This window comes from Leopardus geoffroyi, chromosome C1 (assembly GCF_018350155.1).
Source record: "Leopardus geoffroyi isolate Oge1 chromosome C1, O.geoffroyi_Oge1_pat1.0, whole genome shotgun sequence".
Lineage (NCBI taxonomy): Eukaryota > Metazoa > Chordata > Mammalia > Carnivora > Felidae > Leopardus > Leopardus geoffroyi.
In genome coordinates, this window is record NC_059328.1 from 207,822,741 (window position 1) to 207,894,829 (window position 72,089).

Sequence of the window (72,089 nt, forward strand, 5' to 3'; positions counted from 1 at the left end):
TTGTTGTAAAGCGAGATCTTTGATCAGAAGCAATACAGTGCTATTCTCTTCTGCTGGCAGTTGGGCAGTCAGTGGTGGCCATTGCCAGATTGACCTTAGTGAGTGAAAGTCCGTGGTCCTAAGCCCGTGCATAACTACTGTCTCTGCCTCCATCCCCACTTTGTTCATAAGCTCATTAGGTGATCACAGAAGTAGCTGGGGAAAGAAGCTGATTCATATCCACAGAATGGGTCACTTGATGATTATAACCTTCCTCTGCTGAGGTCACCCATTGGTGAGCATTCACACAGGACACAGATGCCTTCTTGTTTCTTGTCACAAACTTCTTCCCCAGGTTTCCTGGTCACCAGTTTTCCAATCATTCCTTCCAAGTCCCTGACCATCCAGCCAAACCAGTGCCTGCAGCCCATGAATTGGAATATAATCACGCATCTGGACATTTCTTCTTCTAAGCAAAGTGAACAACCAGCTGCCTTGCTCAGAGCCCTACCCACTGGGAGGACTTCTCTTCACCACTGTCCTTCAGAATGTTCCAGAAAGGGACTGTACTTGCTGCGGCTGTCTACTTTTAGGTGGTCTCTGCCTATTGTACAGAGTCATCTGAATCTTCTCTCGTGTCAACTTATCATCAGGAACTTTCCATGAAGTGAAGGATGGGAGAAAAAAGGGCAGTGAGCAGAAGAGAGGACTGTGGGAATTTAGGCCACTTCTTCCTGAAACTTACTTGTGCCTGCAGGGTCTACCCAGACCAGTCGTGAAGATATAGCACTTCCATTTGGTGATGGAGGGTTGCTGTGCACACTCAGCTTCATGGCTTAGCGGGTCCCACAACACCCAGTTCACGACGGGTAGGTCGGGTCGCCAGGTAACTTGGTGGCCCATGGTTAAGTGGCCAGTCTCCGCTAAGGACCCGCAGTAGGGCACAAGCTATTTCTCAAATGGGGGGTAGTTGCTCCGCAGAGGAGGGCAGGGCTTTGTTCCGAAATCGAAAGCGCCTCACCTGTGACTCACATATGGGGGCCCGCCAAAGACTGCAACAGCATCCCCATCTGCCACCGATGCTTTGAGAGCCATTGGACCTGCTGGGCCATATGGCCCAAGTAGCGGCCCAGGCTGCACAACAGCCTGGACCTGTTGAAGAGGCTTCTTTGGTTCTGGGCTTCACCCGAAACCAGCAGCTTTTCGGGTCACTCAGTAAATGGGCCTGAGTAACACACCCATGTGAGGAATACGGGGCGTCTAACAAGGTCCGCTGAGCGTCGTGCTTCTTTTTTGGTTGTAGGAGGGGCTAGAAGCAAAACCTGATTCTTCTTGGGGGGCCTGGGAGGCTCAGCCGGTTAAGCATCCAACTCTTGATTTTGGTTCAGGGCACGAGCTCACGGTTTGTGGGTTCGAGCCCCACGTCAGGCTGTTGGCTGACAGTGCGGAGCCTGCTTGGGATTCTCTGTTTGCCCCTCTTTGCCCCTCCCTGGCTCATGCTCGCGTAATTTCTCTCTCTCTTTCTCAAAATAAATAAATAAACATTTTTTTTTTTTTTTTTTAAAAGAAGGGATATCTTGACGTATTCCTCATTACTGGACCCCTGAAAATTTCACTGGAGTAGAAGTCTCCCAAATTTTAGTTGGCTTTGTTTCCCACCCTTTGACATCCCAAATGTCTTACCAGTCAGAGGAGTTGCTACTCTTTCTTTGCTGGGTCCAATCACCATAATGTCGTCCATAGAGAGTCACCCAGATTCTTGCTTCCTAGAAGTCATTAATTGGGAGTATCAAATGGTGATGTTTTGAGTATTTCTAGTGCCGGATCATATCGTGAACCTTAGTGCTGTCTTCACCACTGGAAAGACAGTCACACGACCACACGAAACTGAATCCTGCAGTAGCCAGTGAACTTAGGAGAGAACGCCCAACCTCAAATGAGAATCGCGGCCAGACTGACACCTTAAAACCTTTCAGCCTTGTGAAATTTTGACCTGCAAAAACCATCAGATGATAAATTGGTGTTGTTTTCAACCACTATGCTCGTGGCAACTTATTCTATTGCAAAGCAAGAGAAAATTAATACGGTAAGAATTGCTGAGAATGTTTTGAAAAAGAAGAGTTAAGAAAAGACTCATTATGTTAGATAATAAAACTCACTTTGAAGGTTTGATCATCAAGACAGTGTTATCCGTTGCACCAAAAAGGATTGTAAAAAAAAAAAAAAAAATACTGGAAAAAAGCAAGTAGTTTCCATAGTTTCCATAATCAACTGAGAATGTGTCTAGGTAGATATTGTACCTAATATAAAAGGATGGCTTTCAACAACATTGTTGGGAATACTAAGAAAATATCTAGAGGTAAAATTAAATTTAAAACCTTATCTTGTAGCTATGACAAAAATAAGAGAGTTAAATCCAAGAAATGAAATTATGAAAAAAGTAGAGATGAAGAAAGATTTATAAGTATAAAATATGGTGACATATCCCATGAGCCTTAATAAAATTCACATTTCTCCTTCTGGGAAAATATTCTCAGAAAACTCAGAAATTAGATAAAGATTTTTGGAGAAAACTTTTCCTTTCAGCATCATTTATAATCCCCAGAATATACAACAATAAGGAAATGTTTACAAATTATGCTGTAGTAATTTAATATTATGTACAGTCTTCAAGAACAAAAGTCTAAGTACATCAGACAAAACATTTTTGCTAACAGCATTTCCTGTAAAAAAAACCCAAAAAACCCTTTAACTTATATTATGATGTTAAGTGGGAAAACAAGAAAAAACTATGAAATGACTTAAATATCACATGTTTACGAGGAAGATTTAGAAAACATATTTAAAGGGGCGCCTGGGTGGCTCAGTCAGTTGAGCGTCCGACTTTGGCTCAGGTCATAATCTCACAGTCTGTGAGTTCGAGCCCCACATCGAGCTCTGTGCTGACAGCTCAGAGCCTGGAGCCTGTTTCGGATTCTCTGTCTCCCTCTCTCTCTGACCCTCCCCATTCATGCTTTGTCTCTCTCTGTCTCAAAAATAAATAAACGTTAAAAAAAAAAAAAAAGAAAACATATTTAAAAAGAGAGAAAATATAAATGCTATATAATCTCACCATCCAGGACAACAACTGTTACCATTTTGTTGAATAGTTTTTAGATTTTTCTCAGTGTGTATATATATATTTATGTTTTATATACATACAGCTTTTAAATGAAAACTTATACTCTATTTTGTAATTTACATTTTCATTCAATAACATGGTAAACATATCTTCATGAAAATAAATCACGTTCTAAAACTGACTGGCAATGTAGTAATTCATTTTATCTGAGTGATTTACTTAATCATTTCCATATTATCTTTTTTTCCCAGTTTTTCTTTGTAGTACTATTTAATGCTGTGAAGATCAATCTTGTAGGGTGCCTGGGTGGCTCAGTCGGTTAAGCCTCCTGCTCTTGATTTCAGCTCAGGTCATGGTCTCATGGTTTGTGAGTTCGAGCCCCATGTCAGGCTCTGTGTTGTCAGTGCAGAATCCCCAGTGCCTGCTTGGGATTCTCTGTCTCTCCCTCTCTCTCTGCCCCTCCCTCACTCGTACCCTCTCTCTCTCAAAAATAAATAGACTTTTTTTTTTTTTTTAAAGGTCAACCTGGTAACCAACTCATATCCTTAAAAAGTTACTTTAAGGTATGTGTGTGGGGGGGGGGAGTTTAGCTTGAAAATACAATAAATATGACTCATACTTAATATGAAATTAGAAACATGAATGGGAAATGCGCTCTAAGATGATGGAGAATTTAATAAGAAAGTTACTTTCGTTTTTAATTTCCAAATATACGAAAAATGTACAGATCATCTCTTTAAGGTAACACCTCCCACAAGGGTCTTACTTCTCTTACTTCTTCCAGACAAGATTTAAGAAAAGAACCCTCCTTCCTGGAAGGGCAAATGCCTGTCTCTTGGGGGATCTGCCTCTCGACTGAAGGTTGGCTGGACCTATCGGTGGGTAGACTTCAGTGTCCACCTTGACCCTTTATACCCTTGCTTTATACGTAGCATTCCCAAACTCAAGCTTTCCTGTGGTTCTTAAAATCAGACTATCTTCCCTCTCAGATGGTAGCTTATCTCTACCTATTCTTGGCCACAGATTCCTCCACTTGGATCATCCATGATGCCTACATCCGCTCCCCATTTTTTAGAAGTGTCCTGACACCTTAAAACTACCGGTGGTCCCTCTATTTTCTTTGTTGTAAATTTATACCTTTAAAAATTATTATTTCATTACTCCCTTTGCAATAAATTAGCGGAGGCTCAGGCAGGAGAGGAGATAGATGTACGTCCAATACACCACTTTTAACTGCCAAGTTAACTGTTTTAAATGTACTTGATAATAGGGGCACCTGGGTGGCTCAGTGGTTGAGCGCCCGACTCTTGGTTTTGGCTCAGGTCATGATCTCATGGTTGGTGGGTTGGAGCCCCGCAACTTGGGTTTGAATCCCCCTTGGGATTCTCTCTGTCTCCCCCTCTCTCTGACCCTCCCCTGCTTGCTCTCTCTCTCTCTCTCTCTCTCAAAATAAATAAATAAACTTCACTCGGTCTTCTCCCATGCGTGATATGGTTATTTCATCTTCTAACCTGGCTCATAAAAGAGGTTTCTCAAAAAAAAAAAAATAGGCTTTTTCTTTTCAAAGCCTATTTTATGCAAACCAAAACATAATAGAATTTTTTTAATCATCAAGCATATTTGTTCAAAAAGGGGCTACTTTTTAGATCACCTCTGTGGTGCTATTTTCTTTTTATTGTTTCAAAATGTCATGGGTCTTTGCAAAATATTATAATAGGCAAGACCATGCGAGGCTGCTTTTTTTTTTTTTTTTTTAATTTCAGCAAGAAAACCAATTAGCCGGTTAAAAAGAGAATAAAAGTACTTGTGAAATCTTTAATCAATGTGCTAATTGAAAAAGTAGTTCCCTTTCCTTGTTGTTGTCAGATCATTAGGATCGTGTTATAATTCATCAGCCTCTGAAGAAGGAGGGACTGTGAAATGGCCCAAGCACCTGGTTCCTGGTATCTTTACCACACATAACTTTCCTCTAATGCCTTGTCTTTATGCATTCTCGCTGACCTAAAGGCAAATTTAAAGTGATCGATACAACCAAGCTTTCATTCTGTCTCACTTGCTGCTGTGATTCTGTGCAGTTCACTTTTTGGTGATTAATAACTAGCTAAGGCAACTTGCCCGGGGGCATGCACAGCATTTCCTGTCTAGTCATCAAGCCATTAATCTGCATGTATCAGCAATGGGCATTAATCATTAATAGTAAAATACAGTGTTGTTATTAGGCAAGGGATTAGGAGTGCAGAATGTGTCCGTTGCTGAAAAACAAAGAATTCAGTATCCATTTCCAGGCCCCCAAATTATGCACCTGAAAATCGTTACTGTACATAGCCTGCTACTCTGGGATTAACACAACTGAGAACCATTACTTGTTTTATGTATCAATTCTGCCTTTCATTTCTGGGCATGGGGAAAACTGAAATAGGTTTTGGTTTGTGATGATCATATACCTGACTACTAGTGGTTATTTCCAAAACCTAGCCCCAAGCCCCAACCCCCTGGGAAGTCATAATTCTTGATTATTCTTTTTACAGCTTTCAGTGAATTTTTTTTTAAGTTATGAAAGTCAGTGTAAGTTTTTTCTAATTACATTTTAATTGAGGGGCGCCTGGGTGGCTCGGTCTGTTAAGCGTCTGACTTTAGCTCAGGCCATGATCTCATGGTTCATGGGTTTGAGCCCCGCGTTAGGCTCTGTGCTGACGGCTCAGAGCCTGGAGCCTGCTTCGGATTCTGTGTCTCCCTCTCTCTCTGCCCCTCCCCCACTCCTGTTCTGTCTTTCTCTCTCTCTCTCTCTCTCTCTCTGTCTCTCAGAAGTGAATAAACATTTTTAAATTTTTAATTACATTTTAATTCGTGTTCAGTCAATGGGGAAGAAGAACCAAATATTAAGAAACTTATAGAGGTTGGCATTCAGACATTTCTTTATTCCAGGAAAGTTGCAAATATCTTCTAGACTAACATTTCCTAAGCTTGCCTGGTTGCAGGGATCATCTAAAGAGTGCATTGGTAAGCCAACCCAGAGCTCAGTTGCTTAAAACAGCCATCTCTTAACTGCCTCCAAATCTGTAGGCTGACTGTGTGAATCCGCCAGTCAGCTAGGCTGGGCCGACCTTGGCCAGGTTTCACTGTGGGTCTGCAGTCAGCTCTCAGGTAGACTTTCGTGGTCTCAGATGTCCGATGGCTGGCTGGCTGCCAACTGAGTGACGGAGGTCGCGTGTCTCTAATAAGCCAGCAGGTTAGACAGGGCTTGCTTGTGTTGTAGCAGCAAGCAAAGGAACAAGCAGAAGCAAGCAAGGCCATTTGAGGCTTAGGCTCCCAACTGGCCCAGTATTACTTCCAGCCCACAGTATTGGTCAGAGCAAGTGCAAAGACCAGCCCGGAATCAATGTGGGGAAACGGACTTTACATCTTTACGGGAGGACCTTCGATGGCACGTTGCCAAGGACGTGGGTCCAGGGAAGGGTGGAAGATTTTGAGTAGCTTCAAAAAAAAAAAGAATCCACCCCAGAGATAGTTTAAAAATACAGATTCCTGGTCCCTGCCCCAGATATCAATGCCCATCTTTTTTTTTTTTCTTTTTTTTTTTAATTTTTTTTTTTTAACATTTATTTATTTTTGAGACAGAGAAAGACAGAGCATGAATGGGTGAGGGTCAGAGAGAGGGAGACACAGAATCTGAAACAGGCTCCAGGCTCTGAGCTGTCAGCACAGAGCCCGACGCGGGGCTCGAACTCACGGACCGTGAGATCGTGACCTGAGCTGAAGTTGGCCGCTTAACCGACTGAGCCACCCAGGCGCCCCTTTTTTTTTTTTTTTCAATATATTAAATTTATTGTCAAATTGGTTTCCATACAACACCCAGTGCTCATCCCAACAGGTGCCCTACTCAATGCCCATCACCCACTTTCCCCTGCCTCCCACCCCCCATCAACCCTCAGTTTATTGTCTGTTTTTAAGAGTCTCTTATGCTTTGGTTCTCTCCCACTCTAACCTCTTTTTTTTTTTTTTTTTTTTCCTTCCCCTCCTCCATGGGTTTCTGTTAAGTTTCTCAGGATCCACATAAGAGTGAAAACATTCAATGCCCATCTTAAGACCACACAATTGATTCACTTCCACCCCCATCCGGTGCTCCAAGAAAATCTCAGAAACTTTCTAGTCTACTCTCTTTCACTCACAACTTCCTCCCTCTCTGAGATTGATGCAGTAAGTGAAGACTTCCCCCAACCTTATTTTTTCCGCCAAATAATATAAACTAGGTGGGACTAGCTAGTTCTTCTTTCAAAATATGGGTCCACAACATCTTCCAGGATAGACTGCAGCTCCATGGTTTTGCACGCAGGCTTTACTGGCCATTTGGTCAAGCTTAGCTTTCAAAATACGGTACAATTAACCTCATGGAAAAGCATCACTGAATTCATTCTGTCGACAAATATTTATTGAGTATCTAGTATGTGCTAGGATCTATAAATATAAAGATATGAAACACAGCCTTTTTGCTTAAAGATTGAGTTTACTAGAAGAAAGAGGAAGACTTTAGTGCCAGAAAGCTTCCTAGGAGTGACTTGGAATTAGCGGTACTGAGCAAGTAATATATTTTATTACATATGTATTTGATCTAAACATCAACAAAACCCCGTATCTTGAAACTTCAGGCAATTTTTGGACTGCGGGAGTATTAAAAAAGAGAATTTAATGTTCAGATTCAAAATTAACACCCTCAAATGTTATATTCCTGTGGGTTGTTTTTTTTTTTTTTCTTTTTTTCCGGGGATCTTGGTTACTTGCTGTCCAATAAAATAAGGATTAGGATAGATCTCAGCCTAAATTCACAAGGTGACTGAGATTGAAGGGAACACTTGATTTCTTGGCAAAGACCTTGTTGTAGATTAGACCATTTCAGTGTTTAGACTTAACGAGCCGTACTAGTGAGTTTCTCATATATTTTCTGGTCTATAATAACAGTTCTTAAATAACGAGTCTCTTCCTCCACTCAGTAAATCTTTTCCCGAGTGCCTATTACATACTAAGCATTTGGGATGTATTAGTATACAACCAAAAGCCCCTGTTTTTGTAGCATACTGAAATTCAAAGAATTCCCCAGTCTTTAGGAATTATCAGTGTTGGTAGCAGTACCCTGTGCTTAAAGGAAAAAATTCAAATTACGAGGAGGTGAGATAAAGACCATGTTATAGGAGTGTTCATTTTCTAGACTTCTCCAGAAGGTTTTGATTTTGGAAGATTATCAGTTGTACCTCCCCAGTAACACGATCTATTTAAATTATGAAGTGCTGGAAAATAAAGATAGGAAATGTTCTCCGTGGAGACTGGGGGTCTGAGAGTGTCCAGGGAGGAGCATGGGAATTGGGGTATTGCAGGTTCCCAGAGAGGCCAGGCAGGAGGAGGCGGCCCTGGGAGGCCGCACTCAGCCAGGGCTCACAGGAAGCCAAGGGCGTGGCTGGCGAGGGCTGAAGGAAAATTCCAGAGCCTAGAGGCAGTGCCTTGGGGACGCCACAGCGTCTTCAGCCTGGGCTTCATTAAATAAACAATAACAAAACAACCCTCAGCAAACAATAACAAAAATCACCCCTAAAGGGGGAGTATTCAGAAATAAAATAAATAACATGGAAGTCATTTATTTTGTTATAAAAGAACAAGAAAGGATTTCGGCCTTCGGGCCTGGTTAATAAAGGAGCCTTCAGAACAGAGCAAAGATACTACAGGAGAAGCAGGCAGGATGCGAGGAGCCCAAGGGAGCCACCGTTTGGGGGACAGCCAAGTTTGGATGGAGCGGAGGCCGTGGCTGGTGCTCCGGCAGTGACCTGCCAGAAGTGGTGGCTAGGAACCTGAGCAAAGAAGGTTCTGGAGTGAGTCTGAGAAGCTCGGCTTAGTGTGTGGTTTGGGTCAGAGCACATGTGACGTCCAAGGGGCCAGCAGATGGAGAAGCTCTCGGGCTCCCGGACAGCCACATCTGTCCCCATCTCCACGCCCTTTGCAGCCACCTCCTCAAGGAGCTGATTGTGGCTCCCTTCTACCCAACGGCAGCCAGTGACTGTGGTTTAGTTCTTCTGTACCTTTAGGACTCCCAGAGCTTGAACAGATGAAAAAAACATTTAACCTGGCCATCAGGATATATGTACACAGGTGTATATATTGACTAATGGACATATAAAGCATGGCTTATACAATATATTCTATAGATGAAATTTATTACATAAAATATCAACCTGTAGGTGCAATGTGCATGTACGTATGGTGAGAAACTCTTGTTAGGCTGGAACACAGCCAAAGAGACATCACGAAATTGGAAACATTCAAAGAAGAGAGTGCATTTGGCTAATCAGAAAGGCAGCGTAGATCAGAAGTCAGGCATTGGGATTCCGGAGTCAACCCCCTTTGCTTTTCCTTGGATTTCTGCCACGTACTAGTTGTGTGACCACAGGCAAACCACTGAATGTCTCTTGTCTCAGTTTCCCTTTTTTGTAATCTGTAGGATACATCTCACGGAGTTGTTGAGGGTTAAATGAGTTCATACATCGGAAGATCTCAGAAGCGTGACCCATCACGAGCACTTGATAAATGATGACCATTATTCTCTGCTTTGAACTAGTTGTCAAGATGGTGGGAGACGTTTGTCACCAATTCAATGCTTCCAAGGGCAAGACAGGTACGGCCCTTTTGTGAAATCAAGTAGACGATTGGAGAGCCAACCTGGGGGCCCCAGATCTACATCTTTCTTGTCTATTGCCAGATCTTCTGATTTGTCAAGAGAAGTTGGATACCAGGATTTTTATATGAAACCTCCCAGGTTTCAAATACTGACAAAGACCTTATTATTATTTTTTTTTTCTAAAGGCTTGCAGACAAAAACTACCTGTGTCCTGTGTCCTGCCCCTGGCCAAAATTTTTTGTCCCCACTGCAGAGCATGGTCTGACACAGTCCCAGACATGTGAGCAAAGACTACCGCAGGGGACACCAAGCAAGCCTGGCTGTCAAGGAAGGATGCTGTTGTCGGTCAGAGTCGAATCTAAGCCTACTGCAAATGTCTCCTTCCGGTTCTAATAAAGGAGCAGGATAGTTGTCAGACACAGGGTCCTACCCTGCCATCACACCTTAAAAATGAAACTGGGAAGACCACGGTTGGTGTCTATCTCCTCTTTAAACCGGATAGATCTGCACCAGGCCACCCTACTAACCACATCCCTTTGTAACTAGAGCAACCTCAGCACATTTCCATCCAGCTACTGCCTCTGCCCAAGGTCTTGTCTGGGGCCCTGAGTTGGCTACAAAGAGGAAACAGATGCCTGCCTGGCCCAGAAGGACCTCCACGCAGAGGCATCAAAAGGTAGGTATAGTTCCCCTGTTTGGCAACTGATTCAGGCACAAACTCGTGGGTCACCGAACACTTCCACCAAATTCAGTGACTGGGTTTTGGTTTCGGTTTGGACAAATTTCCTTAAGCATGGCCTGTCTCCTAGCACTTATCTATGATACTGACTCTTAAGTTTTGGGATTTTACAGATGGGTAGTATGGCATAGGAAGTGCTACGTCTAAATATGAGAAGCACTGTTGTATGTTAAATGTATACAATAAAAAAACAGTCTACATTCGAGAATTTAGCATTCTAGTTGTTTCCTGGATAAGGGCCAGCTTTTGCTCAACTGCTTGAACCTATTCGAGTTTTTACTGTAGCTTGCGGTGAAATGAATCAATATTAAAACCATAGAGATTCACACAAGCCGGGAGCTTATCTAATAACTTTGGCCTCACCTTCCCCATTTTCTAATTTGTTGTTGAAACCTCTTATACCTGTTGCATCACAAAACTATGTGTGCTTACTCTTCATGCATCCTCCTTCTGAAAAAACGTGTCTTGAGAGGTTCAATCTGTATTTTCATCCAGCCTACAGCCAGGATCCCCGTCACCTCGACACAAGACTGGACCTCTGGTCTTTGTCATAACAGGAAAGAACTATGAGGAAATTCAACAATGAGGTAGCTGGCTATGATGCTGCCTAGAGTTCCGTAGTGAAAGGTGCCACATTGACCCCCACAGATCTACCCTCTTGGGGACAGTGAATGAGAAACTCACCAGGGAGAGAGGAAAGGAGGAAGAGGTATGTTTGGTCTGGGGGACAAGATGGCTAAACCACACGGAAGATAATAGATGCTCAGTTTGTTGGACCAAAAGAAGCCATGAGTTCTCAGAGGTCAGTGTTTTACTTATTTATCCCTCATTCATTCATGCATCAAAATAGCTTCAGCACATAATTGTCTGTCGATATCTTAGGCACTGTGGGAACACATCTGAGTTCATTCTCCTCCTCCTCCTCCTCTTTCTTCTTCTTCTTCTTCTTCTTCTTCTTCTTCTTCTTCTTCTTCTTCAAGTGTTTACTTGTTTTTGAGAAGGGGAAAGGAGTGGGGGGGGGCAGGGGATCCAAAACGGGCTCCCCACTGTCTGCAGAGAGCCCAATGCAGGGCTCGAACTCACAAGCCATGAAATCATGACCTGAGCTCGACCGACTGAGCCACCCCAGCACTTCACACATCTGAGCTTATTCTTAAAGAATTTAAGTCTACTTGGGCAGTGATAAACACTTAAAGTCCAATCTAGGAATTCGGTAACAGAAAAAGAATTGTGATTTCTTAGCTTTTCCAGAACCAGCCTCCTTTTGGTTTCTCAAATATCAAAAAGTACAGGACTGTTTTTGAGTCCTTTCCAGTTGCCCTATTTTAAATTGTAACCTACCTGTCCCTCTCCTCCTAACTTCCGTTACCCCTGTCCTATATTTCTTTCATCACATTTAGCATCTTTGACCATAACGTATTTGTTTACTTCTTTGATGTATTCATTGGTTATCGCCTGTTTCTCTCCACAAAAATTTGAGCTTCCCCAGGGCAGAGATTTTTGTCTTTTGTTTCCTGATGTATTTCAAATATGGAAGAGTGCCTGGAACATGACAGGTGCTCAGTGAGGTGAACGTAGAATGAATGAAACTTAAAAACTCATGGATGAAAATGGTTCCAAAGCCTTTCTTACTTTCTGCCTCCTTAATTATGATAGTTTAGAAAGAATGTAAACTTCTTTTGGAAGGGGGGTGTCGTATTGAGCTACTCTCATTTTGCTGAGTCTTTAAGTTGCCCTCAGGTCTTGCTGTGAAGGGTAGGACCAATGTCTCTGACTCTGGGGTAAAACACTGTAGGTGGATGCTTATTTAAGTTCTGGCATCATCTCTTCTTTGATATCAGCTGATCAGAGGTCCTTTCTCACCAATGCTTAGGGGAACCTCTTCCTGCTTTGAATTCCAGGCCTCCTCAGTGGCGGACTGAAGAAATCCAGAGAAGGAAATTTGCTGTGTTTGTGTTGGAAATAAGACTGAATAAGTAAGCATTAACTTTGAGATCTTATTTTCTAATTCCTAATCACAGCAAGAATCTTTTAAGCTAGGTTTCCTATTGCCCATTTATGGATGGAGGAAATGAGAGCTGGAGAGAAGCCTATTACCAAAATTTGTTCCAGTTCACATGGTTTATCAGTGGAGGGGAGGGGGCTGGACTGAGATCTGCCTAGCTTCATTCTTTTCTTACTGTCATTTTGCTTCACTGAAGACCTGGAAATGTGTCTTTTCAAGTAATGTAAATAAAGTTCCGTTCATGACACGCTGTGGCTCTTGACTGCTAATGGGACCTTCATTTCCTGGTTTTCACTTTTTCTTTTTCTTTTCTTTAACCCTTCCTTCTTTCTTTTCTTTCTTTCTTTCTTTCTTACTTTCTTTCTCTTTCTTTCTTTCTTTCTTTCTTTCTTTCTTTCTTTCTTTCTTTCTTTCTTTATAAGCCTTCCTTATAAAGTTGAAATTTCAGGCGGTGGATTTCTGGTCAGAGATATTTTATAGCATATGTTTGAGTGGAACTTGCTCTTGTTTCTGGAAGACAATGGGGTCCCTTTAGAAAAAAAGCCAAATATGAATTTTCAGAGTAGTGCTTGAGTCCAGAACAGCATGAAAGAACAGATATTTGGACAAACAGCTCCCTTCAACATGGGGCAGATGCTTAGGATTACGCCAGTGACAATGGCTTTGACTAAAAATCAATATAGACCAGCTCCTTCATGCTTTTCCAGATTGGAAGGCAACACTCCTTCCCAGGGGGAACAGTTGTATATCTGCTTTTGGCATCACTTTAGAGGTTTTAAGAGTAAATGAAAATGAATTCTTAAGCTCCCTGCAGAGTGAATTAGAAAAATGAAGGAGAAAATGACTTAATGAGATCAGGATAACAATAACACCCTTTTTATTATCAAAAATATAAACAAACATTCCCTAAGTTTCCCCCGTTCTCCACGTTCTCCACGGAGAGCCTTGCCTCGGCCCCCAGGGTCTAACAGGGACAAATAGCCCTAAGGCTTGGAAGCAAACACACACTTCAGGCTGGGAAAACAAACAAACTTTTACTTACCCAGAGCCCAAGGGTTCAGATTTCCTCTCATCACTTCTAGAATAGGATTCTACTCTTAATAATTATGCCTGGCTTCTGCCCAGACTAAAGGGTTCAACTGCTGCCTTTTCTATGGCCAGAACCATCTACGTGTGTTTTCCAGTCTCTTCTTTTATCTGCACTTCCTTCCTCTCCCTTTTCCCAATGTTGCCCTTATTTTTCAGACAATTTGGCCCCAGACTTTTGGTCTCCATTTCCAAGAGGCTGTTTTCTTGCTGATTTCCTCTCGACCGTCCTTTGGTAACAGGTGGTCCTTTGGGATTGACCATTGAAACAGTTTGCCTTATCCTACAGCAATGGGAAGAGGGGGTCAGACACCAGACCTACGGGGCAGATCCAACAACTTGCAGATTAAATTCTTTGGCTGTTAACATAGAAGCCTGAGGCAATTCTCAGAACTCCAGTGTCTCCGATATCATGTATTTATTAAATCTCTCACTCCTTCATGCTTTCTATCTCCCAACAAATGGCTTCATGCCTCTATTTGTCAGAACTTACAGATAAATAAACGCAGGCCTTTCTGTTCTCTTTGGAATGCTTCTTTCTTTTTTCACTTAGTTAACTCTTACTCAGACTTTTAAATTTCAGCCCAGTTATCACCTCGCTCCCCCTGCCCCAATCCTTCGCCAGCCTATAATTTTATGCATTAATGGAATCCTTTTCCTTCATAGCACTTAGCACAGTCAATGCTTTTATTTTTATACGGGATCTTTTGGTAGCTGATTTTCTCCATGAGACTGTAAGCTGGATGCTAGTTTTGCTCACCGTTGAATATTCAATATCTAGCAAGAACTCAAAAAACAATCATGTCAGAAGACGACTACAATATGCAGTGTGATGCCAGAGTGAACACTGGTGTTCATCTGATGTGGATTGGGTTGTGGGGTAAGTAAGATAAGGAAAAACTTTCAGAAATTATTCTTGAACTGAGCCCCAGGTTGTGAGGAGGTGACCCAACATGGTGACAGCATTCCAAGTTGGCGTAACATCTTAAGCCAAACTTCAATGGGAGACAACATGGCCGACCTGCTTGAGTAAAGGCCAAAATCTCAGTGAGTTTGAGGGCAACCTAGAGAGCGGACGTTTGGCAGTTAAGACTAGGCGGGTAGCCTGAGGACACATCATGAAGGCATTGCATGCCAGGCTAAAAAAAATCTGACCTTATCCAGCAAGCGATGGGAAAACCATTGAAGTATTTTAGGTAGGGTGGAGGCATGAGCAGACATATTCTGGGCTCAGATGGGTGTGTGGATCCTGACCTGTGTCACAGGCTCCTAGAGGAAGGTCAGGAAGTTCCTAGCACTGCTAGTTCTGGAAGCAACTTGCCAGGAGAAGTAGGAGTCCCAGAAAAGACAGGGATGCTATTGCCTTAGCGCTCTGCACATGTGAAGGAAGAAATCTGGTTATGATTAATAAAGGAAAATTTTTATTTCTACCTCAAAAGCCAGGACTTTAGAAACTCATCTTTCATTTTCTTGGGGGGGGGGGGGAAGAAGCAGTTTGGGTGTTTGGATGGCACATAGGAAACAGGGGGGCCCGGAAAGACAGGCATCACTGTTCTTTTCTCCTTTGGAGTGAAGTTCAGTGATTATGCTTCATTTCATGTAACAGTCAGTGAGACCGACCACTTTGCAATCTTACCATGATGCTTGGTGTTTTAGAAAAATGCACACACCAAAAATTCTAAGAAACTGATGCATGAGAGAAGGAAATACATTGTGTTTCACCGTGGAAATAATTTATGACTCAATCATCATGATTTAATTAGGACTCTCTTGAAGTTTCTCCTTCTGGGATGTCTGAACACTTGGGTTTCATTCTTTTGAAGAATTCTTTCCCTTTTACTTGTGGACTTTTAATTTTACCACTTGCCAAGCTGCCTCTCTCCTCTTAGCTCAGAATTACCTCAAATCCTCCCACTCTGCAACAAGAAACCCTTACCCAGCCTCTCCAATTTCCTCACCAGCCTCTCCAATTTCCTCAATGCCCCTGCACCTGCTCTGGGAGAAGGTATCCCAATCTGTGAAAGTCCTGGCCCAAACTCATTTAATTCATTTTTTTAAAGGAGAGTGAAAGAGAGTGCGAGCAGGGGAGAGGCAGAGAGAGGGAGAGGGAGAGAATCCCAAACAGGCCCCGCACTGTCAGTGCAGAGCCCGAAGCGGGGCTCGATCTCACAAACTGTGAGATCATGACCTAGGCTGAGATCAAAAGTCATATGCGTAACTGACTGAGTCACCCAGGTGCCCCCAAATCCATTTCATTCTCAGCATCCCCAAATGTCTCACCGGCCTCTGCTAAAAGAGAGGCAACACTCCCACAGGAACGAAGTTGGGGGATGTGATTCCTGGGGGAATAGGACGCCAGCTCTTCGTGTGGGATTCGGTAAATGGGCTGGTGATATGTGGTCAGTTCTAGGAGAAATTGTGAAATGAATGACCTTTGGCTTTTCCTCATGTCTTAATTTGTCCCGAGATTTTATTCCCTGCCCAGGTCGGCCTTGCTAACATCATCAATCACACAGCCTTGCCCTGGAAAGACCCTGGATCCAAAATAACAAAATCTGAATGGAACTCCCAGGTATAGTACGAACCTTATGGGCACTGAGTGAGGCTTTGCCTGGACTCTCCCCTCATTCATGGAGGAAAAATCCTCATGCTTACCAGCCACGTTGGCTATGAGAACCGAACATCATGGTACACTTACAAGCACTTTGCAAAGTATAAAGTGTCATGTAAATATGGAGGATATTGTCAAGGGTGACACCAAAAGCCCGGCATCAGCTAGATTGCTTCTGCAACCTTCCCCTATTTATCCTAAGTCACTACAGAGGCACTTAGCCTGGAGAGAACCTCTCTCAGTCTTGCGTGCTTGTCCCTAATCTCCCTTCTCCCCTAAACGGTCTTGTATATATTTCCCATAGGCTCGTAATTTCTACCTTCAATATGCACATCAATGAAATGGTAAAAAGAAGAAGGTACTGGGGCACCTCAACGGCTCAGTCGGTTGAGTATCCGGACTCTCGTTTTCGGCTCAGCTCATGATCTCACGGTCTGTGGGTTCAAGCCCTGCCTCAGGCTCTGCGCTGACAGCGTGGAGCCTGCTTGAGATTCGCTCTCTCCCTCTCTCTCTCTGCCCCTCCCCAAATCACACTAGCTCTTTCTCTCTCTCTCTTTCTGAAGATAAAGAAACTTAAAAAAAAAGAAGGTAGTGTGGTATAGTAGGTACATTGTTATAATTGTAATTATATTATATTATAATAAGCTTACATACATTAATGAGTTAGCGAAAGAAGGTATACTGTGTGTTATGCTATGTGAAAGTCAAGAGGCCACAGATTCATGCCTCTCCCTCCTTCTGCTCCCTTACTTGTTCTGTGATTTAGGTCAGCATTTCCAAAGGTATTATTTTTTTGCTGTTTATTTATTTATTTTGAGAGAGAGAGCAAGTGGGGGAGGAGCGGAAGGAGAGAGGGATAGAGAATCCCAAGCAGGGTCCGTGCTGCCAGCACAGAGCCCAACGTGCGGTTCGACATCACAAACCGTGAGATCGTGACGTGCGCCGAAATCAAGAGTCAGATGCTTAACCGACTGAGCCACCCAGGCGCCCCTCCAAAGGTATTATATAGGAACAAAGACATCAAAGTGTAGGATACTCTGAGTTAAACGACATTAAATAAACTTCTCTGCTACTGGATTAATGTGCACTGGGAATATACAGGAAGGGGATTTATGTATCTCTTTCAAACTTGTTTGACCATAGAATACTTTTTTTTTCAAAGTGAAGCATCTAGATGACTAATATTTTATGGTATATACTTAAAGCAAACCTGCCTTTAGTAAATTCTGAAAAAGAGAATAATGATAATTGGCCCCAGGGTGGTTACCAGGATTAATTGAAATAATGGGCAGAAGTCTAAGCGAGGGCTCTGGGTATGGAAGGCTTAAACAGCAATGTCTCAGCATCAGAGAGATGTTTAAAAAAAATTTTTTTTAATGTTTATTTTTGACAGAGAGAGAGAGAAAGTGGGGTAGGGGCAGAGAGAGAGAGAGGGAGGGAGACAGAATTCAACAGGCTCCATGCTGTCAGCACAAAGCCCCACATGGGTCTCGAACTCACAAACTGTGAGGTCATGACCTGCAATGAAGTCACTCAACCAACTGAGACAACCAGGCACCCAGCAGCTGAGCAACATTCAATGGTGATGCCTAGAAAATGTCTTGGTGTGGACAGATGGAGAATGTGATCTCTTTTGGACTCTGAACATAAAGCAATTTCCCCCTGCCTCCCTGAAAAGGGGCTCACAAATCTTTCCCACCATCCAGCACCCTGGTGAAGCCTCCCCCTGATCAGACCATGGGGAGCCCAAAGTGCAGAGGGCGGACAAGATTTCAGGGCAAAGAGAAAGGTAAACACAGACTGAAGACTCTCTGTGATAATACTGAGGAGTCTCAAGCAAGGAGGGAAACATGGGAGCCAAAATAGGGAACACTCGAGAACGGATACAGATGTGACTCACACAAAGCTTTAGTCACCCTCGTTAAGTTGGATACCAGAGTTTTAGTGAAAAGGAACTAAAACCCGTTGTCCCTCTTTCATAGTTTGTCATGGGTGACGATGTTCAAGACGCTGGAATTTGTTCTTATCTGAGGCGCGGGATCGGTCCTCCTCAGTCCTCATCAATCTTCATCTGGCTTTTATTTTTGTCATAAATCTCAAATTAAGATGCCCTCGCATGGGCTCACAAATGGATATCTGGTGTGAGTGGACCTGACTGGACCTTTTGGAGTAAGATTCTGGCATCCACAGGGGGAAAAACACAGGTAAGCAGTGCTCACAGAATGTCTTTAGTAACTTCGGTCACAGAGGGTATATACGAGATGGAATACCCCGCGTGCTTAATACATTATTGCGTTCATTCATTTCTTTGCTTCACAATATTCTTTGAGCACTGATTCCACAGTATTTCTTAGAGCATTTCTGATGGGCACTGTGCTGGGAACTCCAAGTGAACACAACAGATAAAGTCTTGACTCTCATGAGCCCATGTTCCAGTGATAGAAAATTGTTACAATTTGTTGTTATAATTGTTCTAATTATTATATTGTTGTATTATCATATTGTTATATAATTGTTATATTTTGTTATAATAATTGTTATAAATTTTTTTATTTAACCCAGAAGGAAGGATGAGAGGAATAACCCCCACCCCTTCCAGGCGGCCTATGTCATCTGTGTTATGGTCTTTTAAAGGCCTCGGATTTATTCTCTGGTCCAAAGTTTTGACTCCTAACTTAAGATTTCCAGGTAGCTCCATGTGGGTGGACAGCAGCCCTGTGTGAGGCTTCTAAGGTGTTTGGAAAGGCAGGTTCCTTCTGGAACGCTCGGCTCTTTCCAGTGAGTTTTGTTTTGTCAGTCAATGACCTGTGTGCAGTGAAAGATCACATTTATTTTTCATCTCTCTTTTAAAATGTGTATTTATTTTTGAAAGAGAGAAGAAGAAGAAGAAGCACAAGTGGGGGAAGGGCAGAGAGAGAGGGAGACACGGAATCCGAAGCAGGCTCCAGGTTCTGAGCTGTCAACACAGAGCCCCACCCAGGGCTCAAACTCACGAACCGTGAGATCATGACCTGAGCCGAAGTCGGATGCTTAACCGACTGAGCTACCCAGGCACCCCTTATTTTTCATCTCTTGATTTGGAGTCTTTAGTCTGGAAGACAAGACTCTGCCCTGGTTTGAGTCTAAATTTGGCCCAGGTCTACCTGAGATGATTGGCCAGTCCCAAGCAAGTGGGCACATTGGACTGTGAATTGCCTTGAGGAAAAGTTCCTGGCCCAAAATCGTCTCCCCTCAGTCTATCTCCCACCTCCTGGTGTTAAACACAAGAGGATATTTGAGCTGAGATGTCTCTGAAAAATCAAGAGATTACAACTGTGTGACTGAGAAGCCTACCATTCCATTCCATTCTGTCTTTCCCTTGTAGACAGGTTATCTAGACTAGATAATGGATTCAATTTTTTTTAATCAATTATAACTGTTATTAGCAAGAGCTGTGATAAGTGGATGAAGGATGATGGCAACAGTCATTCAGAAGCTCAAATATCACAGAAAAAAAAACAACATTAACTTTCCAGATGGGAGGGCAAAGCAAATGAAACCAAAATGAAAAGAACAATTGCAATAAAATATGGACATTGCCCAGAAACTTGATTTTCACAGGATTCAATGGCAAGCACGTAGATTCAGTGCGATTGTGAAAAGTTAAGGAGCCTGGCAAAATAAGAGATGCTCACAGACCACGGGGATGTGCCTCAATCTGAATGTGTTTTTCCTCATGCAATTCTGATACCATTTGCTATCTTATTGTCCGTTTTCTTTTTATGAATATGTGAAATATTGCATCTATACACATGGCTCTAAGATCCTTCTGTCTGGCCCTTGTGACTCTTCTTATGTTTTCATTCATTCATTCATTCATTCAAACTTAGGAGAGCACCTCCTAAGTCCAAGGCATTGAGAATTCAAGCGTTCCAGAGTCTGCTTTCAGAGAGTTTATAATCTAGAAGGGGAAATAAAACTTCATTCTGATACACGCGAATACATGATACGCAATGAGCAATATGCAGGAAAACGTAGTCGGAATATAGAGAGAGAAGCACGTTATGGCTTCACACTCTCGCTTCTGCTCAAGCCCTTCCTCTGAGGTTGCAGCCAGCACAGGGCTCACGAGCATGGCTTTGAATCAGACATGCAGGGTTAGCTCTCAGATCTATCGTTGACCATCTGAGTCACCGTCAGCAGATTACTTACCCTCTTTTATCTCCATTTTTCCTGTATGTAAAATGGGGACGATATTATCATTATTAATAATAAGAACGGTATCTACCTCTAGTGTTGACGACTGAATAAGGCAGTGGTTCTAAAGCCGCGAACAGAGTGGCACATGGTAAGTGCTAAATAAAATGAATTGTGTGTTTATCACAACTTGCCCCCTCCTGATGTCCCTGTCTACATCAGTGGCACTCCCAGAGTCCTGGTCACGGAGGAAATTTACCCAGGAGTGGGATTGCTGGATCATATGGTAATTCTATTTTTACTTTCTTGAGGAACCTCCACATTGTTTCCCATAATGGCTGTACCAGTTTATATTCCCACCAAGAGTGCACAAAGAGTCCCTTTTCTCCATATTTTCATCAGCATTTGCTGTCACTTATCTTTGTGATAAAAGACATCCTAACTGATGTGAGGTGACATCTCATCGTGGTTTGGTTTTGTTTTGTTTTAAAGATTTGACTTTTAAGCAATCTCCACACCCAACATACGGTTCCAACTCGCAACCCCAAGATCAAGAGTTGTACACCGCACAGACTAAGGCAGCCAGCGCCTTTCTCATTATGGTTTTTCTTTGCATTTTCCTGATGATGAGACTCTTTTCGTCTACCACTTAGCTATGTATGTTTCTTCTTTGGAAAAAATGTCTAAGTCTTCACTCATTTTTTTAATTTTTTTTTTACATTGAATGGTATGAGTTCTTTGTATATTTTGTATATTAACCCCAAATCAGATATGTGGTTTGCAAATATTTTCTCCCATTGCATAGATTACCTTTTCATTTCTTTGATGGTTTCCTTGGTTGTGCAGAAGCTTTTGAGTTTGATGTAGTTCTTCAACTTCAGAATGGAGATTATAATCATAATCTCCAGAGGGTTCTTGCAAAAATTCAAAGAGGTAAAGTAAATAAAGTGTCAAAAACATGTTTGGCTCAGGGCGCCTGGGTGGCTCAGTTGGTTGAGTGTCCAACTTTGGCTCAGGTCATGATCTCACGGTTTGGGAGTTTGAGCCCCGTGTCAGGCTCTGTGCTGACAGCTCGGAGCCTGGAGCCTGCTTCAGACTCTGTGTCTCCCTCTCTCTCTCTGCCCCTCCCCCACTCATGCTCCGTCTCTCTCTCTCTCTCTCTCAAAAACAAATAAATGTTAAAAAAAAAAAAGGAATTGTTTAAAAAAAACCACGTTTGGCTCATCGTAGGCGTTTAATGTCTACCTTTGTTGGAGGAAAAGAACAGATTTTTTCTGTTTTTTGCTTCATCATTTACCTGGCACCGTGGCTTCGGCATTAGTAGGCGTTCAAAATACAGGTTGATTGATACGATAGCCTTGCCATTCTTCTGAGTAAATTGAGTAGATTATGCAATGTATAGGGAGGGTATCTTAGGATGTCAATAGGAAAACTATAAAAGTCTAGTAAGTAAAGCCATTCAAATTAATACTGTTCACTTTTTCCTGGTTGACCTTTTAAATAATGATTTTTTAAAAGTAAATAGCGTAGCACTAACTAGTCAGGGATTGTGAAATCTAATCTACTCTAGGACTGGTGTAGTTGAACTTGGCCTTCAGGCCATGTGTTAAAGCTGGTAAGCGGCTGGAATGGGGGGATTTCAGCTGGAATGGGGGGGCAAAGATGATATTAAGCAGATTTTCATGGATCCCCCTAAGTGAATGACCGTATCTCTTGCTTACCGGGACAACTGGGTGTCTCATCGATCCCTGCGCAGGTGAGCAATTGCCCAGTGAATGCTCCCAGTTAGCTCTGCTCTTCTGCGTGGTCACAGGCCACCTGCAGTGGCACATCTGGACACCACCCGAACTAAACAACAATTTACATTTTCACAGGATCCCCAGATGCTCAGTGTGCACATCACAGCTTGAAAAGCAAGGATCTGGAGGCTAAAGGGATTATAGGGTTAGAAGTAGTGTTTCTGTTATATGACATGTCGTTGGCTTCCCTGTTGTACACGGAGAAACAGAGCTCCCATTTGTGAGACGAGAGAGATGAGGGTCTATACCTAGATCCTCTTCCGAAAATGAAGCAACTGTTGGCATTTGAAAGCATCTGGACTGCAAAAAGACACCTCATTGTTCAAAAGCTAGGCTCAACTAAAAACTGTAATCATTGGCCAGATTGGAAAGGACACTCCTGCCTCCTTGTTCACTTTCAGGAGAAGCACACCAGCCTGGCCAAGTTGACTAATATGCCTAGCCACGAAGACTGCGGAGTAGGTGAGGTTGCTAAGTGTGTACAGTTCAGAGAAGGTTCTTTTATAAAAACAGTGCCCACTCAAGGATGTTTAAAACTGTAGGAAGGTCTTGCTCTGGGCTCTTCAGGCTGTTGGAGATCACAGGGCTTGAGGCAACTGTAATTTACCTACTGTGGATAATGTTTGGCAAATAGAAGTAATGATGAACCTTCCTTCTACTGCAGCGGTGCGAGCCTGCTTGGTGACTGAAGAATTTGGCCTGGATGAAGTTGGGGCACGTGGCAAATAAAAACAAAATCCACTCAGTTAAATCTGAATTTCAGATGATCAGGGGATAATTTTCTAGTATAAGGCTATGCCATGCAATTCCTGGGTCCTGTATTTTACCTAGCAACCTTAGTTCCAGCTCCCGGCGCTAGACCCCAGAGATTTACCGAGCATCTTATATGAGAATTGTATCCAAGAAAAGTATGTCACCCCCCCACGCTTTCCATAAGGACCTGCATTTCCAGAGAGAGGATTACACAGCTTACAGTTTTGAACCAACCCTAGAGATCTTCAGTCTTGTTTTTCTGAGTTTCAAAAAGATTAAGTGACTTGCCCAAGGCAACAGGACTGGGTATTTTGGGATCTACTTTCTTTCACATGAGTCATTTTGAATAATGGAAACTTGAACCTCAGGATACTAAATTTGATGTAGAAATTTCTTATAAATGACCTACAAGTAGTAGGAGGGGGGACATTGACAAGCAAAACCAAGTAAGGGAAGTAATAAAACTAAGCATTGACCACGGAGACAAATGTACTAAAATATTTGAAATATGTGTTAAGGTTGTCATAATAGTGGAAGCATTTACATTTTTTATGTTGAGTTGAAGCTATGAAACATGATTGGAATTTTGTTGACTATTTAAAAAAATGTTGTATTAATCAAATTACTGCAAACGAGTCATTGACTCGCCACATAAAAGACACGAGAGACTTGTAATTAGAAAAAATGTTACTGAACCATAACGTCTGAGTTGCACAGAAGTAAATACTGTTATCCTGGGAGTGTATAAAAGAAAGAAAAACTTTAGCTAAAAGTGAGACCTAAGACCCCAGGAAATAATTTACATAAACAATGCTTAATATATACAAATCAGTTCAGGAGAAAGAAAATAACAGGAGTTGCTTATTGAAATTCCAACACTTTTGAGCCCTCTTCTGGCCAGTAAATGGTGACAGAAAATTCAAAACCAAATAAGATCTTGGAGCATAATAAAAGTACTAAAACAATAATAAATGCATTTGTACTTTAAGAGAGAAATTAAAACAAAATTGTTTCATTGCATGAGATGAAAAATTTCTCTGAAAGACCTAATTTTCTCCTATTTCTCGTCTGCTCTATGCATGAACGAAGGGAAAACATGTAATAATCTTGAGAGATACTTCAAAGCAATAATTAAACCTTTTTTTTTTTTCTTCTGTGGCAGGAAGAGAGGAAGGAATACATTTGTTTCTAAATATCAATAAAATTGGATAATATGAATTTCAAAAAACGGTGTCTTGTCATTCAACCTCATAAATATTTGTACTTTATTGGGTGTCATCTTGGCCCTCTCCCATCAAGGTCCTCTTCTGGGTTCTTTTTTTTTTTTTTTTTTTTTTAATTTTATTTTTTTATTATATGAAATTTATTGTCAAGTTGGTTTCCATACAACACCCAGTGCTCATCCCAAAAGGTGCCCTCCTCAATACCCATCACCCACCCTCTCCTCTCTCCCACCCCCCATCAACCCTCAGTTTGTTCTCAGTTTTTAACAGTCTCCCATGTTTTGGCTCTCTCCCACTCTAACCTCTTTTTTTTTTTTTTTTTTCTTTTTTCCTCCCCCTCCCCCATGGGTTCCTGCCAAGTTTCTCAGGATCCACATAAGAGTGAAACCATATGGTATCTGTCTTTCTCTGTACGGCTTATTTCACTTAGCATCACACTCTCCAGTTCCATCCACGTTGCTACAAAAGGCCATATTTCATTTTTTCTCATTGCCACATAGTATTCCATTGTGTATATAAACCACAATTTCTTTATCCATTCATCAGTTGATGGACATTTAGGCTCTTTCCATAATTTGGCTATTGTTGAGAGTGCTGCTATGAACATTGGGGTACAAGTGCCCCTATGCATCAGTACTCCTGTATCCCTTGGATAAATTCCTAGCAGTGCTATTGCTGGGTCATAGGGTAGGTCTATTTTTAATTTTCTGAGGAACCTCCACACTGCTTTCCAGAGTGGCTGCACCAATTTGCATTCCCACCAACAGTGCAAGAGGGTTCCCATTTCTCCACATCCTCTCCAGCATCTAGAGTCTCCTGATTTGTTCATTTTGGCCACTCTGACTGGCGTGAGGTGATACCTGAGTGTGGTTTTGATTTGTATTTCCCTGATAAGGAGCGACGCTGAACATCTTTTCATGTGCCTGTTGGCCATCCGGATGTCTTCTTTAGAGAAGTGTCTATTCATGTTTTCTGCCCATTTCTTCACTGGGTTATTTGTTTTTCGGGTGTGGAGTTTGGTGAGCTTTTTATAGATTTTGGATACTAGCCCTTTGTCCGATATGTCATTTGCAAATATCTTTTCCCATTCCGTTGGTTGCCTTTTAGTTTTGTTGGTTGTTTCCTTTGCTGTGCAGAAGCTTTTTATCTTCATAAGGTCCCAGTAATTCATTTTGCTTTTAATTCCCTTGCCTTTGGGGATGTGTCGAGTAAGAGATTGCTACGGCTGAGGTCAGAGAGGTCTTTTCCTGCTTTCTCCTCTAAGGTTTTGATGGTTTCCTGTCTCACATTCAGGTCCTTTATCCATTTTGAGTTTATTTTTGTGAATGGTGTCAGAAAGTGGTCTAGTTTCAACCTTCTGCATGTTGCTGTCCAGTTCTCCCAGCACTATTTGTTAAAGAGGCTGTCTTTTTTCCATTGGATGTTCTTTCCTGCTTTGTCAAAGATGAGTTGGCCATATGTTTGTGGGTCTAGTTCTGGGGTTTCTATTCTATTCCATTGGTCTATGTGTCTGTTTTTGTGCCAATACCATGCTGTCTTGATGATGACAGCTTTGTAGTAGAGGCTAAAGTCTGGGATTGTGATGCCTCCTGCTTTGGTCTTCTTCAAAATTCCTTTGGCTATTCGGGGCCTTTTGTGGTTCCATATGAATTTTAGGATTGCTTGTTCTAGTTTCGAGAAGAATGCTGGTGCAATTTTGATTGGGATTGCATTGAATGTGTAGATAGCTTTGGGTAGTATTGACATTTTGACAATATTTATTTTTCCAATCCATGAGCAGGGAATGTCTTTCCATTTCTTTAAATCTTCTTCAATTACCTTCATAAGCTTTCTATAGTTTTCAGCATACAGATACTTTACATCTTTGGTTAGGTTTATTCCTAGGTATTTTATGCTTCTTGGTGCAATTGTGAATGGGATCAGTTTCTTTATTTGTCTTTCTGTTGCTTCATTGTTAGTGTATAAGAATGCAACTGATTTCTGTACATTGATTTTGTATCCTGCAACTTTGCTGAATTCATGTATCAATTCTAGCAGACTTTTGGTGGAGTCTATCGGATTTTCCATGTATAATATCATGTCATCTGCAAAAAGCGAAAGCTTGATTTCATCTTTGCCAATTTTGATGCCTTTGATTTCCTTTTGTTGTCTGATTGCTGGTGCTAGAACTTCCAGCACTATATTAAACAACAGTGGTGAGAGTGGGCATCCCTGTCGTGTTCCTGATCTCAGGGAAAAAGCTCTCAGTTTTTCCCCGTTGAGGATGATGTTAGCTGTGGGCTTTTCATAAATGGCTTTTATGATCTTTAAGTATGTTCCTTCTATCCCGACTTTCTCAAGGTTTTTATTAAGAAAGGGTGCTGGATTTTGTCGAAGGCCTTTTCTGCATCGATTGACAGGATCATATGGTTCTTCTCTTTTTTTTTGTTAATGTGATGTATCACGTTGATTGATTTGCGAATGTTGAACCAGCCCTGCATCCCGGGAATGAATCCCACTTGATCATGGTGAATAATTCTTTTTATATGCCGTTGAATTCGATTTGCTAGTATCTTATTGAGAATTTTTGCATCCATATTCATCAGGGATATTGGCCGGTAGTTCTCTTTTTTTACTGGGTCTCTGTCTGGTTTAGGGATCAAAGTAATACTGGCTTCATAGAATGAGTCTGGAAGTTTTCCTTCCCTTTCTATTTCTTGGAATAGCTTGAGAAGGATAGGTATTATCTCTGCTTTAAATGTCTGGTAGAACTCCCCTGGGAAGCCATCTGGTCCTGGACTCTTATTTGTTGGAAGATTTTTGATAATTGATTCAATTTCTTCGCTGGTTATGGGTCTGTTCAAGCTTTCTATTTCCTCCTGATTGAGTTTTGGAAGAGTGTGGGTGTTCAGGAATTTGTCCATTTCTTCCAAGTTGTCCAATTTGTTGGCATATAATTTTTCATAGTATTCCCTGATAATTGTTTGTATCTCTGAGGGATTGGTTGTAATAATTCCATTTTCATTCATGATTTTATCTATTTGGGTCATCTCCCTTTTCTTTTTGAGAAGCCTGGCTAGAGGTTTGTCAATTTTGTTTATTTTTTCAAAAAACCAACTCTTGGTTTCGTTGATCTGCTCTACAGTTTTTTTAGACTCTATATTGTTTATTTCTGCTCTGATCTTTATTATTTCTCTTCTTCTGCTGGGTTTGGGGTGTCTTTGCTGCTCTGCTTCTATTTCCTTTAGGTGTGCTGTTAGATTTTGTATTTGGGATTTTTCTTGTTTCTTGAGATAGGCCTGGATTGCAATGTATTTTCCTCTCAGGACTGCCTTCGCTGCGTCCCAAAGCGTTTGGATTGTTGTATTTTCATTTTTGTTTGTTTCCATATATTTTTTAATTTCTTCTCTAATTGCCTGGTTGACCCACTCATTCTTTAGTAGGGTGTTCTTTAACCTCCATGTTTTTGGAGGTTTTCCAGACTTTTTTCTGTGGTTGATTTCAAGCTTCATAGCATTGTGGTCTGAAAGTATGCATGGTATAATTTCAATTCTGGTAAACTTATGAAGGGCTGTTTTGTGACCCAGTATGTGATCTATCTTGGAGAATGTTCCATGTGCACTCGAGAAGAAAGTATATTCTGTTGCTTTGGGATGCAGAGTTCTAAATAGATCTGCCAAGTCCATCTGATCCAATGTCTCATTCAGGGCCCTTGTTTCTTTACTGACCGTGTGTCTAGATGATCTATCCATTTCTGTAAGTGGGGTGTTAAAGTCCCCTGCAATTACCACATTCTTATCAATAAGGTTGCTTATGTTTATGAGTAGTTGTTTTATATATTTGGGGGCTCCAGTATTCGGCACATAGACATTTATAATTGTTAGCTCTTCCTGATGGATAGACCCTGTAACTATTATATAATGTCCTTCTTCATCTCTTGTTACAGCCTTTAATTTAAAGTCTAGTTTGTCTGATATAAGTATGGCTACTCCAGCTTTCTTTTGGCTTCCAGTAGCATGATAAATAGTTCTCCATCCCCTCACTCTCAATCTAAAGGTGTCCTCAGGTCTAAAATGAGTGTCTTGTAAACAGCAAATAGATGGGTCTTGTTTTTTTATCCATTCTGATACCCTATGTCTTTTGGTTGGCGCATTTAATCCATTTACATTCAGTGTTATTATAGAAAGATACGGGTTTAGAGTCATTGTGATGTCTGTATGTTTTATGCTTGTAGTGTTTTCTCTGGTACTTTGTCTCACAGGGTCCCCCTTAGGATCTCTTGTAGGGCTGGTTTAGTGGTGACAAATTCCTTCAGTTTTTGTTTGTTTGGGAAGACCTTTATCTCTCCTTCTATTCTAAATGACAGACTTGCTGGATAAAGGATTCTCGGCTGCATATTTTTTCTGTCTAGCACACTGAAAATCTCATGCCAATTCTTTCTGGCCTGCCAAGTTTCAAAAGAGAGATCAGTCAAGTCTTATAGGTCTCCCTTTATATGTGAGGGCACGTTTACCCCTTGCTGCTTTCAGAATTTTCTCTTTATCCTTGTATTTTGCCAGTTTCACTATGATATGTCGTGCAGAAGATTGATTCAAGTTACGTCTGAAGGGAGTTCTCTGTGCCTCTTGGATTTCAATGCCTTTTTCCTTCCCCAGGTCAGGGAAGTTCTCAGCTATTATTTCTTCAAGTACCCCTTCAGCACCTTTCCCTCTCTCTTCCTCCTCTGGGATACCAATTATGCGTATATTATTTCTTTTTAGCGTATCACTTAGTTCTCTAATTTTCCCCTCATACTCCTGGATTTTTTTATCTCTCTTTTTCTCAGCTTCCTCTTTTTCCATAACTTTATCTTCTAGTTCACCTATTCTCTCCTCTGCCTCTTCAATCCGAGCCGTGGTGGTTTCCATTTTGTTTTGCATTTCATTTAAAGCATTTTTCAGCTCCTCGTGACTGTTCCTTAGTCCCTTGATCTCTGTAGCAAGGGATTCTCTGCTGTCCTCTATACTGTTTTCAAGCCCAGCGATTAATTTTATGACTATTATTCTAAATTCACTTTCTGTTATATTATTTAAATCCTTTTTGATCAGCTCATTATCTGTTGTTATTTCCTGGAGGTTCTTCTGAGGGCAATTCTTCCGCTTGGTCATTTTGGATAGTCCCTGGTGTGGTGAGGACCTGCAGGGCACTTCCCCTGTGCTGTGGTGTATAACTGGAGTTGGTGGGCGGAGTCGCAGTCAGACCTGATGTCTGCCCCCGGCCCACCGCTGGGGCCACAGTCAGACTGGTGTGTGCCTTCTCTTCCCCTCTCCTAGGGGCGGGATTCACTGTGGGGTGGCGTGGCCCATCTGGGCTACTTGCACACTGCCAGGCTTGTGATGCTGGGGATCTGGCGTATTAGCTGGGGTGGGTAGGCAAGGTGCACGGGGGCAGGAGGGGCAGGCTTAGCTCGCTTCTCCTTAGGTGATCCACTTCAGGAGGGGCCCTGTGGCAGCGGGAGGGAGTCAGATCCGCTGCCGGAGGTTTGGCTCCTCCGCAGAAGCACAGAGTTGGGTGTTTGCGCGGAGCGAGGAAGTTCCCCGGCAGGAACTGGTTCTCTTTGGGATTTTGGCTGGGGGATGGGCGGGGGAGATGGCGCTGGCGAGCGCCTTTGTTCCCCACCAAACTGAGCTCTGTCGTCCGGGGGCTCAGCAGCTCTCCCTCCCTTTGTCCTCCAGCCTTCCCGCTTTCGGAGCAGAGCTGTTAACTTATGACCTCCCAGACGCTAAGTCGCGCTTGCTGTCGGAACACAGTCCGTCAGGCCCCTCCGCTTTTGCCCGCCACACTCGGGGGCTCTGCTTGGCCGGCGAGCCGCCCCTCCGCCCCGGCTCCCTCCCGCCAGTCCGTGGAGCGCGCACCGCCTCGCCGCCCTTCCTACCCTCTTCCGTGGGCCTCTCGTCTGCGCTTGGCTCCGGCGACTCCGTTCTGCTAATCCTCTGGCGGTTTTCTGGGTTATTTAGGCAGGTGTAGGTGGAATCTAATTGATCAGCAGGACGCGCGGTGAGCCCAGCATCCTCCTACGCCGCCATCTTCCCTAGAGTCCCCCTCTTCTGGGTTCTTTTTAAACACTAGCTTTGGGGATTATGGGTGCTGATGAACTTAATGAATAGAACCAAAACCAAAGCCAAAAACCTCATTAATAAATGGAGCCAAATTGCCTTGTACTTCTGTTAATTTAGTCATTCTAGGAATCACCAGCCATTTAGAAACCACATCCCAAATAATATCCAACTCTGCTGAGTACAGCCTCACATGGTTGTTTCTGGAACTATCCAGCACTTAAGGAGTCCTCCAAATAGGCAATGGCTTATCCTAGCACTAACTCCAAATCTTGTGACCAGACCAAGATGGTAGGTAGCACTTGAGTGGTGGGGTCAATGAAGATGTATATTTCCATAGAGATATGTGATATGGATATTCTAGTGAATAAGGTTTGCCAGGTATTATTTTTGAGATTTTATGCCTCTTAATTTTAAAATATTAAAATATTCTACTAAATGTAGTGAGTTTGTGGCAAAACAACTCCTTTGTAAGAGCCCCAGCTATGAACATTTTAGAGGTTAAACTTAAGGAATTACTGGCTTTCTTACTGGCTTGAAAGATAGCCACTCTCTAGAAATAAATTCAGAATGAACATGTGAGGAACACCCAGAGTCAAGGCTTTTGACAATTGGTTTGTAGGAGACACTCCTAATAAAATGAGTAAAAACATCAGAAATCTTCAGAACCTGCACAATCTCACAGAGTGAATAAAGAGAAAATAAGTCTGGTTCTTGACTCTGTCGATGGTAAACAATGTTCTAAATGCACAAACTTCACAGAAAAAAATAAATTTGCGTCACCGTAACCAGAGTAAGTTTGAGTAGCACAGATCTTCCTTTGAAAGACTATTTTCTAAGACGGGTCACTTGAACATGGGTGATGAAAGCCTTTGGGATTCAGTCCCTATAGATGACATTCCCTTTCTCTGATAATTATCAATTAAAAAGAGAGAGAGAGAAAACCTTCTAAAGCCAGGGTATAAACTCAATTTAAAATATGATAGTGAAGGAACTTCACTTGAGAATGTTGTGGTATCCCCTCCCTTTATGCTGGTGGTGACACCAGTTCTTCCTCAGGACCACAATAGTGGACAACAGTCCCTTATCTAGTAAATAATGTGATATAGTATAAATGAAAATGAGAGTGGATTTGATCTTGGCCATATCTAGACTGAATTGTAAAAAGAAGAAAATTTAGTTGGATCCAATCAAATATTATTTTTATAAAAATGTCCCCCCTAGAGACACTGGGATGTTGGGTATGTGTGTCTGGGTGTGCATCTGTTTTGGTGGGAGAAGAATGTCAACAAAGAGTAGAACATGGAGGGAATGGCCTCACACAATCAATCTGAATCATCTAACATAATTTCATATCAAGTAGAAAGAAATGAACTGGCACATAGGCAAAGAGACTTTAAGGTCTTGCAAGACTTGACGTGGTTTGCAAAGAGTAATTATGTAAATGACAAATTACCTAAAGCTCCAGATGGGCCCTTGGGTTTCTCTATTTAATCCCTTCCCTAAAACATAGCACGAAGACCAAGAAAGTCCCAGATTTCCAAATTAGTTTCTTTAAAAGTTGAGTTTTCTTCCAAAGTCATCAGGCGTGAAACGTTAGGTCCTTACCTGTGAACTTTACATGACCCATATGACTTCTTTTGAATTGACAAACTATATTCTCTCTCCATACTAAAGAAAAATTTCATGAGAGCCCACAGTGTTCCAGGCACCATGGTAAGTGCTATGGGGTGTTTTTTGTTTATTTTCAGCCAAGTTGACAATTCCTGGAAAGCTCTCGCCACGAATTCTGCCAATTTTCTCCTTTTAATTATTAATTTGCTTCTTCAATCATCCACTTTGAGGAGGTGACTAAGCACATCAGAAATGTAAGGTCTCAGACAACATTTCTGACACTTTTCAGATCACCTCCAAGCACCCACAGCATTGCAATCTAATAGGAATTCAAAAGGTAAAAACTAATTTTACCGCAGACTTAAGTAAAATGCAAGTTGAAAGCTACATCTTGGCATAAGATCCTTGGAGACATTCCATGAAAAACTGTATCCTTTGTGTGGTTGTTTGCAATTTTGTTGTATCTGGCCCAAGCTTGCTTTATTGGCATGTCTAATTGAGAGGTCTCCTGCTTGGGAATGAATCACATCCTGCTTTAGTAACATGGTAGGATGTTTTGAAGAATACGAATATATATATACATATATATATACATATATACTATACTATATATATATAGTGTACATTATATATAATACACACACAGTGGAATACTATTCAGTCTTAAAGAGGAAGGAAATCCTGCCATTTGTGATAAGATAAATGGACCTTGAGGACATTATGCTATGTGAAATATGTCAGACAGAGAAAGACAAATACCCTACAGTCTTACTTACACGTGAAATTAAAAAAAAAAAGAGCTCACAGATACAGAGATGAGATTGGTGGTCGCCAGAGGCAAAGGGTGGGTGGTGGGTAAAATGGGTGAGGGTGGTCAAAAGGTACAAACTTCCAGTTGGAGAATAAATAAGTCCCGGGGACGTAATGTGTGCACAGTGGGGTGACTACAGTTAATAACACTTGTCTTAAAATTTTTCATCACAAGGAAAAAAAATTGTAAGGATGTGTGGCAATAAACTTATTGTCGTGATCGTTTTGCCATATATACAATATCAAATTATTATGTCGTGCATCTGAAACCAATCTAAAAACATCATGACCGTGGCCCAGTTCAAGTCCTTGTTCTGAGCTAATGCCTTTGCTTCCCAATTAGCACTGAGCAACTGTAGCAGAACGAGGGAAGGAAGCATCTGCATCCCCAGAAGGTCAAGAAATTTCATGCAGATACGGGAGAGCATGAACCCGAGGGTGGAAGCATCGACAACTGAATTTCAAAGGCCTCCTGGCAAGTACACGGAAAGCGATGCTCAGCAGAATGACCCTAACGCTTCCGACTTAAATGTCCGAAGTACTACAGGAGGAGAAGCTTCTAGTTCCAGCACACACAACTGTGCCTGTGGGTCCTGCCGATTGCATTCTAAGGAACTTTCATCACAGGGTCTGACTCTCAGGGACGCGCCCAACCACATAGTACGGTATGTTACGGAGTCGTCAAAGCTATATGACATAGTTAAGGAAGACGCAAAAAAAGAGACTAGAGGCAAACTGAAGGCTGTGTGAAAAATTAGGTAGTATGGGGTAATACGTGAAGAGTCAGCACTCTGGAGCTAGCCCGACAGGGTCTGGGTCCTGGCTTACTGTGTGACCTTGCTTCAGTCATGAAACGCTTCTGTGCCTATCTCTTTCTCAGTAAAATAAAGATAATAACAGCAGCAAGGCCTGAAGTGGGGAGGAAAGGGTTGAATCATGAAAACCTCTGGAACATAGTTAACAATTAACTGTTATCTGTCAGGGTGACCTATCATTATCGCCTGGAAAAGGTAGCACTTTAAACAAGAGAACACGATGATTTGTTTGATGAAGGGTGTTGTGCCCACCGGCTAGGTATATGGGAATAAACATTTGATCATTTCTTTATATTCTCCACGAAAGTAGAGTCCAGCTGCATTAGGAACCGTAACCAGTTGAGAAGAATATATAAGTCAATATTTAAATAATCTGCGGGAGAGAGGGTCTTTCTAAAAAAAAAAACAAAAAACAAAAAACAAAACAGGAAGAAATCTAGAAGGGAAAGGACTACGGGTAGAGTTGATTATACTAAAATATTGAAACTTCAAAACACAATAAACACAGCAACACAAAAACCAACCTACCCTAAACAAAATTAGAAGATAAATGATAAACTAAGAAAAATATTTGCAATTTCTGAGGCAGACCAAGATATTCTACACGCTTACTTATTATACTATTATCTATTATCTATATAGTAGAGCAAGAATATATTATAATCTCTATACTGTTATTGTACAACAAACAAATCTTGTATATCCAATAAATGTAAATCAATAAATCAAAGCTTAACACCTCTGCTGCAAAAATGGGCCTAGGAAATTATGAATAGGTAATTCATAAAGAAAAAATGTAAATGGACAAAAAACTAAGAAGATGATGAATCAAAGGGATGTGATTTAAAATGAGATAGCATTGTTCATTTCTCAAATTGGCAATGATTTCTATTTTTTTAGTATTTACTTTTTTGTGAGAGAGAGAGTAAGATCAGGGGAAGGGCAGAGAGAGCGGGAGACAGAGACTCCTAAGCAGGCTCTGAGCTGTCAGCACAGAGCCCAATGCGGGGCTTGATCTCACAAACCATGAGATCACGACCTGAGCCAGAATCGGGAGTCCGATGCTGACCTGGCTGAGCCAACCAGGTGCCCAGGCAATGATTTTTAAATCACCCTACCATACTGGTGAGGCTACAAGAAACGGACCCTCTTCCAAACTGTTGGCAGAAATATAAGTTGGCTCCGCCTCTCTGTAGGGCAAATTTTTAATACCTATCCAATGTCCATAACCCTTGCCCCTGCTTTTAGATGTCTAAGAATTGAATCTAAAAACCATTCTGAGATGTGAAAAGGAAGTAAATTTAACTACAGAGATCTTTGTGCGGCATTTTTGTAACAGCAAATAATTCAACCACCTTCATTTATGTATCATGTTGCTGGTTAAATAAATGTTAATACATTGGTGGTGGCCTTGAAAATGAACTTCACAATTCCCTGACTCCAAGGAGTGTTAGTTGACTGAGACCCCCAGCTGTGACACTCTGAAATGCATCCTCTGCTTATGGAGAACTGGAGAAATGTGATATCCATATAATATTTTATGAAATGGGCATTCAGATAATGTGGCAGGAGAAGAACGTAGAATGTCTTAGATTTTCCACCTCTGTAGAGTGATGTACACGTACACACACACACACACACACACACAGATTAACAAATGATATGTGCAGTATGGTCTCATTAGGAGAAAAGGTAAGTGTAAGTATATGCACAGACACAAAATATTAATGTTTTTCCTTCCAGGTGATATTAGGAGTTCTTTTTATTTTCTTTTTCTCACCTACCCAATTTCAATTTTTGTCCTGTACGAGATTTGTAGTGCTTTATGAAGACAAAAGAAAACATTAAAGATTTTTACATGTTAACCATGTTTCTTCTTGTTATTTAAATTGACTTTTATTTGGCATTTTTATTCATGATCAAACATTCATTTCTGCTTTTGCAACTTAACTTTAGATGTGGAAAGCGAGATACATTAAAAAAAAAAAAAAAAAGACTAATTTCGGAACCAGAATAAGGATTTGATGTGTACTAAGCAGGAATGTTGGTCCTCAAGAGTCATTCCCAAAGACTCCATTAAGCTGTTGGATTAGGTAGGTGGTGATACGGGTGCGTATTTTCTTTAAAAACTGTTTTAATGTTGTTGCGAAATTGTCTTGACAATAAACAACATGGAAGTCATCATGTAGGCAGTGAGATGACATTCACCAGACTCCCGGATTTTCCTGCCTGGCCTGGGGCAGTTGAGTCAAAGTGCAGGCAGTTCTACTGTCTAGGACAGAGCTCTGAGCTTTGGTTTTCTCTTGCTTCTGGTACCAAGTCACTTCGCACTCATGGCCTTGAGAGGCTTTTGCTTTTGCTCAGGGACCACAGTGTGGGTGTCCTCCCAGATCGCCCATCAGAATGAATCCTGCCTTCTCCCCTCCCACCTGACTCTCACCCTAAGGCACTTCTCAGAGGTGATTTTCCTCCTAATGGTAAATCGACCTTCCATGTTATTCCATGCCTATGGACCTTCCATGCCTATGTTATTTTCTGTCAAAACAGTTTCTAAAAATCCCTTTTTAGATCTTTACAGCCATGACAAAGTGTAAACAGTCTGCCTGGATAGCCTCACTCGACACGTCTTTCTTTCACCTTCTGAGGACAGATTCCATGTGACCTTGAGATGCCCACGTTCACCAGTGGAGACCTATGTCTCTAGCCTTGTGTCTCCACTTCCTAGTGGAAAGGAGGGTTTTTTTTTTTCTTTCTGCTACCTCTCACTGGCTTCCCACCAACCCCTGCTTACTGCTCTCTGAGCTTTCAACTTTGTAGGTCCTATCCCCTCTGGGCACTAGTTTAGGGACCATTATGTTTCCAGTAGGCAAACCCAAGGTTTTGTACACATCAGTATTGCACAACAAAGAAAAGGCGTTTGTCCCTACCCACCCATAAAAACTCTCATTCAGTAGGTTTAGACAGTGCTGGGTACAAGGGCTGCCGTGGGCCTCACGTTTCAGCGCACATCAAAATAACTTGGGAGTTTTGGAAAACACGTGCACCCAGATGCCCTCCTAGACCTCCTGCGGGTGTTCAATAAATAAAGAAGGGCAAGGATTTGTCCCTTATTTGCCATTATACCTTGCTGTCTAATGTGTTATTAGCCGAGGGGGTACCCAAGTGGCAAAAAAGGTTAAATTTAAAAATAGAGCGAAGTGCGGGAAATCTCTTGTGGAAGGCTGAAGGATGGCCTCCAAAGATGTCCTTATCCTAATCCTTGGAAACTGTGAATACCTTACACGGGAAAAGGAAATTTGCAGATGTAATGAGGATTTGTTTTGAAGCGTAGTCAACATACAATATTAAATTAGGCTCAGGTGTACAACACAGCGATTCAACCATTACCTACATACGTTACAAAATGCTCACCAGGACAAGTATATTACAATATTGACTGTATTCCCTATGCTGTACTTTTCGTGCCTTTGATTTATTTACTTGATCGCTGGAGTGTGTACCTCTGTATTCCCTTCACCCATTTTGCCCATTCCTCCACCCCTTCCCCTTTGGCAACCACTGTTTTGCTCTCTGTATTCGTGAGTCTGTGTCTCTCTTTTGGTGTTGTCGCTATGTGTTCATTTGTTTTCATTTTTTTAAGATTCCGCGTATAAGTGACATCTGTAACTGGCTTCTTTCACTTTGCACAATACCCTTCAGTTCCATCCATGTGTTAAAAATTTTGGCTTTAGAATTGACGTTTAAGATAGTAACGTATTTAAGAATATATCATGGTGTTTTGATTTAGGCATTCGTTGTGAAAAATTCCCCCTGTCAAGTGAACTAACACATTCATTACCTCACATAGCTTTCTTTTTCTGTGAGCGGCTGGGGAAAGCTCTGATGTTTTCGAAGGGCTGATGTGATCGGATTCGACCCACTGGACAGTCTTCCTTGGCCATAAATGTAACGGTCATGGAATGACTCATCAAAATCACAGGCCCCTCCCACCCCGCTCCCCACCACTCAAAGGGAAATAGATAACACAGGACAATGGTTTTGGGGGGGGGTCATTCTTAGAATTCTGTCTGCCACAGGGACCTTCGAGTATAGCCCCGGTACACATTAAAAGTGACTTGTCTTCGCAACCCAGGCCTTGGATGCTTGTCCTGAGGACTTTGGACAAGCAATCGTCGGAGTTCCACGTCCAGAATAGGCCATATGCTACATTATCGGTGAATGAACAAATAAAGGGACCTTGGGTTAAATTGTGGTGGAAGATGGGAGGTTGGAATAAAAAGGGAAACTAACGTCATTCACTGCTTTTAATCATTAGACTCTCTGTTTTATATTTTCTTGATTTTTAGATGACCAAATTCCTGTAGTATTCACTCAGTCTTGCAGAAATGCCTGCCCTAATTTTCCTCCCTCCTCGTTTTGCTGCCCTCTCCCGAGACTCTCCACTCCCTTATCAGCAGACTAAGGGGATATATGTATTAGCACGAAATATAATCAAAGTCCCATTGTGAGATCAGGTTCCCGTGCAAAACACAGCACTAAAAAGAAAACAGGAAGAAGACTCAAGAACAGAACATCTGAAATCTTCCTTAAGCATGCCCTTTGTTTTCTCTAAGCAGTGGATTTTTACTCATTTGATGAGGCTGATTCATTTTTGTTTTTTGTTTTTTGTTTTTTTAAATCATTGAACTTTAAAAAGCCTATCCATTTTCATGTGGCTTGGAAATCTTCTGAGAGCCAGCAATCTCTTCAATGCTCTCCCTGAAGTAATTCGTATTCTATTTCTAATCTACAGGGTTTTCTGACTTTCTGCCTCCAAAGTGATTTGGTAGACAGGGGTCACAGAAGCCTCTTCTCACCTCATTTCATCCCCAAGTTCTGCCACCCACCCAGAGACTTTGCTGGAAGTTCGTGCTATTTTTGTCCTATCTGGTTAATGCCAAAGAACAATGCTGTGGTCCCACCACTGAAGCTCTCAAGAGCATCTGCTAAGTTACTTTTATATTCTTCATTTCCTGTTATTTCCTGTAATGCCTTGCAACTTCCCAAGGTCATCCAATTTGGAATTCCTGACATGTTTTCTGATATTTGCCCATTCCCTGAACAGGAGACGTTTGGCTCCTGTCTCTTAAAAGCAAACTGATGGCTGATTGCTGATTTAATACGCCTCCCAACTCCTCACCTTCCCCAGGGATAATCCGGAGTTATCAATGGGGATTGTTCCATCACGTCTCATCAATAGCTTGCCACTACACATTTTAAAAAGGAGCATTCTGGACATTTTAATATCTGTAAACATGTGAAACAAGCTCTTAAGAATTGGATTCCTGCATATCAGCTTGTGATGCAAGCTTAGGAAATTTGTTCAAAATACTTGAGGTCGGAATTAGATTATGCTCTTTTCCTGTTACCCTTTTACGCCCTTCGTTCTAAGAGTATGATGTTCCTTTTGATACAAACATTTTATCAATCATTTGCCAACTTCACATGGCAGCCATTGGTCGTGGGTGTTGGATAGTATTAGAAGAATCTAAGAAGAGCTGAATTCCCTTTGCTCCTTAAGCATGGCTTTTTCCACAGGGTTCTCAAGGGAATAAGACAAACGATAAACTAGCTATCATTTTGTTACAAATTGTCCCAGGGCTCCATTTCTCCATAATGAAGCACTCTGGAAAAACTCAGAAGCCACCCCTCCGCACCCCAGCTGGAGGCATCTGAATGGGGAAGAGGAGAGAGTCAGAGGACAAGGTGGCGAGGTCTGTTCAAGGACTCAGGCTCTGCCTCAACTGACCCAGCTAGCTGCAAGAATAAAGGAAACAGGGGGTATGCAATTTTGTGGTACATCTTCTTCCACCCTCCTGCTTTTTCACTACTAGCCTTCTTTCCATCTGTAAAATACGCCACCAACTCCTTCTCTCTCTCCGGACCTTGCATTTGTTAATAATGATCTTCCCTGACAAAGTCACTTCCTCCTCAGCTTCAGGTCATAACTCAGATGTCATCTCCCCTGAGAGCGCTTCCCCACTCATTATAGCGAAAGCATCATTTCTGGTCCTCTTCACATATGGACCTATTTCATATTCTTGGTAGCACTCATTCACAAAATACGTGGTCATTGCCTGCCTCGTCTCATTAGAATGTCAGGGCTACTGTCTTATCCACTGCTGTGTCTCCAGAACCTAAAACAGCACTTGGCTCATGACAGAAGCTCAGCAAGTACTAGCTGAGCAGTTGCCAGAGACCCCATTCACCAGTAAACATAATCCAGTCAATGTCTTGAAATCTGGCCAATCAGATTAGCATTATCTCTTTTAAGAGAGGAGCGAGGAAGAAAGTAGAAAGTCACCTTTCTTTACCCATTGCTTAGATTTTATTTATTTATTTATTTATTTATTTATTTATTTGCCTGCAGACCAACTTGGTGTGGTGGATTAGGTTAGAGCAGACCAGGAGAAGTGAAGATTGGGACTTAATCATGGACTGTCAAGTTGTGGTTGGAGTGAGCTCAGATGCAAGGTGAAGAGAAAATTCAAGTTTGGCAGGTAGAACAAAGTATCTGGGGAAAATGACAGTAGATAACAGTGTTAGCTATAGAAAATTGTCGATAAGACATAGAGGAGGTTACACAATGCACAAAAGTGTGCCACGAAGTGGATTAGAGCCCAGCGATAGGGATCCATGAGCAGACTATATTTGAAGATTGAGGCGATCAGACGCTGAAATCCATAAAGTGGAGTATCAAGTTCCAATTCCATTCTTAAGGTATCAGAACAGGACTCCGATCCCAGAAAGAGTTCCATCAAGCCCTTTCCTGGTTCTTGGTCATCCTCTATTCCGTTCCCCTCAAAAGCATTCCAAAAGTCACTGCTCATTTCCATTTCCAAATCATGGAAGACTTCCTGCCTCTTATTTTATTGAGAAATTTCAAGTCAAGGTTCTTTCTTTCTTGGTTCCCTTCCTGCAGCCAAAAGAAGCATGCAAATCTCCCTGATACTAACCAAAAACAATAAAACTTTCCTTTACATTGTAAAACCACTAGGAACTGTCCAACACTTTACTCCACACAGAAGTCAGAACCCAGCATTTCCCTTCTTCATGCTAATTTACTCTGAGATGAAGCTCATTTCCTGAAGCTTGATATAACTCCCAGTGAGGTCACCAACGACATCCTATTTTACTACAAAAGCTGAGTCCTTTCATCTAGGGTCTGTCTCTTATACCCAACAGGACGCCATGGTCCGTACTATCTTTACCAAGCTCTTTCAGCCTTTGGCTTTCATTGTATCCCTCCACCCTGGTGCTCTTCCTTCAGAAAAAGCTCCTTCATGCTTTGCTTTTGGATCACTGCTCTTTTCACTCCACAAATCCCATCTGAATGACCTGGTACATGATGGAAACTGAGACTTATATGCTTATCATGGCCACCTAGAACTCCCAGGCCAGAAGCTTCTGATTCCTAGAACAATCCGACTTCTCCACCTGGATATCCCCAGGCACAGCACCCTTAATTGTCTACCACATAAGAGCAGCATCTTCTCTAAATATGTTTCTCATGTACATTTGCTCTCATTGGTTAGCAGGACCATCCAGTCAAGCCCATACTAGAAAGCAAAGCGTCATCCGTGGTAGCTTTCTTTCAGTCCTCCTCCCGTTCAGTCAGACATCACACCTATCTGGCTGACTTCTGTGATGTTTCTCTCTATCTCTATCTCTATCTCCCTTCCCCTATGCTAGTTCACACTATCATTAGCTTTCTTCGCGTTACTACAGGAGGCTCCTATTTGGTCCCCCCTCTTCTCTTTAACCCTCCTTGAAACTTTCTTTCACGGGGCTACCAGAGTACTCTATCTACAAACGCAAAATTGACCGTGTCATGGGCTGAAACCCTTTGATGGTTTCTCCACTGTCTTGAATCTGAAGTGAAACTTGTCTCATATTACATTCAAGACAGTCCAGGAGTTGGTCCCTGCCTTCTCGCCTTTCTAATTCCCTCTTCTTGCATTTCCAAAAATGCCAGATAGCATGTATTGCATAAGCACACTACCCTCTTTTCCTTCTCTTTCCTTTTGGTAATGTTCAGCCTTCTTCATGGAATACATGTTTCCATGTTTCCTGACTAATCCCTATTCCTCTTCAAAAGTCTTTTTCAAGCTAGCCTCTTTCAACATGATTTACCTGACTGCCTCTTTCTGCCCTGATAGTCCGGGTGACCTCACCCAGAGCTCCCTGATAACCATCCAGCTTTTGACATTGCATTTGCTCCTGTCTCCCTAGAGGCCTCACACCTCTAGGTGCGTCCTCAACACCTTGCCCAGTCCTTGGCACATCCAATGCCTCATTCACATCTTTGTTGATTAATGGAATCAACGGTCTGAGGGGCTTTCCCTTACTTTCCACTACAGTGTCAGGACAGAGAATGTCTTCTATGCCTTAGAGGAACTAACAAAAAGTGAATGTTTTCAGGGACTCGGTCCCAGATCAGCACCTAGATATGCACAGGACATGACCTCACAAGTGCCATAACAGCCAAGGCAAGAAAGAAGAATTATGCCTCAGGAAGCAGCTGCTCCAGGCAGCGACATGCATGTGGTTGCTGCCAGGGCGAAGGTACATGAAAGTCAGGAGGGCTGAGGAAAGCCCACAATAACCTAGAAGTGAAAACACGCCTGGATCAAAGGCTGCACTTCCCAACCTTCCTTGCAAAAAGGCCTGGTCATGTGACTAAATTCTGGTCAGCAGGATTTTAGTGGAAACTGTGTGTTAAATTTATGTAAAGTGTCCTGAAATGGAGTGTGTGCTCTCCCCTTTTCCTCCTTTCTTCTGGCTGCAATGTGGACATGTTGACCGGAACTGGGGCCACCATCTTGGATCATAAACTAACCATGAATCCAGGCCACTGAAGGAAGAGCAAGGAGACAGAAAGTAAGGGTCAGTGACACTTGCAAGTCCATAATGATCTTGGGACACCTTTTTGGACTTTCATATGTGAGAGAAATATAGTCCTACCTTGTTTACACTATGTTTTTGGTCATGAGGAGCCAACCCTAATCGTAAGAAATACAGGCAGTTTATACAACATTCCTCCCGAGTTCTGAGAGTCTTAGCATCTTAACTACATTCCCGGACCTGATGGTGTAACATTTTTAGTTATTCAAGATTTTACTCATTTAAGATTTGTGGAAGAAGAGGTATCCAAACAGGCATTTATTTTCAGATAAATATCATAGGCAAACTCTTTGACATTTGAAGAAAAATGAGGCTGGTGAAAGCTCTCATGGCTTCTGATGGGCTGTGCTGGCCATCACTCTTTCCTCCACATATTTAATTCAGTCTGGTGTGATGTAGAGACAAAACTGACCAATGAAAAGACTGGAATGGCACTTCTGAGGCTGACAGATCAGTTTCGGGGTGAGGAGTTCCCTGGAATAGTCAAGGAACCCTGAAGCCCCTCCAGACCATAATGATCCACCTCCTGAATCCATTTTACCACTCTGAATTAACAAACACTCCCTGAAAAGTTGCAAACGCACCCGTCATCCATATGTTAGTGATCATTGCTTTAATCAGACCAATAATTAGCAGTGGCCAGTTTCCAAGGAATGGAGCTGGCAAGAAGGCCGTGGTGGGGAGGAAATGATTGTGGTTCATTTGGAAGAAGACAGGCTTGAATGAGACTTGATAGTTCAGAGTCTGCAAAACTGGAAGGAGAAGAGTATGGGAGAAGAGTATGGTCCCATTCCCAGCTTGGCTCAGGGCTCCATCAGGGCCAATGTGTATTTCAGATCACCTTGACACTGCCCTAGCGTGTCTTTGGTGCCTGGGAATGCCAGGGCTGCCATGTCTGGGACTCTTTTGGAGGCTCTAAATTGTGGCCTACTTTGGGTTGGCCCGGGCCCATTAGTGGATGGTGGCAGCCACTCACTGAGCTCTAGTGATGAGGAAACTGAGACTCAGTTAATTTAGGTAATTCACAAGGGTCACAAATACCCAGTCTGACCCCACTTGGTATGACCCCCTGAATGCAGAAATCCTTAGCACCAAGGGTCTTCCCATCCAACTTCCCCTCATTCTTTCCAGTAGCTAGTAGAAGATAAGAAGAAGCAAGGGACAAGAAGTCCTAGCTTTCTGTTGCACAAGAGCACAGAGAGACAACCAGAGTCCTCTGAGCACTTGATCTCTTCCCCCTGATCCCCTCACCTCTTCTTCCTCCATCTTTTCTTTTGTTCTTGGGAATTTTCAGTGTTTCCCAAATCTGGCTATTCAGGGAAATTTTTGAAAATTCGGTTCTAGGCCCCAACCCAAGAGATTCTAGTTCTGACAGCTTTGGTGATTGTGGTCTGCAGTCCAGGCTGAGGATAGGAAGGAGTTGGGGGAGAGAGAAGCTCCAGAAATCTCCTTCTCAGATGCAAAGGCCTCCAGTGAATGCAAATCTTTTTATAATAAAAAAAAAAAAACACCACCCCTGTGTAAAGCCAATGAGATGAAAGAAACCTCATCCTCTGATGGCTAACGATGAAAATTTAATTATTTCAACAGACTAGGAAATAAGATGAAAACTAAGCATTCCTTAAGATGCTTCCTAGGTTTCTTTCAAAAGTTTATTTCCTTTGAATAATAGGGAAGCAATCAAAGCAGGTGAAGTCTGTCTTGGTCTTCCTTCGCCTTTGCTTTCTTCTGAACAGGTGCCCAGGACTCTCATCTAGTCCCAAAGATGCTCCAAACGCTCTTCTGTACCCCTTCTGAACCTGATGCTTTACAGAAAATGGATCTTCCTCCTCGCTCCACTTTCCTCACCCCAGACTCAACTCAAATTCAAATATCCTCACGTTCACTCAGGCCAAGCGAGCAGTCACTTGCAAAGCAAGCTCATAAGTGGATGCCCTTTATAGTCCTGGTGGCTTCATACATTCCCTGGAGAGTGCCACGCTTCCGGAGCTCTTTGTCACTCATTCTGTTTCCTTCTAGGGTTGGTTGATGATCTTAGTAAAAGGCCATATGCTAAGGAACTTAGTAATTCCCTTAAGAAGAATCAAGAATTGATGAAAGACTACAACACAGGAAGCTTGGTACTTTTAAAGTCTAATTCCTGGTGAATAAAGATGAAAGTGTAGATGAAGACAACAAGTTAGTTTTTCAGCGTCACCTTGAGTTTATCACCTCAAAGTACTTTTGACTAAAGTAATTGCATATTGTGCTCTGTTCAGGCAAAGTGGCAGTTGTCCGTTCTTGCACGAGCATTCATGGATGGTAGAAAGCAGAGCAGAGCGGCCTCCTGATCATTCCTATTCAGAGAGAGAGAGACATGTGACATGGGTCATTCAAAGTCAAATTGTACTTAATGTAAGGATACACACTATGATTGGGGGTACAGGGAGGTTTGTTTTATGAGCACAGAATGTTAGGGTCAGAAGGGGTTTTTCAGAGTGCATTTCTCTTTGACTGACAGCAAAATTAGTTTGCCATCTCTGAGCACCCCTGCCAGCTCACGGAAGAAGGAGGTAGCTCTGATGATTGCTATGTGTTAAGGGTTGAGGAAAGGGATGAAACACCTTGAAAGCAAATGGAGAAGAGCTGGTCCTGGGTGTCCTCCAGAACCTGCTTCCTGTGCCCTTCAGTAATTGGCAAAATTGAACCAATTTTTGATGGCTGAGGACCCTACTGGCATTCCCACAGTCATTCATTGCTTGGGATACACCCACCCTAGATGAAGACCGGACTTACAAGATGGTATGTTATACCCATCTTGCCAGAGAAATGCAGGAATCACAAGCTAACGTACAATGTTGGGTAAGGCCTCCTCTTCATGAATATTAGGCAACAGTAAGATGCCCTTTCGATTCTTGCCCTACTGGGTTCCTCAATCTCTGTATGTCCACAGCCTTTTATCCGTTTGGCTATTGTGACCTCAACATCATATAATACCTCAAAGACCTCTGGCAACTCACTTCCCCTCTGTCTCAACTTCAATTGCCGACATGTACTTGCTGTAACACTCTTTGAAAGGCTGGTCCCACCATGCAGGTTTTTGTTTTTAATTCAAGCATTCCCACGTATCACACAGTACTAGATTTTTTTCCCCCATGACCCACACTTTGATTGGGACTCCGTGTTTAGAATAAAGTTGTTATTTGGGGAGCATATTGAAAATGGGCCCAAAGCACCAAGCCTTCAAAGTTTAAGTTCAACCCGCTGATCATAAGACAGGGGCTCAGTCTGTTCATGGATCTTCTTGGTGTTGAGCAGAGATGTGGGTTTTGAAAGATGGTGCTCTGACTTCTCGTCAGCTCAGGCTCTGGCCTACAGTGGGAGTAGCTGGAAACCTGACAGCCATTGCAGGTTCTGGGGTGGATGCCTGGCTGTTGTGAAAACCAATCAGAGCAAGAGATTCTTTTCTGTCACGTATCACTTTTCTATCAGATGAACATGTAAGTAATCTTTTCCCTTTATATCATGTATCTCAAAATATGTTCACACTCAGTATCCCTTTTCCTTCTGCTGCCGTGAGTAGGCATGAAGAGGGTGAAAGCATGAAGAGCTTTCTTGGGTGCCAATAGCACGATGACCCCCTCTAACCTCCAAGTCCTCACAACTTCTTTACCACCATCTGCCAGGCGGCCATTGGGACAAATCTTATCAGCCACCATTCGGAAGCTAGGATCCTCTCCAAGATGCTCCCTCATTTTCCAGATTCTTACCCACATACCGCACTATATGTCCTCCATATGGCTTCATCTCCCACTCCCTCCTACAAAGCAAAGCCTACCCGTGGGACACCCTGGAACTTACTTCCTTTGCCCTCTTACCCTCTCTGAATCCTGGATGCATTCAAGGGCACTGCTTGCCGTGTAGCTGTCTCGGGTGGTGGCTGTTCTAGCTCACTCAGCCCCTCATACTGGTGGGCCTGGAGTGAGGGGGCAGATGTTGTCCTTGTTCCCATTATCCCTCTTCCAGACCATCCTCTTACTTCTTCCCTCCACCGCTCCTCCCATTTGTAAGACTCCTACCATCAGACTCAATCACTTGCTACCCCTTCCCTTTTGCAGTCGTCTATAAACCCCAGAGTCGCTCACCCTTGGTTCTACAAGAGTTAAGCTTCTAGATCGCTGTCACTCTCCAATGCCACATTTATCATGATAGTTGAAGAATTTTTTACCCACTTAGATAATTCTTCTAAGCCCTAGGCTCTGAGGTCCTCAGTCTTTTCTCAAATGACTATGTCTTACTACACCTCGTCCACAAATCTTGTGGTCTTAGCCTCATCACATGGTCACGGCCACTCACTGCACAATCTCATATGCCCAACTCAGGTACCTCCTTTGCTGACCACATTCTCTTAACTTTGAGCTCACTCCCTTGAGTATCTCAGTTTCAACCATTCTTCAATTCTATTGGGACTGCAGTAGGTTCCAATTGCTGCTGTAACAAATCACCACACATTTAGTGGCTTCAAACAACACAGATGTATTACTTTACAGTTCTGGGGCATGGAAGTCAGAAATCAGTTTCACTGAGTTAAAGTCACAGTGTAATCAGAACTGGTTCCTTTCAGAGGCTCTGAGGGGAGAATCCATTTCTATGACCTTTTCAGTGACTAGTGGCCACCTGTGTTTCTTGGGTTGTGGCCTTTTCCTCCATCTTTAAAGCACATCCCTCCAATCTCTGCCTCTGACATCATTACATTGCCTTCCTCTCTGGCACGGACCTGCTTCCTTCTTATAAGGACTCTGTGATTACATTGTGTCCTCCAGGATAATCTCTTCGTCTCAAGAAACTTAACCACATCGACAAAGTCCCTTTTGCCATTCACAAGTTCCCGAGGTTAGGACAAAGACATCGTTGGTGGGTGGGCATTATTCAGGCATTATTCCCTACCCCAGGGACCTATAATTCAATGGTCCTACCTCCTTTTACTCATTCTGCTTCCCTATACGTTTCTTACCATGCTTTAGATTCCATGGCAAACATCACGACCAATCCCCTGTATATATCCTGGACTCGCTTGTGTCTCTCTTTCTCTCGTTGTAGTTATCTGAAAACTCCCAGTTTGGCTAAAGGCAACTCTCTGATGTTTTAAAGCCTGAACCTGATGATTTTAAATTCCTAGTCACTAGTCTCAGAAGACCAAAGCCAGCCCACTGTATTTCCCTGGTCTGTTCACTTACCCTCACTCCTAGATGATTACATTCCCGTCTTTCCCTTTTTGACTGATATCCTTGCTTCTTATTTCACTGAGAAATGGAAGCAATTAGGAGTCTCCTACCAGTCAGCGAGTAGCTGGCCTCTCTCTGTGTGCATAGAGGACACTTTTCCTTCCCTCCAGTACTATGGAAAGATGCCATTGTTCTTGTGGAAGACCAAACCCACTCCTCCTACTATCTCCTGGGTCCCACCCCTCTCTCCAGGACATTGCACTAGGACTATTCTCTCTCTGGAATACAGTTTTGTTTCTCCTGTGCAATTTTGTCCTTCCTGTCAGTATTCAATACTATAAGACTTCTCACCTTAAAACAAAACAGTACTGTTTTGACCCCCTTCTCTATACATCACCATTTCTCTGTTCTCTCTCTAGCAAAACCCATTGAAAGATTTGTCTACGCCAGCTTTCTCCGCTTCCTCTCCTTTAGGGCTGCCCCTGTCACCGATGGTGTGAGTTTTAAAGAGCTTTGTCAAAACAATACAAATAAATTATCTCACAGTTTCTGTAGGTCAGAAATTCAGGCACAGCATGGCTGGGTTTTCTACTCAGAGGATCATTGGGATGAAATCCAGGTGTTGGCCAGGACTGCAGTCTCATCTGGGATTAGAGTCCTCTCCCAAGCTCACTGACTGTTAGCAGAATTCAGATTTTTGGTGTCACAGGACCGAGATCCTGTTTTCCTTCTAGTCGTTTTATGAGGACATCTCTCGGCTCATAGAGGCACCCACAGTTTCTTCCTTGTGGCCACCATGGGAAGGCAAGTTGGAGTGTGTGTCTCTGATTTCTTCTTTTCCAATCCTTGGGAGAAATTCTACTTTTAAAGGCCTCAAGTGATTCAGCAGGGTCCACCCAAATAATCTCCCTGAAGGCCAACTGATGTGACGACTTACTTACATCTGTAATTTCACAGCAATACCTTAGTACTTAGTGTTTATACTAGTGTTTGAGTGAATAGCTAAGAGAACATATTTGTGTACCCAGGGCCAGACTTTGGGGGATGATCTTAGAATTCTGTCTACTCCAGGCATACAAATTAGAAAAAAAATCATCCTTTCTATGGGCTGATACAGCCCATCCAGAATGGAGGACTTGGCCAGTGAAGATCCAGCTGGAAAGATTTGATCTTCATTTGCCCCAGCTGGACTACAATTGTTATCTTGAGCATAACATGCCCCAAACCAAACTCATTCATCATCCCATGACAGAAACCAATTATAAAAAACAACTACAAAAACCTATACTTGAAATGTTCCTTTTAAATAAATGACATTTTTTGCAAGCTAACCACCTCAAAATCATCCCTGAATGGGCTCTTATATCATTTTCACATTCAATCTGTAAGCAAATTCCATGGACTCTACCTTCAGAAATATGTCAAGAATCTAACCACTTCTCCGCTGGACCCAAGCCACGGCCATCTTAGCCTGGATTACTGCACGAGACTTCTGAAAGGTTTTCTCGTTTCGACTCATGCCTCTCTATGGTCTTTTTCCCACACAGCAAACAGAGTTAACCTTTTAATAAGTATATCACATCTACTCAAGGCCTGCAATAGTTTCCCACTCAGAGGAAAAGCCAAAATCCTTACAAAGGCCTCCATGGCCCTAGATTTCTGTAACCTCATTGCCGACCATTCCTTCCCCAATTCACTCTACTCTGCTCCTACTGGCCCTTGGGCTGTTCTCGAATCCTCCAACTGCAATCTTTCTTGAGGATCTTTATTCCTACTGACGCCCCTGCCTTAACCATCTATCCTGCCAGATTACTGCATAGCATATTCTCTCTCTTCAGGTCCTTGATCAAAAGTCACCCTCTCTGTCACCTTCTATCCTTCATCCTGCTTTTTTTTTTTTTTATCACCATCGGATAGATAGCATTTTGTTTGTCTGGTGTGTATCCTCCAACCAGCCAGCTACCTGAGCTATATCCATGAGGGTAGAGAGTTATTTGTTTTGTTCACTGATAGGTCCTTAGCGATTTAACGGAGTAGGTGCTCAATAGACGTTTGGTGCATAAGTAAATACATTTTAATCTCCTCACAACTTTTTTTGAAATCCCTGCGACTAATGCAATTAATCATTGGAATCAGGTTGTCCTACTATTCTAACAAAAATACTAAATGCAAACAATGTATCAGGTAAAAAGTATTTGTATTGCAGAACATTTAATGACGACAGTCTGCATTTCATTCTTCCTTTTACCAAATAAGTAAAAGTATTTTGAAACCCTCCACCAAACCAACTTTTGGGTTTTACTGACTCAGAACTGGTTCTGTTATAGCCATTACACCAAGATTACTCATAGCACAAAAAATTATTTTCGATCTGGTATTTGGTACAGAAGTTAGAGCAATTATCGAACTTGTTTTTACACAGAGCAGCAGGTTTCCTTTGGAAAACACGTTTTCCACTTATCAGAAAACGACATTTTGCCGAGAAATTCGAACATCATGTCCCTAATACCAATTCTCCTCCCAAGGAGAATTTGGAGCAGTCCCCTTCTTCGTGTCGAAAACCTCCAGATTTGAGTTACTCATCAAAAGATTGATCACGATTAGCCAAAATGCTTTGAGACTCAGAGCAGGAAATCATGAATTCTAACTCCTCCTTCTAGAATTTGAGACTCCTGAAATTCACATTGGTGTCTTGGCAGTCAATTTATGATATGCATAAACAAGAGCTCATTTTTCTGCAATTTGAATATGGCCTTCATGCCAAAAAATTGTAGCATCAAGTTTTGAAAGGCACTTTGGAACTAAATTAAATCTGTAAAATTCTTGGTTCAAGCTTAATGAAGTTACCAAAAGTGTCTCGCCTTTAAAAAGTTTGGCAATAAGTAATTTTAAAATTTCTCATGTCCTGTGATCTGTAAATTTCACTTCTAGAACTTTATCTTAAGGAAATAGTTCTGTAAATAGAATTTAAATGGAAAGTGGACGGGCTTTGTAAATAGACAAACCTGGATTCTGATTCTGGCACCAACAATAATACCATATGCCCTTGTATAGCCTCCTCTGTCTCCTTTTTGTCCCCTGTAAGATGCAAATCACACCGTCCGTCTTCCAGGATTGTTGTGAGAATTTGAGTTGTTGGAAATACAATCCCTTAGGCAGGTTGATGTGTGATATATGTACAAATGGAATACGATTCAATCAGGTAAAAGAACGAAGTATTGATACATGTTACAGCCCGGATGAACTTGAAAACATTGTGCTAAGTGACAGACACAACATTACATATTTATGATTCCATTTATATGAAACATCTAGAATAGGCAAATTGACAGAGACAGAAAACAGATTAGTGGTTGCCATGGGCTGAGAGGAGAAAGGAATGGGGAGTGATTGCTTAATGGGTATGGGATTGCCTTCTGGGGTTTTAAAAAGGTTCTAGAACTAGACAGTAGTTGTGGCTGCCCAACATTATGAATGTGCTTCAGGCCACTGAGTCATACACTTTTAGATGTGAAAATGGTAAATTTCATGTTATGTGTATTTTACCACAGTAAGAAAAATGTGACCTGAAAAAAAATAAATTGCAAAATTGCGTTTACAGTAAAATTGGATTTATAGTCCTCTGTACCTACACACACACACACACACACACACACACACAGGAATTTATACAACAAAATATTAGTGGTGGTTATTTCTGACATCACAGTTTGTTTGTTTTTTTAAAGTAATCTTTGGTAGGGGCACCTGGGTGGTTCGGTTGGTTAAGTGTCCCACTTCGGCTCAGGTCACGATCTCACTGTCCATGAGTGCCAGCCCCGAGCCTGCTTCGGATTCTGTGTCTCCCTCTCTCTGCCCCTTCCCTACTTGCACTCTATTTCCCTCTCTCCAAAATAAAATAAAAGCGTAAAAAAGTAATCTGTGTTTTTTTTTTTAATTTTTAAAAAGAAATATGTATTATGTTTGTAATAAGAAATGAAGTTTCAGGGGAAGGAGATGGGGGGATGGGTTAAATAAAGAAGGTGCACTTGTCGTGATGAGCACAAGGTAATGGATGGAAGTGTTGAATTACTATATTTTACACCTGAAACGAACATAACACTGCATGTTAACTAACTGGACTTAAGGTCAACACTTAAACATTTTTAAAAAGAAAGGAGGTCTAGGAACAACGAATTAAGAAAATAAAAGTGCTGAATAAATAAAATGAAAGCAAACCCAAGATTGGCTTGCACTGTATGTTTATAAAATAAAAGTGTTCAGGGGCGCCTGGGTGGCGCAGTCGGTTAAGCGTCCGACTTCAGCCAGGTCATGATCTCGCGGTCCGGGAGTTCCAGCCCCGCGTCGGGCTCTGGGCTGATGGCTCGGAGCCTGGAGCCTGTTTCCGATTCTGTGTCTCCCTCGCTCTCTGCCCCTCCCCCGTTCATGCTCTGTCTCTCTCTGTCCCAAAAATAAATAAAAAAACGTTAAAAAAAATAAAATAAAAGTGTTCAGCATTATTCATAATTGCTACCTGCCTGATCACAGCTCTGTACTGTGCTTGGCTGCATAGAGCCGTTCTGCCTTGTGCTCCAGAATTTATAAGGAATCAAGTCCCGTGCTAAACATCTAATTTGCATATCAGCAGAGTGGGCATAAGCCTAGAGAGTAAGCCAGAAGAATTGCACCTAAGTCACTTCCCATTGCAGTCTATATAACTATAAAAAACCTCAAACACCGGACGGTGAGGTTCCCAACAAAATATTTGGCAACCTTACCTATAATTGCCTTTATTTCTCTCAATAGCTCCATGAGAAAGAGACCATTATTTGTATTTACACACGATCAAATTTGGATTCAGGGTGAGTAACTTCTTTTGGCTCAGAATGCTGGCAAATGGTGGACCCAGAATTCAGACCCGGGCTCATGGGAGCCTGAATCTCATGCTGTGCCCACAGAGACAGACAGCCCCTTGTCATCTGATGGGTGGGGGAGCAGGTGTTCAGAGAGGTAATGCGATTGGGCTGAGGTCACAGCAGTGTGCGATAAACTTGGGATTTGATCCCCAGTTTGTTAGTTGAGAGAATTTCCATAAGACTCATCTGCCCCCCAGACATTTCTCAAGGGTACTGACTATACAGGCCTCATCAAGAAGACCACACTACAACACAACCTCCAAGAAATAAGAAAAAAGATCACCGGCACTTTAGAATAAGTGTATCTCACATGCCAAGAGAATAATGGTTCAACTAGGAATGAAGTTCTGACATGAAGTTCTAAAATGTTCCAAGTTGAAGCAGATGCAAATATTTTATTTTAAATGGTATGATGATGTAGGGAGAACCCTGATAGGAGATCTATATTAAAATGTGAGCTGTCATACACAATGAATGAGCCCTCTTCAAGACAGAACAAGGCAAAACTTGGTAGGAGCCTTGTAGGCAGACCCCATTGCCAGCCTGGCGAGCCACCCAGAGGCTTTGTTCTGAGGATGCGATCCACGTGTGAGCAGATTTTGATGATTCGAACCACCTCCCCCTGGCCCCCACGGTAGCCGAAAGGTGACGCTTGTCTAGATCACGTTCTGTAAACACGTTCAGAGGAATGTGAGCAGCGTGGAGGTTTTCGGCCCAAAGAGAGAACGCAAATCATGTTTTCCTTCATTTGCAACCATCCGAACACAGCAGATTGTTCCCCCGGACGAAGCTACGCTGGGTTCTATTTTGCACACTCCGTCGTGCTTCCGAACACCTTTCAAACCCTGCCCGGAGCCCATCTGGGGGCTCTTCAAAGCCACATGTCAACCAGGTGGCCTTCTTTACCTCGTTGCCTCATTGCAGGCACCGGTGCTAAAATTACATCTTGTTCCCAAGTCTCTGACCATATCGCCCCCTTCTTTAAACACCCGACCTGCTCTTTTTCTTCAGCGAATTCTAAATAAATTCAAATTCAGTGACGTGACCTCTCGATTCTTGCCTGTGTCACTTTCCTGCTTCTGCCAGCCTGTGCCTCCTATTCTTGGTTCAACTCACACCGCCCTTCCCTTGTGATCCATCTCTCCCTCGGCTCCTTCTCGGCTGCCCTTGTAGTTTTGTTCTCGGGCTTTCTCATGTGTTTTCCAGGCATGACAGCCCTTATGGCAGAAACACTTTCCATCTCAGATGCCAGGCACTCGCTCTCTCTCAATCCTCCACTTTCAATGTCTGTAATGCTCACTTCCTTTGTGAAACCTTCCCACGCGCCTCCCAACTAGTGCACCTGCACCTCAGAAGCTGCTTGGGCTCTTTTCTTTCATCTCTAGCCTGTTTGATGAAAGACCAGGGTTCGGTTAACTAAGGGGGCTCCACACTGAGATGAGTACCTTGAACACACTTCCCACCAGGAGAAGGTAAGCCAGAAAAGCATGGCTTTGCCATTCATTCATTCATTCATTCATTCCTCAACACATTTGTTGAAAACTTATACATCAGACACCATGCTGGGTAATTTCTCTGTGTGTGTGTGTGTGTGTGTGTGTGTGTGTGTGTGTGTGTGATTATGTTTATGGGTATGTAATAGTCACAGCTGAGATTCTCAAACTTTCTTGTTCGTGGTACCCTTAACGTTTCAGTAATATTTTCACAACATCCCCAAGCTTGCAAAAGTTAACAACGAATAGCCCTTTGCTTAATTAATAGATAAAAGCCAACCTAATAAATACTTATGGGTTAACAATTTAGGAGCCATTTAAGCTACAAATAAGTTGAAAGAAAAATAGCACTTTCATTTACTGTCTAAATAACCACGATTACTTATTCACGAGATACATGTGCCTGTCGGGCCCTGCACAAATTCTCAATCCTTGGAATCAGATTGGACACTGTCGCATTTCCCTTCGCATATTGATTTCGTGTTTACTTACCTTTTATGACAGTGACCACTAAAGTCAGCTTTGCAAAAAAAAAAAAATGTATTATGAAAAGGAATGTAACATAATCTTTTTTAAAAAGTGTTTTTATTTATTTTTGATAGAAAGAGGGAGACAGCGTATGAGTGGGGGAGGGGCAGAGAGCGAGCGAGACACAGAATCCAAAGCAGGCTCCAGGTTCTGAGCTGTCATCCCAGAGCCTGATGTGAGACTCGAAACTCACAAACTGTGAGATCATGACCTGAGCCAAAGTCTGACGCTCAGCTAACTGAGCCACCCAGGCGTACCGGAATGTAACATAATCTTAATCTGAAGCTGAACTATTTCAAGCTATCAATTCACATCATTCTTGATGAAATGTTGTTGCATTTCTCTCAAAATTTAAAATATCCCACAGGAGGGGCACCTAGGTGGCTCAGTCGGTTAAGCGACTGACTTCGGCTCAGGTCATATCTCACAATTTGTGTGTTTGAGTCCCATATCAGGCTCCATGCAGACAGCTCAGAGCCTGTAGACTGCTTCAGATTCTGTGTCTCCCCCTCTCTCTACCCCTCCCATGCTCGTGCTCTGTCTCTCAATAATAAATAAATGTTAAAAAAATTTTTTAAAATGTGTCACAGGACAGGATACCTTGGTGCATAGTTTGGGAACCATGGGGGCATGGTTTCTGTTCTCCTGGTCTTCATAGTCTGATAGAGAAGTTCTGTCAATAAGGGAGAATGGATTAAGTGCTATGCAAAAAGTCAGTAGGCTAGAGCAGAGTTTCTCCCCTGTGATTTCATGGACCAACATAATGTCAAAATAAATTCTGGTGCCACCACATTCTTACCAACAAGATTGCTTATGCTTGTGATTGTTTTATATATTTGAGTGCTTTCAAATTTGGGGCATAGACATTTATAATCGTTAGCTCTTCCTGATGGATAGACCCTGTAATTATTATATAATGCCCTTCTTCATCTCTTGTTACGGCCTTTAATTTAAAGTCTAGTTTGTCTGATATAAGTATGGCTACTCCAGCTTTCTTTTGACTTCCAATAGCATCATAGATAGTTCTCACTTTCTTACACCAGACACAAAAATAAACTCAAAACAGATGAAAGGCCTGAATGTGAGACAGGAAACCATCGAAACTCTGAGAAAGCAGGAAACCACCTCTTCGACCTCAGCCACAGTAGTTTCTTACTTGACACATCTCCAAAGGCAAGGGAATTAAAAGCAAAAATGAACTATTGGGACCTCATCAAGATAAAAATCTTCTGCACTGCAAAGGAAACAATCAACAAAACCAAAAGGCAACTGATGGAATGGGAAAAGGTATTTGCAAATGACATATCAGATAAAGGACTAGTATCCAAAATCTACAAAGAACTCACCAAACTCCACACCCGAAGAACAAATAACCCAGTGAAGAAATGGACAGAGGACATGAATAGATACTTTTCCAAGGAAGGCATTCAGATGGCCAACAGACATATGAAACGATGCTCAACGCCACTCATCGTCAGGGAAATACAAATCAAAGCCACACTGAGATACCACCTCACGCCAGTCAGAACGGCTAAAATGAACCAATCAGGAGACTACAGATGCTGGTGAGGATGTGGAGAAATGAGAACACTCTTGCACTGTTGGTGGGAATGCACACTGGTGCAGCCACTCTGGAAAACTGTGGAGGTTCCTCAAAAAATTAAAAATAGAATTGCCCTATGACCCAGCAATGGCACTACTAGGAATTTATCCAAAGGATACAGGAATGCCAATTCATAGGGGCACATGTACCCCAATGTTTATAGCAACACTTTCAACAATAGCCAAATTATGGAAACAGCCTAAATGTCCATCAACTGATGAATGGGTAAAGGAATTGTGGTTTATATACACAATAGAATACTACTTGGCAATGAGAAAGAATGAAATCTGGCCATTTGTAGCAACGTGGATGGAACTGGAGAGTGTGATGCTAAGTGAAATAAGTCATACAGAGAAAGACAGGTACCATATGTTTTCACTCTTATGTGGATCCTGAGAAGCTTAACAGAAGACCATGGGGGAAGGGAAGGAAAAAAAAAAAAAAAGAGGTTAGAGCAGGAGGGAGCCAAAGCATAAGAGACTCTTAAAAACTGAGAACAAACTGAGGGTTGATGGGGGGTGGGAGGGAGGGGAGGGTGGGTGATGGGTATTGAGGAGGGCACCTTTGGGGATGAGCACTGGGTGTTGTATGGAAACCAATTTGACAATAAATTTCATATAAAAAGAAAAGAAGATGTGGTTTATATGTACAATGGAATACTACTCGGGAATGAAAAAGAATGAAATCTGACCATTTGCAGCAACATGGATGGGACTGGAGGGTATTATGCTAAGTGAAGTTAGTCAGTCAGAGAAAGACAGATACCATATGTTTTCACTTATATGTGGAATTTGAGAAACTTAACAGAAGACCATGGGGGGAGGTGAAGGGGGGGGGAAACAAGCTACAGAGAGGGAGGAAGGCAAACCATAAGAGACTCTGAAATACAGAGAACAAACTGAGGGTTGTTGGGGGGCGGGGAAGAGGGGAAAGTGGGTGATGGGCATTGAGGAGAGCACCTGTCGGGATGAGCACTGGGTGTTATATGGAAACCATATTAAAAAAATAAAATAAAAAAATAAATTCTGGTGTATATGTGAGGCTGCCTACTTTTTGTGCTACCAAAAAGGACTTAAAGGTCAAACAAAATACATATCATGTACTATTATAATTATTTTAATTATTTTTAATAATTAAGGTATAACTTACACATTGTAAAACGCATACCTCTTAAGTGTTCAGTTTGGTGAAATTTTACATATATAACATAACAATCATCCAGATCAAGAAATAGGATCACCTAAGAGGTTTCCTCAGGCTCTTTCCCAGTGAATTTTTCAGTTAATACCTCAAACCCCCATTCCCCACGCAACCCTCCACAGTGAGGCAACCACCATATTGATCTGTATGCCTATAAAGTGGTTTTATCTGCTCTTGAATTTCATGCAAATGAAATCATACAAGTGCACACGCTTTTTGATTCATTCACATTGTTGCAAGCATCAGTTAATTGGTTCCTTTCTCTTGCTAAATTATATTCCACTGTATGAATATACCACACCATCTCATTTTTAAAAGAAAAGATTCCTCAAAATATCATCTTATTTACTTTCTTTATAGATGTGTTACCTATGAATGCTTCCTTAAGCAATATATTATTTATATTTGCTTTCTTGTGAACTTTAGAAAATTGTGTCACTATTTTTAAAACTTTAACATTTATTTATTTTTGAGAGACAGAGCATGAGTGAGGGAGGAGGAGAGAGAGAGAGGCACACAGATTTCAGAGCAGGCTCCAGGCTCTGAGCTGTCAGCACAGAGCCTGAGGTGGGGCTTGAACCCACAAACTGTGAGATCATGACCTGAGCTGAAGTCAGACGCTTAACCGACTGAGCCACCCAGGCACCCCTGTATCACTATTTTTTTTCAATTTAAATTCAAGTTAGTTAACATACAGTGTAGTATGGGTTTCAGAAATAGAACCCAGTGATTCATCGCTTACACATGACACCCAGTTCTCACCCTAACAAGTGCCCTCCTTAATGCCCATCCCCCATTTAGCCCATCCCTCTCATCCACCTCCCCTCCAGCAACCCTCAGTTTGTTCTCTGTATTTAAGAGTCTCCTATGGTTTGCCTCCCTCTGTGTTTTTATCTTATTTTTCCTTCCCTCCCCCTATGTTCATCTGTCATGTTTCTTAAATTCCACATATGAGTGAAATCATAAGATATTTGTCTTTGACTTACTTCCTGTAGCATAATACACTCTGGTTCCATCCACGTAAAAGAATTGGGTTTTTTTTTTTTTTTTGCAATTTCCTTTTTTCCCTTCCCATTATATTTCTAAGGGTCACCCATACTTAAAATGAACCTATTGTTCATTCATTTTTGGTGCTGTATATTATCCCATTTGTGAAAATGTCACAATCTATCCATTCTCCTGCTGGTGGTCATGGACGATTCATTTGTATCCTAAATATGCAGAGACGTTCTTTTTCATTGGACAATTTTACCTCTGCAAATCATTACGAAGCATTTGTCACAATTTTTAAATCACCTTTTCTCCTTTAAATAAGTTTTTAAGCCTCTGTCTCATTAGGTTAAGTCTGCAAACCTGAGGCAGTCCTGGTGTAGCTGCTATGCAGCATGCTCAAAATGGCTGGTCTTGGATCATAGAGAACTCCCTGGCCTGTGGGCTAATGGTCACATGTCTCCAAACAGGCACTGACCTCCTTATTAATAGTACCCAGACCTAAGAAATCCTGCATGAGAGCTTGCCACGCAGAAAGAAAGGCATAGTGTCAAGTGAAGAAACCTGCCATCTTAATTGATGTCAATCACAGATCCCATTGAAAGAGCAGTCATGGAGTGCCATGATGGCTGGTAGGAAAAAAGTGGGAACAGTTTTCAGCTCTAGGAGAAAAGTGTTAACAAAATGCACTCTGAAATTGAAGAAGTCTATATGCCTTCAAACCCTACTGGTTTCTTTCTCTAATGGAAATGGTTTTGACTTGAGGCTTCACAAATTCTCCAACTAATCCCCAAAGGCTTACTGATGGAAAATAATAAGAGTTAAGCCAACCCAACTGCTATCGAATGTTTCCCAAGTAACAGGCATTCACGGAGCTAAGTGTTTTACACTGTTTATCTCGGAGACAGCTACTGTCATTATCAGTCTTATTTTATGGATGAAGTGGAAATAATTTGCCCAAAGTCCTACCGCTAGTATAGAGCAATGTTGGGTTTAAATCCAGCTCATCCTGACTCCAGAATTTGTATTCTTAGCCAGACACTACTGTGTCCTTGGGCACGTGCCTGACCAGCTGTCAAGAAGTCTCTGTGTGCCACTGATACTGTGACTGTGGGGACTGGAGACTGAGTAAGGCCATGTTCAGGGTACAGCTTGCCTCTCTTTGCTATGACAGGCCTCTGCTTAAGTGCTATGATGAAGTCTTGACTTGTGTCCAAACGCTGGAGATTGGGAAACCACCACCAACGCAGAGAGAATATAGGGCACAACTACGGAGGCATAAGTTCTAACATTCCATTAGGAGCTATCACAGGTATTATTTTATTTAATCATGACACCAACCTTGTGAGTTTGAGCATAAAAATCTCCATGTTATAGCTGAGAAACTGATGCTCAGGTGTGTCACTTGAGGCTTATGTTTTGGAGACAGGATTTAAACCCATGGCTCAGCATGCATCCAAAGCTCTTTTTATGAATCAGCAAAGCCAGAGGAAATCTTTAGAAACACGACCCATCACTTACCCAGCTCTTCATGAAATTTTGAACCCTCAAAAACTCAATATTTTGGACTTTTCAGTCTGGTGCAAACCAGGTTTTATCTAGTCCTTTTTCAAAACTGTATTTAGACTAGCATTAGGACCCAGTTGCATCTAGCAAAGGAAGATGAGGGCTCCAAAATCAGTTGCATGCACCATATTTCTTAGGGTACCAATCAGTGTGCATCCCCTTTCTTAAAAGATATCACCTCCCTACTTCCTGCTGAGAGTGAATGGGAAAATGCAAAAGCCCAATATTAACATGACTCACTGAGAACCATTTTGAGGGCAACATTTGACTTTAAAACTATAACCAACAATAACTAAATTAAGTGGAAAAACTTTGGAGTTTCAAAGAGCTGGGAAATAACTTCCTGCTACACCTTTGACCTGAATCGGGAACAACGGCTGCCATTTTGTACAACATGGCCCTGCCCTCTTTGGCAGCTCATTGGACAAGGGAGGGCACAGGACTGCGCCAGTGAGATTTCCTTCCTTGGGAATTTGTAATTGGGACTAAGAGAGATTCTCTCTTGTCCTATGGCTGGACCTGTAATATCTACACTGCAGAATCAAGGGATGGGCCCCTTCCTTTCTGTCAAAAAAGAAGGATGAAGAAAATGTGTGTATCAGTCACATTCAGTGAGGAAAACAGAAACCACACCAGATATTTTAACAAAAGATTAATATAGGCATACCTCGTTTTATTGCACTTCTACAAACTGAAGGGGTTTGTAGCAACCCTGCATCGGGTCTACTAGCACCATTTTTCTTTCTTCGTTTTCTAAATTTGGTTTTATTCATTTTTTAGTTAGGGTTTTTATTTTAATTCCAGTATAATCAACATACAGTGTTATATTAGTTTTGGGTGTACAATACAGTGATTCGATAGCTCCGTACAACCCCTGGTGCTCATCGTGGTAAATGCGCTCCTAATCCCCATCACCTGTTTCACCTATCCCACCACCACCTCCCCTCTGGTCACCATCAGTCTCTTGTTCTCGATAGTTAAAGGTCCATTTCTTGGTTTCTCTCTCTCTTTTCACCTTTGCTCATTTGTTTTGTTCCTTAAATTCCGCACGTGAGGGAAATCATGCAGTATTTGTCACCCTCTGACTGCCTTATTTTGCTTAACATACCACACTTTAGCTCCAGCCATGTTGCTGCAAATGGCAGGATATCATTCTTCTTATGGCTGAGTAATAGCCCACTGTATACTTACACCACATCTTTTTTACTCATCTGTCGGTGGACACTTGGGCTGCTTCCACAATTTGTGTCCAAGCCATTTTTCCAACAGAATCCGCTCGCTTTATCTCCGTGTCACGTTTTGGTAATTCTCACAATATTTCAAACTTTCTCTTTATTATATTTGCTATGGTGAGCTGGGATCAATAATTCCAACCCACTGAACCCTCAGATGATAGCACTTTTGGCAGTAAAGTATTTTTTTTTTAAGTTTATTGATTTTTGAGAGAGAGCATGCTCATGTGAATGGGAGGAGGGGCCACGAGCGAGAGGGAGAGAGAACCCCAGGCAGTCTCCACACTGTTAGCAACGCGGCCAGATGTGCGACTCGAACTCTCGAACCACGAGATCACGACCTGAGCCCAAACCAAGAGTCGGATGCTTAACTAAGCCACTCAGGTGCCCCTAAAATGTTTATTTTTTCAATTTTTTTAAACATTTACTCATTTTTGAGAGTGAGACAGTGTGTGAGCAGGGGAGGGGCAGAGAGAGGGAGAGACACAGAATCCGAAGCAGGCTCTGGGCTCCAAGCTGTCAGCACAGAGCCTGACGCGGGGCTTGAACTCACGGACCACGAGATCATGACCTGAGCTGAAGTCGGACGCCCAACAGACCGAGCCACCCAGGCACCCCTACAATATTTTTTAATTAAGGTAGGTACAGTATTTTTCTTAGCATAATGCCATTGCACATGTGACAAACTACAATATGGTATGAATGTAACGCTGATATGCACTGGAAAGCCCAAAATTTCATTTGACTCACTTTATTGTGATACTTGCTTTATTGTGCGGGGCTGGAACTGAACCCGCAAGGTCTCTAAGCTGTGCCTGTAATGGCAATTGGCTAGAAGGTATCAGAAGGCTCTAGACACAAAAAGCAAGCCCTGAAATCGGCCAGAGAGAGTAACGGCAGGCAGTCGTGAACAACCTTCGAGCGGAGGGAACGAAGGGCAGAAGTTGGAGTTATCGGGATGTAGAGGTTTGGAAGAGAGGTGTGCAGAGCTGTGTAATGGGGCGCCGTCCTGCTGGCATGGGTGCCTCTAGAACTCACGAGAAGTCTCCATGGACTCACCTCAGGGACAGGTGAGTTGGTTACCCGTGGGGTAACCTCTGAGGGGTTACCATGGGGCAGGCAATGGGTGTGCCAGACAAAGCTGGAAACTGGAATCCATCGCTCCTGGAACCAGCCGGGTGCTGGGGTGAAGACACAGTCAGGAGCAGGAAGCCAACTGGCCGGGCCGAGTCCCCTCCCCTCCTCCAGCCTCACAGATTCCTGCACCCCTTGCCCTTGACAGAGCTTGACTTGGAACCAGCCAGCAGAGCAGAAACGGGACTTGTAGAGACTCAACCGCAGCATCACAAAGAAGAGGGGAGGGGAGGGTTTGGTGCTGGGAGACGACAACTTAACGGCCAGGACACATTGACCTTGAGTTACCTCCAGGTCACTTTTCAGCTCTTGGCCAGAGGTTTCTCAATAACAGCACTGTTGACATTTGGGGTCAGATCATTCTTTGTTGTGGTGGTTGTTCTGGGCTCTGTGGGATCTTGAGTGGCATCTCTGACTCCTTCCTACTAGAGGCCAGTTAGCGTCTCCCCAGTTGTGACAGCCGAAAATATCTCTAGACATTGGCAAATGTCCCCTGGAGGAAAAATCCCCCCAGGTGAGAACCGCTGGGCTAAGTTCTTTCTTTGTGTTCTGCTAGGCATCTTTGCCCTTTGAACAATCCTCCTTTTCCCTTTAAGCTATTTTGATTCAGCCCTTATTACCTGCATCACAGGGAGTCCTTAAAGCTGTCCTAAAATGTACTGACATCTTCGAATCCGTCCCAGGTCCTGTGCTAAGTAAGCACTTACAGGCATCGGCTACTTTAAGGCTCCCAACAATTATGTGAGGCAGTTACAAGCTTTTGTCCTCATTTCACAGAAGAGGGAACTGAGGGTCTGAGCGGAGTCGCTGGGTGGAGTGGGGGTACTTTGCCACCACCAGGCTCTCTCGCGGTTTGTCATCATTCACCAGTGTGACAGGTGGCCACACACTTGCTCCAGACCCGTGGCTTATGTTGGGCTGAACCATATGAAATTGCCACTCGTACGGCTGAAGACAGGTCAGGTGTCAGCAATTTCATCTGGTTCACATAGGTATCGCCTGCGCTGTGCTAGGAATTTCTGCTTCCTTCTACAGACCTTACCTGTGCTTCAGGCTGATTTCCGTTCCTCTGTCCTCTGCGGGGGTCTCCTGCCCCGCTGCAGCTGATGGAGATGTACCAGTTTCTTAGGGCTGCTTTAACAAAGGACCGCTGGCTGGGCAGCTTAAACAATAGAATTTCACGTTCTCACAGTTCTAGAGGTTGGAGGCGTGAGAACAAGGAGGCGGCAGGGCTCATTCTTCTGAGGCTTCTCTCTCTCCCTTTGGCTTGTGGATAGGCTGTCTTCACCCTGTGTCTTCACACGGCCTTTTCTCTCTGCCTGCACGTCTGTGTCCTAATTTCCTCTTCGCGTTGGATTACAACCCACCTTAATGATCTCATTGTACCTTAATCGCCTCTTTAAAGGCCCTATCTGCGGATACAGTCACATCCTAAGGTATGGGGATTTAAAACTTGAACAAATGAACTTGGGACAGGACACAACTCAGCCCATAACAGGGGGTCTCTCCCTCCTGGAACCACCTCCCACTCAGTGTGTGTGAGATCCCCTTGTCTCTCAGTGGTTTCTACCTTATGTGGCCTTGGAAGTGTTTTGCTTTACATGCGCGTGTATCTCTGCCCCCTTCAGGGAGTCCATATGCTTCTTAAAAGCACTTGTTGGGCACCTGGGGAGCTCAGTTGGTTGAGCATCCGACTTCGGCTCAGGTCACGATCTCATGGCTCGTGAGTTCGAACCCCGCGTGGAGCTCTGTGCTGACAGCTCCGAGCCTGGAGCCTGCTTCGGATTCTGTCTCCCTCTTTCTCTCTGCCCCTCCCCCACTTTTTCTCGTTCTCTCTCTCTCTCTCCCTCTCTCTCTCAAAAATAAATAAATAAACGTTTTAAAAAAGCGCTTCTTTGCTCAAACCCAGTACAGTGCTTGGCACATCAATAAGAATGTCCCTGCTGTATTAAAGCAGGAACCCTGATGTTAAAAAAAAAATCCAGAAATTTCTTCCAGCCTAAAGTTCCTCTGGCTCACAGCTCCTTGAAACCAATTTTTATGCAGTTAAAACACACTTTGAGGTCTCTCGAAAATCTTTATTATTACCTTAATTTTCTTCATGATGAGCCAGCACCAACGCTATCAAGACCTGAGCTTTAAAAACACTTGAAACTGATTTTCCCGGCGGGAGGCCCTCGAGATTCTCAGTTTTAACTGCTGATGAAGTAAACATGGGCTCCAAGACTGAGTGAAGGGAAAGAAAAATATCAAGACCAAAACAGAATATGTAAATATGTAAATATGTCTGCAAGCCCCGACCCACAGGCCAGCTAAAAATAGAGTTTCAGCGTGACCACTTTCTTACCTCAGCCAGAGTGACTTTGAAGAGTGGCCGGTGGATGCCATCGCTTGGAAGGGAAGCACAAGTTTATGGAATAAATGTAAATATATTCATCCTAGGGAGTTCTTTTCAGATTCACATTGGCTTTTGGCTCCGGTCCATAGCATGTCTGGACACAGAAGGATTTAGGGCTCTGTGCTCAGAACAGTCCTTGTTTCTTCTAGAACATGCAAAAATGTCCAACTTCTAACATTTTTATTTGACTAGAGAGTATGATGAACAGCCCCCAAATCATTTCCCTGATGAATTGCCCTGCGTGTGGTTTTATCAACCATATTTTTGCATCTGTTCATTTGCCTTCTTTCAGCAAATATTTATGGGGTGCCTGCTCCGTGCTGGTTTGAGATAGGACTCTACCACGCTGTGCTGTTTTCAAGTTACTTTGGGCCGAGGTTGAGCCACAAGACGTGGGGAGGCTATAGGAGTGGTGGTTAAAAGTGGATCCTGGGGCCAGACGGCCTGGGCTCCCAACAGGCTCCAACACCTGCTGACTCCATGGTTCTAGACAACCTTGCCTGTGCCTCATTTGTAACACAGGGATAACAATTTAACTTACTGCACGGGTTGTTGTGATAATACATTTAAGGCGTATGAATTACTCATGGCGGTTCCTGGCGCATTATAAGAACCGATCAGCTGCTAGTTCTATAACTGTGCCTCAATAGTACTTTTGAAATTTATTTTGGTGGTATTTTCCATTACTCTCCCTCTTTTCCTATTTGGGCCGTTACCATTACAAACTACTGCTTTGGGGGGAAGTTACATCTCTGGAAGAAAGTGAGAAGGCTTTGAGGCAGAAAGAACTTAGGGTGAGTTGAACAGCCTTGCACCTTGTGAGAGGAAAGTCTTCCTTCAGTGTGGAGAGGGGTGGCCAAGATATTCTCGGAGCCTGAGGAAGGGGGACGGGCCTTGGGGTGGAGGGTGGGGACAGTACAGAGGATATGGTGCACGGCATGAATGCACGATAGATTTAGGGAGGCTTAAGAACAGATACCACATGCTCTACAGAGACTGGAAGTAGACAAGGTCTTGGTCAGCCTCTTGGATCTTGCTGTGGCCAGAGCAGGGTGGGTGGGGTGGGGAGAGAAGAATGAATCTGTGTTCAAAGCGCTAGCTTTAAAGACACCGAAAGTCTGATTTCAAGGAGCCTTCCAGACAAGTCTCCCAGGAGCAATGTGCTGGGGTCCTGCATGGCCAACAATGGAAGATGAGACACGCTCTTCCCTGCCCAACAACCCAATACCTCAGCACAAAATAGGACCCCAAGAGCTTAGATGCAATCATGGTGGGGAGAGGAGGGAAATGAGTTGGGGGGCCTTGCAACAGTTATTATCATTATTGAAAATTTTGAGGGCAGAGACTATTACTTTATGATTTTTTAATGTGTATTTACTTTAGAGAGAGAGAGCACGAGGAGAGGAGGGGCAGAGGGAGAGGGAGACGCAGAACCCGAAGCAGACTCCAGGCTCCGAGCTGTCAGCACAGAGCTCAACACGGGGCTTGAACCCACAAACTCTGAGATCATGACCTGAGCCGAAATCAGACGCTTAACCAACTGAGCCACCCAGGCACCCCGAGACCATTACTTTATATCTATAGTGTGTGGCAAGGGCCTGGTGCATTATTAGGTGCTCAATACAATTTATATTCGATTAACAGGCACTGAATTAGATGCTAGGGCTATGCAGATAAGAAGGCATGACCCTTGCTCTCCAGGAACTCACACACACACACACACACACACACACACACACACAGACTGTGGCAAAAGTATAACAGAAGTTCAATGAAAGCGCAGTGGAAGGAGCCCCCAGACCTGATTGCAAAGCTTCATGAAAGGGAAGATACTGGCATTAATTTACGCGAGGGCATCGCCAGCAGAAAGAGTAAGGCAAAGGCATCGGGCAGCGCGGTATGTTTGAGGGGTGACCGAGCACCAGACAGAACAAACCTAGCTGACATTTTACTTACTGCCCGTGCGAAGGGAAATAACAAAGAGCATAAATGCCTCCGAGGGCTCTCCAGAGCACGTTCCTGCTCTGTTGAAACTTAAAAGTCTTTTGTAAAGGCATTGACTTTTCAGGCAGTTCCCTCCTAAGATGAGGGATTCTCTCGACAAATGACTTTGGAAGCAGGAAGGAGAAATACCCCAGAAGTTTGTCCCTGGACAAATGGACCCTCGTTCTGGCTTCACCATTTACTAGCTCTGTGATTTTGACCACCAGATGTAACCTCTTCCTGCTTCTGAAAGAGATCGTTCACCTATTACCTGAGGCTGAACAGAAAAATCGTAAGGTCTGCCTGAGATTTCACCTTGGTGGTGTTCAGAGTGGGTTTGAACAGCAGATTTGAAGAGGGAACAGAGGAATAGAGTTGCTCCCAGTAGAAAGTGCCCCACTGAGTCTGACATGCTCACTCAACCAGTTAGAATAAGCCCATAAACCTCAAGCCAAGAAAAGGAGGAAGAGGGGCGCCTGGGTGGCGCAGTCGGTTAAGCGTCCGAGTTCAGCCAGGTCACGGTCTCGCGGTCCGGGAGTTCAAGCCCCGCGTCAGGCTCTGGGCTGATGGCTCAGAGCCTGGAGCCTGTTTCCGATTCTGTGTCTCCCTCTCTCTCTGCCCCTCCCCCGTTCATGCTCTGTCTCTCTCTGTCCCAAAAATAAATAAACGTTGCAAAAAAAAAATTAAAAAAAAGAAAAGGAGGAAGGTACTCGAAAAGCTAAAGGGAGACCAGCGAGGTTGGTGAATTCATATTTATTGAATTACTTTGTACCAGGCATTATTAGGGAGAACTGAAAAATATAGACCCGCAAGCCAGTTACAATGCTTAAGAAAATCACAAACAGTTCGTGGGAGAAGAGTCTATGGAAGAAAGTGGTGATGTTACAATGGGCTACGTTTGTACCAAAGACTCTCTGAACACTGAGAAGGTAGCACTCAGCTCATCTGCCTGAGGGGAAGCAGGCGCGGGGAGCCACGTCAAGGAAGTGGCATTTGAAATGGGGTTTGAAGACTTTTTCACAGATGTGACATAAAGAGAGAAGCAGAGAAAAGAGTTTACAATCAAGCGTTAAATTATATTTTAGTAGATATTTAGCCCCAAGGTATGACAGTAATCTGATAAAACACGAGTGATTCATCATTTGGAATAAATTTCTGTATATTGTGGCTTTTTTATTCTTTGTTTTCCCCCACATGTTCTTCTGTATAAAATTGTTTTCTGGTGTTCCGTGGGCATTTGTTCTTTGCCTTCATGAAGAATATTACTCACTGGCTTCTGTCCATATTAGGAAATCTGAATCTAGTTCTTGGTTCCAGTTGGGAGCTGGTAGTTGAATAGAATAGAAATAGCGGTAGAAACTGCTAGAAGAGGGGTGCCTCGTGGCTCAGTGGGTTAAGTGGCCAATTCTTAATTTCAGCCCAGGTCATGATCTCATTGTTGTAAGATCGAGCCCCACCCTGTTTGGGACTCTCTCTGTATCTCTCTGCCCCTTCCCCATGCTCTCTCTCTCTCTCTCAAAATATATAAACAAACAAACAAACAAACAAACAAACAAACAAGGACCTGCTAGAAAAGTAAGGGAAAGATCAGAAGAAGTGCTTTGGGCTTGTAGTCAGGACAAAAAGTATTTCAGAGAATTCCACTCACCTCAGTGTCCTATCCTCACCACCTGTCAGGCATCTTGCAGTGGGGGGAGGAAGAACCAAGAGAGAAAAGGGGAGAAGAGAGAATTAGGCAGGTATGGTGGAGGTTAGTTGGGTGGCTAGATCTTGGGCCAGCCAGTCTGGGCTCCAATCATGCCTCTGCTATTCACCAAATACCTGACCTCGGGTAGGCTACCTAACTGTTCTAACCCCTCCTCTTCTGTATAATGGTGACAATAATTGAACCTACAGCTTAGCCTTGTGGCAAGATTAAACAAATCATACACCCAAAACAAATATAATAGAACCTGGCACATGCATTGGACACAGTTCACCGTAGCCATTACCATCTGGTCACTGAGCACCCTCCCCACCCCCTTCCTGGCTGAAGGGAGTTGGGCAGGACCAGAGAATTCCCGGGGCATCACCTCCATCCCACTGGCCTCTCTAACTGGCTGGGGGAGGGATTTGTGACACAAATGGCCCAGGGTCCTGAGCTAAGTCTTCCTATCGTAGTGAACTCTCCTCTTGGACCATAGACCGATGTACTCCTGGGGTGGACAGCTGCCATATCCCTCTCCCATGGAGATGAAGAAGGTCTGCCTGGGGCTGCAGAGGTTGAAGCCTGTCGAACAAGCAGAATAGAGTAGTGTACGCCCGATCTGGATCCTGAGGTCCTTCTGTATTCCGTAGGTTCTCAACATTTCTTTCTATTTGGAGTTCCAGCCTCATCATTCTTGCAATAAACTCCCTTGTTGCTACAGCCATTGTGAACTAGGTGGAAGTCAGACGTGAAGAGTCTTGGCTGATGCAAAGAAGCCAAGGAAGGAACCAAGAGAGATAGGAGATGCCCCCAACAAGCTTGACTTTGGGTAGAATAGGACCGGGAAAGTGAAGCCCATGTAACGGGGAGTGAAGCAACATTCCTGAACCTCCCATGCTGATTACCAAGGAGACCAAGAGGTTTAGGATGCTGGCTAGCTTTCCATAAAGTACTCATAAGGCTGTTCTACTTTAAGCTTTTGAAGATGACAGAGACTATTTTTAATTCTGGATTTGGAATTTCTATCCTAGGGAGTCTTTCTCTATTGCTATGTGGTCCTCGGACTCCTTGTTCTGAGGACTAAAGTTGGTCATGGTTACGATGTAGTTTTCCTGGTGAATCAAATATAGAGAACAATGATTTCATGACGTCTATATTTTGGTTCCTGTTAAATCTTGATTCATTTCGTTCGTACTGTGTATCAAACGTATTACGCAAAAGCAGAGCGAACTATTAGAATAATTATCGAGAGACTGAATGTCATCCATTACATTTGAACAAAAACTAGCAAAGATGTAGTTTCAGTTCATGCCCGTTGCTAACTTATTCTCCTATGTGTTCTGTCTTTTGAAACCAAGAAACTGCGTGTACAATAGCAGTAAGATGTGCTTTTCTAGGACTTCAGTTTCTCTTTGCTCAGCCTTCCTTAAATCGGGAACTTTCTGGCCACCCAAAGGACAAATGATCTCAGCCCACAAGGGGCCTAATTAACCATGCCAACTTACCCATGAAGGAAACGCGTACTGAGGAGAGAGACAGGCATTATAATGCCCAGAAGTAGGTGCTGGGAAGGCGTCTGTAGAAGTTGAACTAAGCCATTAAGCCCATCTGCCCCACACAGTCAGGCAAAGTGAAATAGGTATTAGTCTGGCGTCTAAAAATACTATCAGGTTGAATTTTGAACGGGTATGGCATGGGTGGCTTTCCCTAAAGTGTAATTTTTAACGTTAAAAACAGCTACCATTATAATGTCATTAGAATTACAAAAAAAAAATCTACTTCTGTTGTGTTGGCATCCTCTCATAAGGATGGGGACAGTTAAATTACTTCAGGACTAAAACGAATTACTTCAGGGCTAAAAATATTAGTTTCATCCATGCAGGGAAGTAACCATGTGATGATGGGCGGGGGTTAATCTTGTTAATGACTGATTTTTTAGTCTTAAAGGTGAAAATAAGGCTAAAGTGCTGAAAACGCAGATCTGAATAAAGCAAAAGGAAGCTTTGTTACTCCTTCTGTTGCCTTAGACCCAGTCTGGGAGGATGGTAAGAGTCCCTTCTGGCTGTACCACTGTCAAGGGCAGCTACACTGGACCGGTAAGAGGAAGAGGCAGGAGGCAAAGGACAGGGTGGCCTGGGATTTGGACAAAGGGGATAAGGAGCAGTTGAGAGAGGCAAGAGATGGGGGTGGGCAGCCGCTCTATAGTGAGAGAAAGGAGATGATGTTCAGTTTTGCCATATGTGCTGGGTGGGACTTCCTCTGGTGTTTCTTGGAGGGACGTCTGTAAAGCCTTTATCATGTTATCTGCTTATCAGTGCTCTGTTGGGTGCCCAAACGGGTCTGGCTCTGTTTAATGCTCCTTGTACTTTCTCTTTTAACGTGTATTTATTTTTGAGACAGAGAGAGACAGAGCGTGAACGGGGGAGGGGCAGAGAAAGAGGGAGACGCAGAATCCGAAACAGGCTCCAGGCTCCGAGCTGTCAGCACAGCTCGAACTCATGGGGCTCGAACTCACGGACCGCAAGATCATGACATGAGCCGCAGTCGGATGCTTAACCGACTGAGCCACCCAGGCGCCCCAGCTTTCTCTTATCTTGACCAATTGCAGGGTTGAATTCCCTCTTCTTCAACTGTCATCATTATTAGTCATTTCCCAGAATACACCTGTGGACAGTGTATCAGATAGATTTTAAAGCACGTGACAACCTCCTTTCAAATATCGCCTGCCCCGGTCAAAAACACCAGATACAATCTCGAACATGCCTGGTTTTACTCTAAGTAATCTTCGGAGGGTAATTAACAATATCTTCCTGGAAACCCAAGCCAAATTTCCCGCTGAGAGGTTGCCTTAAAATGACAAGAGACTGCTTTGATTGTTCAAAAAACGGAAACTTGATACATTTCATACCGAAGTGTGAGAAAGTAAATTTGCTCAACGAAGGAAGAAGGCCAGAGAGAGCTAGAAATAAAAAGACCAAATCCGTATCCACGATAACTGTTATAAAGGCCCTGACTGCTGCTTTTCATCTAAATTCATTTCCTTAAAAGCTCAGGACCATCTATGTTGGGGTTTGGTATTTATTTTGACCTTGTCTTTTATCCAGGTCATATATTTTAATCCCCCAGCATATCAAACATGCTAGGGAAAGACTAGAGAAGAAGAATTGTTAAACGTTATGATTTTTAAAGCTAATGGAATTATGGTATTATAGCGAAACCACTAAAGAGATACAATGAGATTTAAAGCGTGGGCCATTTTAATGCTTTCAGACTTGCAAATGATGGGATTCAGCCATCAATAATGTGAAATATGCTGTGTAAACTGTGTTTCAGCCCGTTGACCATGAGAACGACTTTGCCTGGGACAGAGAAGCTCCACTGTTTGGGAGAGGGAAGAGTAGGCCAAAGAGTGCTTGGGTGTGAGCTGTATTCCATGCCCAGCAAGTAGAAACCCCTGGCGACAATGTGAACCCGATTGGAGGGATGTTTATCACGGGGTAACCAACGGTGTGACGACTGTGAGATAAATCACGAATTTTATCAACCAAGGAGAGTACCTGGCCTCTCCTTCTGAGCTTAAAGGTAGGTGTGCATTAGCATCACCTGGAAAAGTTAAATTGTTAAAATGCAGATTCCCCGGTGGCACCCCCTAGGGATTCCAATCCAGTCAGTTTGAGGTGGCCTCAAATAATCTGCATTCCAATGAAGCCTCCGCACTCCCCTGCCCATTTCAGAGGAGTGAGGCAGGGGCTCTGAGGCTGCACTTC

At 42.8% G+C, this 72,089-nt stretch overlaps 3 long non-coding RNA genes across 4 annotated transcripts; 1 reads left to right on the forward strand and 2 right to left on the reverse strand.

The window, feature by feature from the left end:
- Window positions 1-9,279: 9,279 nt before the first annotated feature.
- LOC123599548 lies at window positions 9,280-11,014 on the reverse strand. Its single transcript, XR_006713192.1, has 2 exons — window positions 10,903-11,014; window positions 9,280-9,847 (listed from the first exon to the last, which is right to left on the reverse strand). It is a non-coding gene; the product is annotated as an uncharacterized LOC123599548 (long non-coding RNA).
- LOC123599546 lies at window positions 9,841-44,374 on the forward strand. 2 transcript variants are annotated; one of them, XR_006713189.1, is made up of 8 exons: window positions 9,841-10,437; window positions 10,996-11,302; window positions 18,185-18,406; window positions 32,995-33,316; window positions 35,423-35,559; window positions 38,259-39,286; window positions 39,876-42,391; window positions 44,146-44,374. It is a non-coding gene; the product is annotated as an uncharacterized LOC123599546 (long non-coding RNA). The 2 variants fall into 2 exon arrangements; XR_006713190.1 differs by lacking the exon at window positions 9,841-10,437 and having other exon boundaries at window positions 11,196-11,302; window positions 39,876-39,979; window positions 42,356-42,391; window positions 44,146-44,361.
- On the reverse strand, window positions 42,256-55,773 carry LOC123599547. The gene is made up of 3 exons (XR_006713191.1): window positions 55,634-55,773; window positions 48,544-48,545; window positions 42,256-42,267 (listed from the first exon to the last, which is right to left on the reverse strand). It is a non-coding gene; the product is annotated as an uncharacterized LOC123599547 (long non-coding RNA).
- Window positions 55,774-72,089: the final 16,316 nt, after the last annotated feature.